Source organism: Arachis ipaensis, chromosome B8 (genome assembly GCF_059453495.1).
Source record: "Arachis ipaensis isolate K30076 ecotype BB chromosome B8, ASM5945349v1, whole genome shotgun sequence".
Classification (NCBI taxonomy): domain Eukaryota; kingdom Viridiplantae; phylum Streptophyta; class Magnoliopsida; order Fabales; family Fabaceae; genus Arachis; species Arachis ipaensis.
The window spans coordinates 33885843-33952782 of record NC_142443.1 but is presented as its reverse complement, the minus strand read 5'-3'; the positions used below and the strand labels follow the sequence as shown (position 1 = coordinate 33952782).

The 66940-nt window shown below is 36.6% G+C and overlaps 1 protein-coding gene and 1 non-coding gene across 2 annotated transcripts; one reads left to right on the top strand and one right to left on the bottom strand.

Moving 5' to 3' along the window:
• Positions 1-13177: 13177 nt before the first annotated feature.
• Positions 13178-13281, bottom strand: LOC148547654 (small nucleolar RNA R71). Its single transcript, XR_015897330.1, has one exon. It is a non-coding gene; the product is annotated as a small nucleolar RNA R71 (small nucleolar RNA).
• A 30680-nt stretch (positions 13282-43961) lies between these two features.
• Positions 43962-51465, top strand: LOC110265453 (WRKY DNA-binding transcription factor 70-like). The gene is made up of 3 exons (XM_021108402.2): positions 43962-44335; positions 50339-50443; positions 51051-51465. The coding sequence occupies exons 1-3, from the start codon at positions 44025-44027 to the stop codon at positions 51463-51465; spliced, it is 831 nt and encodes a 276-aa protein (XP_020964061.1). The 5' UTR covers positions 43962-44024.
• The last annotated feature ends 15475 nt before the right edge of the window (positions 51466-66940 follow it).

The following is a 66940-nucleotide window of genomic DNA, read 5'->3' as shown; positions in this document are numbered from 1 at the left end:
CTAAAGTGTTCATCTAGTTCAAGTATATTCAATTTTCTTTTGCAATAAGTAAGCTAGTCCAAGTGTGTGCTTGTATGTTTACTTTCACTTAACTAACTGCATGCTTTGTCCCCTGCATCTTTAATTCAATAAAAAGAAATGTTTGAATGAGAAGTAAGATAGTTCTCTGTTAGATAGAAGTATAATAAAAGTAAGTGGTGGTATGTGTGTGTGATTATATAATAGCTCACTTTTAGTGAATAAGAGAACTAGGATGTCTCCTTCTAAGTAGAAAGTGGCCTACTGTCTATGAATCTCAATCAAATAAAAATCCTTGGTTAGAAAGAAAAACAAAAAAAAAAGAAAAAAAGGGGAGAAAAAGAAATAGCCAAAGAGTGGCAGAACAAAAGAAAAACAAAAAAAAACAAAGCTGGACACCAATAGCTTGAACCTTAGAACATATGCCTGTGGTGTCTTTGTATTAGGATCTGCTTGGATTATTAAGCTCTTTGGAGTGCATCAACACTCGGTGACTTGGGTTAACTAACCCGGGATCATCAGCTGAAAGTCCACTATCAAGAGCAACCTAACTACAAGGCATTTAGTAGCCCAAAGAGGTGTTGGGCATCAATGTTCTAAGAAGGAATGTGAGCCAAGTGTCTATAGTGAATAATGTGTCAAGTATAAAGAAAAGGAATTAAACTTGCTACACATGACACTCAAATAAAGCTTATAAACAAGATAATAGCCAGGGATAAAGGAATAATGAGAGGTCATAGCAGTATGTTTCTTGAAGCTTGAAGGAGGCTTTCTAGGCTTAAGAATCAATAAGAGGTGAGTGTGTACATATCCACATAAAACCCCATGAACTACCAATAACACTCTACTAGCATGAACATCCTCTTCCATTTCATTCTTTCTTCTCAATAAATCATTTCTTGCTTGGGGACAAGCAAGCTTTAAGTTTAGTGTTGTGATGACAAGTCATCTTAGCCTAGTTTCACTAGCCTTTTTCTTTTGTTTTCATTTAGTTTTATGCACTTTCTTGCATTATAAATTAGCCATTTGAATTGGAATTGCATGGTTTCCTTAAATCAATCAACCACCTTTTAATTGATACAAAATCATGAGGTTCAAGCTAACTTTAGTTGATAATTAATTGATTTATAAACCTTGTGAATTTTGTGATACTTTGATTGGTTGTTTTGATTACTTGTAGGTGAAGAAAGGAAACAAAAGGTGTGCCAACATTATGGAAGAAGGTTGCAAGAAGGGGTTTGAGAAAATGGAATTCACGTTTGAGCTAACGTTTACCTCAAACGTCAACTCAAACGTGAGTAGCAGTTGAAGAACACCCTGGGGAAAAGCCAACGTTTGCGCCAACGTTTGCCTCAAACGTTGAGGTCAAACGTTGGCTGAAGATGGAAGCTCCTGGAAGGCAACGTTTGCGCCAACGTTTGCCTCAAACGTGAGGTCAAATGTTGGCGCCAAAAGAGAAGAGAATTGAAGCTCCTGGGAAGGCAACGTTTGCGCCAACGTTTGCCTCAAACGTGAGATCAAACGTTGGCGCCAAAGAGAAGAGAAATGGCATCCCTGGAGGCAGCAACGTTTGAACCAACGTTTGCCTCAAACGTGAGGTCAAACGTTGGCTCCAAAAAGAAGAAAGTTGGAGTTCCTGGGCACAGCAACGTTTGAGCCAACGTTTGACTCAAACGTGAGGTCAAACGTTGGCACCAAACAGCATGAAGGGGCATACTTCAAACAAGAATAACTTGAATTGTAGATGTCCAATTGAGGTGATTCCAAGTGGGTTAGAAAGCTGACATTCAGAGCTTTCCAACCATATATAATAGTCTCTATTGGGCACAAAATTGGCAAGGCGACAAGAGAACAAAGTAGCCCCCAAGAAGCATACAAGAAGGGAGGTCCACGTTTGAGCTCACGTTTGACCTCAAACGTTGAGCCAAACGTGGAAGACAGCACATGGCCTAGCTGCATAATGCCTCACTCAAGTAACGTTTGAGTCAACGTTTGCCTCAAACGTTGGCTCAAACGTGAATGGTTCATGGCTTGGTTCACTGATGGATTTCCTCCCAACACCAAGAGCAATCAACAGAGGCTACTAGCAACCCAATTCCATCAAGGCTAAAGGCCCAATTCAAGGCTTAATGACCATTTGAAAAAATTGTATAAATAGCTTAGGATTTGAAGTTTTTGGGGAGCTTCATTTTTTCGTTTTTCAGAATAGCTTTCTTTTCTGTTTTGCTCAGAATTCACTTTATTTTTCTTAGCATTGTTGTTTAATTCAAGAGAATTTGGGAGGAGAATTGATCTCTCTTCTTCCTTGTTCTTGCCCAGCACTCTTTACTTTTCTTGTCTTGGATTTTGGGTGGAGAATTGAAGAAATTTTGTTTCAATCTCACCTTGGGATCTTGTTTAATTTTCTGCTTAATTAAATTTCAGTTTCGGTTCATTGCTTTTCATCTACTTTCTTTGCAATTTACAATTTCCTTTGCAATTGTTCTTGTTGGATCTAGGAAGGCATTGAGATCTAGACTTGGTTTTCTAGTCTCTTGGGTCCTGAGGTTCAAATTTCCCATTTCCCATTCCCTGTTTTGCTCATTTACAATTCTATCTCTAGATCTGATTCAATCCAAGTGTTCTTCTATTCCTCTGCTTGTTGCAAATTTTATATTTCCCTGTTTAATTTCTGCAAATCCAATTCCCACTCCCCTTTATAATTCAAGCCATTTACATTCCTTGCACTTTAAGATTCTGCAATTTACATTTCTTGCGTTCTAAGTTTCTACCAATTTAATTCCTTGTTCTTTAAGATTCAGCACATTTATTTTTCGTTCCCTTTAATTTTCTGCAATCTACCCCTCTCCCTTTACTTTTCATGCAATTTAATTTCTGTTAATCACAAATCACTCAACCAACACTTGATTCGCTTGACTAAATCAATCACTAAACTAAAATTGCTCAATCCTTCAATCCCTGTGGGATTGACCTCACTCACGTGAGTTATTATTACTTGATGCGACCCGGTGCACTTGCCGGTGAGTTTTGTGTCGGATCGTTTTCCGCACATCAAATAAGTGGGTGAAGGATTGAATAAATCACTCAAATTAAGCACAAAATATATCATAAAATATGGGTTTATCAACCTCCCCACACTTAAACAATAGCATGTGCTCATGCTAAATCCAAGGTAATAAGTAAGGTTAAAGTGATGGAATGTCATGCAATGCAATCTAATCTAAATGCAACTACCTAAATGCATCATGCAATTCTAATTTATTCACTCATATATAAAGCTTACAGGTAGTTAAATTAATTCACATTCTCAAGGAGTCATATATGTATATATAGCCAAGCCTTAGATAATCAATAAGCACTTTTACAATTGAGATGGGAGAAAAAGCATTTTATGAACTTGCAAGACAATTAGATAATTCAAACAGAGATAAATGTTAATGAGCTATTGAACCCTCACTGGATTTGTGTTTACTCTCTAGTCACTCAGTGTTTATTGGGTTAATCACTCTATTCCTCTTTTTATTCTTCCTTTCTATAACTTTGTTCTTCATCTAACCAATCAACAATTATAGAATACAGTCATACCAAAAATCATAAGGTCTTTAATTAAGGTTGTAATGGGGCCAAGGTAAAGGTAAGGATATATGTATAAGGCTAAGTGAGCTAATAAGTGAATCCTTAATTAGACTAAGATCTCACCTAACATACATACTTAGTAAAACAAAACTTCTTTACCTATTTTTCCATATTTTCCCACTTGATGTTATATGCTCATGTTTCAATTTTTATTTTTATCCCATGTGCATTGCTTTTATTTTGCATTTGAGAATTCTTTTGTATCCCCTTTATTAAATATTGAAAAATAACTTTTTTTTAATGCACATGATAATTTAATCACTTTGATTTCTCATGAGCATGCTTCCCAAAATTTCTTAATTTGAGTTATTTTATTTCTTTCAACTTTTCTACCTTTTGTTTTTATCATCCATGTTCCCAATAGGTTTCCCACATTTTAAACTATTCATAATTTTCTATCTTAAGCTAACCAAGGATTCAACTTGGGATTTTATTTTATTTTTCTGCTTAAGGCTAGTAGTGTGGCTTAATAGAATAAAAGGGGATTTAAAGGCTCAAGGGGGCTAACAAGGGTGATGTGAAAGGTAGGCTATTTTGGGATAAAGTGAGCTAAAATCAAACAATGGCCTCAGTCACTCTCTTGGTATGTATCTTTATATTCTATAATCGGACATATAGATTAAAACAAAGTAAAGAACATCAGAATATAAAAGAAGGGCAGAACAGACAGGAATAAAAATTATGTTTTAAATGTAACCATACAATTAAGCTCAAAATTCACAGGCTGTATGTTCTCTAGCTCAAAAATCATTTATCAGTTATGTATGTCATGCAGGTTTAGTTAAAAATTCCCATTATTCTCAATGTAAAACTTAAGGTGGCTTTAAAGTTCTAGTGTTCCTCCTTGATGAAATGTTGTTAACTAACTAACATGTAATTCCATATATACAAGGTGTGTGGATTGTTTCTATTAAGTTCAAGTTTCTAGTTTGCTTCCTTTTTATATTTTCAATTTAAACTAAGCTATCTTATGCTAAAAAGGGTAAACTATACTAATTAATCCACAATTTTCTATAACTATTAAGTTAGAATTGCAACTAAACTAAATAACTAAAAATATGAACTAAAGTGCAAAATGCAGAAATAGAGTAAAAATACATAAAAGTAGCAATGTATAAGTACTCAGAAAAAAATAAAAATAAAGAGAAAAATACAGAAAAATATCCAAAATAAAAGAAAAAGAGTCTGTAGTGGTTCACCAAAATAATACGCCAGAGATGGCGACCTCCCCACACTTAAAATGAAGCATCGTCCCTGATGCTCACTCAAGCAGGGTGTGAAGGGGTGTCATCACTGGAAGGGATGGTAGCTGGTGTCTCTGTGGTGGCTGGCTGGGGGTCTGGCTGCTGTAGAGGAGGGGCTGTCTGAATGGGGATCTCAGGATCTACAGCTTGGATCTGATGTGGGACCTCTGCCTGTGGTGCAGCCTGCTCGGTGTCTGCCTGCTCTGCCTCTCCCTGGGGATGGGTCTCTGCCTCGGGCGCATCCGCCTCCTCCTTAGATGCCTCGGATGGTGTGTCAGGCTTGGAGGGGATGTCGCCGGATTGTATCATCAGCTTCAGGTGCTCATAGCGTCGCTTGTTGCGACGCTCCATCTGGTCAAGTCGTCGAAACAAGCGGTGCACCAGATGATAGACAGGCTCTGTGGCAGGTGGAGGTGCAGTGGTGGTGGCAGGGGTAGGTGGTGCAGCAGTGGAGGAAGAGGGACCGGCAGATGGTGTAGCTGTATCATCAGCAGTGGCAGTCAGGAATGGAGGTCTGTAGCCCAAGGCCAGGAAGTTCCTGCTGTGCGGGATAATCTTCTTGCATTCCGCAGCAGGTGGCCTCTCATCAGCATCCTCCCATGGCACGTCAGCTCGACGGCCCAGCTGTGTAACCAGATAGGGAAAGGGAAGAGTGCCTCGGACGTGGACCCTGGCCATATAGTGCCGGATAAAGCGTGGCAGGTACAGGTCCTTGCCCTCCATCACACACCAAAGGAGGGTGATCATAGCGGCTGGTATCTCAGTCTCGTGAGTACTCAGCATAATGTAGTTGCTGAATATCTGATGCCATAGCTGAGCCTCATCGTTCAGGTAAATTCGCTTGATCCCCTTGGACATGGTGGTGTTCTGACCCATGATCCAAGGAACTGACGGGTCAAGGGCGATCCTCACCTTGACTGCATCCCAGTCAAAACGCATAAAGCGCATATCCTCTTCAGCTTTCTGATAGCCATCTGTCTGATCAGTCTTAGGCAGAAGTTTCAGAACCTCTTCTATTGCCTCCTCAGTAACCAGAATCTGCTTCCCTCTGAGGTTCACTGCATCTAGGGAAGTTTTGAAGTAGTTGCAGTAGAATTCTCTAACCCAAGATGCATTAACCTCAGTCAGAGGTCTCTCCAGAAAGAACCAGCCTCTTTGTTTGATCTGATCAGAGGTGTATTGCTGGAGTTTTTCTGGGATCTTCAACGTCCGCTCCAGGTATAGGTTCCTGGAGTTTGCAAACACCGGATACTTCAGCTCACAGTATCGGTTTGCAAACTTTACTGAGTCATTGGCGGGAAGTAGCTGGTCGGCCTTCTCCTGCGGGGTAAAGGCTTTCTCCCGCAAGGAGGCATCATGCATGAGGTCGATGATAGACACGGAGGCTTCTCCTCTTTTCCTTTTGCCAGTATTGGCCTTGCCTTTTCCCTTTCTCTGGGAATCTGACATCCTGAAAAATAGAAAACCAGGATATAATAAAAATAGGAAAGCAAATAGGCAAATAATCAAAGAAAACACAAAGTGGCAAAGGAGCAATAGGATAATGAATATGAGTTAAGTAAAATGTGCATTTAGGATTGTATAGGAGTGAAAAGTCTGAAAAGAAGAAATCACAATCCAAAATGTAATTGAATGCAAGTTAAATAGAAAAATTAACATCATGCCTTGGTTAGAATGTTAAAAGAAAGTGAAAGAAAAGCAAAAAAAAATAAGTTTTGAAAAGGTTAGGTTGGTTAGAGTTAAAATGAGTGAGTTAGTGAAAAATGGGTTAAAGTAAGAGGCATAATGAAAATAGTCCAAGTAACAAGTAATCACAGGTAGAAGCTATAGGTAACTCATATTCAAACAAGTAAAACAGTTTGATGATGATTCAAATAGACATAAAGAAAGCAAAAATAGGAATCAAACATCAAAATTGCAGTTTAGGAACCAGGAAATCAAAGAGGATAAGAATGCATGCCCTGGCATTCATGAATGGTTTGGTTAAAGCAGAGGAAAACAGAGTTCAAGATTCCAAAATCAAAACATGAATGAAAGTCAAAAAGATTTATAAAAATTTGGGCAGCATTCCGGCTAAAATTGGATTTTTCCGAAAAATAAACAGCAATCAAACAGTTCATATGAATTAAAAAATCAAGCTACAGTTACATATAATGAATATAAACATGAAAATTCAGTGTAAAGAGCAGCAATATACAAGAAATACAGCATATGAACAAGAGCACAGCAACAGCAGATTTGCAAATTTGATAAAAGAGAAACATGAACAGTGCAAGTAAACAGACCTAAATCCACTAACCACATCCTAGGCTACCTAACAACCTAAAATCCACTACAACATGCATATCTAACTAGCCTAAACATGAACATAAACGGAAAAATAAGAATAAACTACGAACGGATAAAAGGGATTGCATGTTGTGGAACCTGGAAGGCCGAATAATGAGAATTGACAGAAAGGTGGCTGGGGGTGGTGATGATGGTGGCGTCCAGTGCTGGGCACGGCGGCTGGCGGTGGGGGGCAAAGCGGCGTGGCTGTTCGGGGCAGGGGGAAGAGAGGGTGATGGGGGTAGGGGAAGGGAGGGGGGAAAGAGGTGGTGTTGCTGGTGGGGTGCGGTGGGGATGGTTGGCAGCGGTGGGTGGTGGCGCGGTAGTGGCTGGGTGGTGGTGGTTGAGGGTTGGGGGAGAAGAGAGGGAGAAGAAGAGTTGGGGGGGTGTCACGACTGATGGGGTTTCGCGTGACTGGGGGGTTATATTTTTGAATCCACGCGACCGCGTGGAGCACGCGGTCGTGTGGCTGGAGCAAAAAAGGTGGTTGACGCGATCGCGCAGGTGACGCGATTGCGCGGAGGGCAAAAAGAGTAAATGACGCGATCGCGTGGGGCATGCGATCGCGTTGCTGGAATTTGTGCTAAACGCACGAATCCAGCGTCATTTCAGTGCAACTATCTGTCTCCTTGGGGGTGTTCGTGCAATCCATGCGACGCGGTCGCGTGGGATTGGTATTGTGCGAGTGACGCGATCGCATGGATGACGCGATCGCGTGGGTCAATTGTGCGAAACGCACAATGGCTGCACGATTCCAGCCTAACTTTCTGGACGTTGGATCTTTACGCCGATCTCCAGGTCACGCGGCCGCGTGGATGACGAGGTCGCGTGGAAAGTGTAGTTCGCCATTTGACGCGATCGCATGGGGCATGCGGTCGCGTCGCGCACCCTTTTTTTTATGCAGAATGCGGAATACAATATGCAGAATGCAGTGCTTAATGTGAATGCTATGCATGATTCCAGGTTCAATAAAATAAAATAAAATTCAAAAACAAACAAAACTAAATAAAATTAAAATTGCAAAAGGAACGATCATACCATGGTGGGTTGTCTCCCACCTAGCACTTTTAGTTAAAGTCCTTAAGTTGGACATTGGAGGAGCTTCCTGTTATGGCAGCTTATGCTTAAATTCATCCAGAAATTTCCACCAATGCTTGGAATGCCAATAGCCTCCGGGGTCCCAAACTAGGCATGTAAAGCTTCTGAGCAGCTTCAAACAGAGTCTCAGGCTCCCGGGGTGACGAATGTCAGAATAGAATCCATGATCCCAAGCCTTGCGTTTAAATCCGCCTCCGTCTTGATCTATATTTTTCCATCCGGGCGGTTTAGAAAGTAGACTCTCACCATAGTGACCAAACGTTTTCCGAGATCCATTCAATTGAGCTTGATACCAATCCGTGTACTTCAATTTGAAGCGTGGAATCTTATTGAACCTTGTACACCAGCTCTGGGTACGAGCCATTTCCCTCTTACTCTTAAAGCCGCAGAGAGCTCTAAGCTGGCCATCTGTTTCAAGTAAACCATATTCAAGTGAATAAGTAAAGTTAAGGGTTAAGGATTGTACCCACTTGAAGCTTGTATTAGGCGGTAATGGCCTTGGGGTAGGTGTTTCCGGTGGTGCTGTAAGTTCTACTCCTTGGTAATCTTCTGTGAATTCCTCCCCTTCTTTCCAAGAATCTTTAAATGCGTCTGTGTCCTGGTCAAAGTCTTCTATGTCTTCCTCATCACTTGAGTCATAGATTGGAGGTTGAGAGAAATCTACCTCCGCATCATCTTCGTATTCACTTGGGGAAGATTCTTCGATCTCAGAGAATTCACTTGCGGATGCAAGTTCATTACTAAGAGAACTTGACTTGTGACTATCATCATCAAGGGAATATGTGTCCTGGGTTATTCCGTCTAGTTCTTCATAAACGACTTGCCTTGGGGATTGTGCAATATCCTCCTTAGCATCAACTGTAACGTTCTTGACGGAGTTCTCCTCAACTCTGGATTCCCATGGAGGTTCAGCGTCTCCTAGATCTTCAACCAACTCTTCTTCTTGCATAATGACAGCTTCTTCTACTTGTTCTAGTACGAATTCATGCTCTGTCTTGTCCACTGGAGTTTCTAGTGTCTCCCTCATGCTACGCTCTTCATTAGATTGTCCACATGGGGCTATGGTTGGTCCTTGAATGTTCGCGCGTCTAGAAGCTAATTGAATTACTGCTTGCTCCAGTTGTCGAATGGTTGTTTGAAGTTTATTTACTGTTGCCTTGAGGCGAACCTCTGATTCTCGGGGTGATGGATTTGGACATGAAACATAGGGAAATGGTGGTGCTTGGGGGTGATTGGATTGGAATTGGGGTAGGAAAGGATCATACGGTGGTGAATGGTGAAGAGAAGCTTGTGAGTGTGGTGGTTCGAGGTTATGTTGAGAGGATGGTCTATAGGCACGGGGTGGGGCTTGTTGGTAGTTACAAGGTTGTCCACCATATCTATCAGTTGGGTATGCATTGTAGAATGGTCACTGTCCATGATATCTTGGAGGGTGTTGTTGCCTAAAGGGTTGAGTAGATCCTCTTGGCTCTATCCATCCTTGATTGGTCTGACCTTGATACATATTCCTGCTGTACTTTCTATTTCCTTCAACAAAGTTAGAACCAAACTCAAAGCGAGAGGGGTGAGAGTTCATAGTAGAAAATAAAATTAAAAAGGAAAAACAGAAATAAATAAACAAGTAAAAGAAAAATATGTACAATAACCAATAATACGGCACATGTTAGCAGTTCCCCGACAACGGCACCATTTTGACGTTAGGATTTCTGCCAGTAAAGAATTTTATAAAAATAGTCGCATTGTAGATATAGTCTCTAAACCGACAGAAATCCCTTCGTACAAACGTTTTGGTTGTCACAAGTAACAAACCCCTTAAAATTGATAACCGAGTATTTAAACCTCGGGTCGTCTTCTCAAGGAACTGCAGGGAAGTATGTTCTTATTATTGGTTATGGAGATTGTAAATTGGGGTTTCAAGAATGAGGAACAAGTAACTTAATGGTGAGTAAATTAAATGGCAATTAAAATAAATAAATAGCTGTAAAGCAAACTTTTGGCAAGGTATGAGAAATCGGAAGTCCAGACTTAGTTATTCTTATCAATAACAATGAAAGTTGAATCTTAATTCCACTTAGTCAACCTTTACTAAAGTAAAGGAAAGTCAAGGGACTAATTAGTTTGATCTTCGAATCCTATTTATTTCCTAAGAAAAGGTTGGGATTATTGAAGCTCAGTTCAATTAGCAAAGATAACAGTTATCAATTATGTTGACATAAGATAACTCCTGAGTTACTGCTTTCTTAACCAAGACCAAAAGAGAAAAAAGTAAATTTGCTGGAATAAAAGTGCCTTCAGATGTAAAGCAACAATAACATAAATTAAAGAAAGCAATCATAAATTGAAATACCTCAAATAGAATTAACAAGGGAAATTATAATCTAACATGAAGAGTTCATAAACTAAATTAGAAAAATAAATAAAAATAAAGAACTTGGGATTGAGAGTTACTCCTAAAACTAAGAGAAGTCCTAAATCCTAAGAGAGAGAGAGAAAGGAGAGAACCTCTCTCAAAACTAGATCTAAAACATGGGAAATAACTAAATTGGCGAGCTCTCCCTGAATGGATGCATTCCCACACTTTATAACCTCTGGTCTATGCCTTCTGAACTTGGATTGGGCCAAAAAGGGCTTCGGAAATCGCTGGAAGCATTTTCTGCAATTTCTGGTGCGTGGCCCCTGTCACGCGTCCGCGTGGATCACGCGGTCGCGTCATTCGGAGCTTTCCTTGTCACGCGGTCGCGTCAGTCATGCGACCGCATCGCTGTTGATTTGCGCTTGGCATGCGTCCGCGTCGCCCATGCAATCACGTGGATGCCAGTTTCTTCAGAAACTCCGTTTTGTGCTTTCCTTCCATTTTTGTATGTTTCCTTTTTCCATCCTTTAAGTCATTCCTGCCTTAGAAGATCTGAAACTACTCAACACACTAATCACGGCATCGAATGGAAATAAAGGTAATTAAAATAATTAATTTTAAAGCATAGAAAACATGTTTTTCACATACATCACATAATAAGGAAGGGAAAGTAAAACCATGCAATTAACATGAATAAGTGGGTGAAGGATTGAATAAATCACTCAAATTAAGCACAAAATATATCATAAAATATGGGTTTATCAATTCTTCATGATCTTTAAGTTGTTCTTGATGAATCCTCTTGTTTGATCTTCATATTTTCTTGTTATGTGTTGCATCTTGTTTTTCATATGCATTCTTGCATTCATAATGTCTAAAAATTAAAAATTTCTAAGTTTGGTGTCTTGCATGTTTTCTTTTCTTGTAAATTTTTCAAAAATAAGTTCTTGATGTTCATCATGATCTTCAAAGTGTTCTTGGTGTTCATATTGACATTCATAGTGTTCTTGCATGCATCAATTGTTTTGATCCAAAATTTTCATGCATTGAGTGTTTTTGATGTTTTCTCTCTCATCATTAAAAATTCAAAAATAAAAAAAAATATCTTTCCCTTTTTCTTCTCATAAAATTCGAAAATTTGAGTTGACTTTTTCAAAAAATTTTAAAATCTAGTTGTTTTTTATGAGTCAAATCAAATTTTCAATTTAAAAATCTTATCTTTTTCAAATCTTTTTCAATTTTTATAATTTTCGAAATTTTCAAAATTAATTTTCAAAAATCTTTTTCATAATTTCAAAAATCTTTGCTAACAATTAATGTGATTGATTCAAAAATTTTAAGTTTGTTACTTGCCTAGTAAGAAAGGTTCAATCTTTAAATTTGAAATCATATCTTTTTGTTTCTTGTTAGTCAAGTAATCAACTTTAATTTTCAAAATCAAATCTTTTTAAATTTCTTTTTCAAATCTTTTTCAAAATAAGTTTCAATCACATCTTTTTCAAAATCAATTTCAAAATCTTTTCTAACTTCTTATCTAACTTCTTATCTTTTTAAAATTTGATTTTCAAATCTTTTTCAATTAATCTTATCTTATGTGATTCTTATCTTTTTCAAAACCACCTAACTAATTGTCTCTCTCTAATTTTTGAAAATCACCTTCCTCTTTTTCGAAATTCTTCTAATTAACTAATTGTTTTAAATTTTAATTTTATTTTTCTTTTTAATTTTTGAATTCTAACCAAAATTCAAAATACATCAAAAATATTTTCCTTTTTTTCTCCAATTATTTTCGAAAATTCTTCTCTCTCACCTCCTTCTAATTATTTTTATTTATCTACTAACACTTCTATTCTTCTTAAAAATTCGAACCCTCTCCCTCTTTCTGTGTTTGAATTTCTTTTCTTCTTCTACTCACATAAAGGAATCTCTATACTGTGACATAGAGGATTCCTCTTCTTTTCTGTTTTCTTCTTTTTCACATGAGCAGGAACAAGGATAAGAACATTCTTGTTGAAGCTGATCCTGAACCTGAAAGGACTCTGAAGAGGAAGCTAAAGCACAACTCTCTGGAGAAAATCTGGCAGAAATTTTCGAAAAAGAAGGAGATATGGCCGAAAATAATAACAATGCAAGGAAGATGCTTGGTGACTTTACTGCACCAAATTCCAACTTACATGGAAGAAGCATCTTAATCCCTGCCATTGGAGCAAACAATTTTGAGCTTAAACCTCAATTAGTTTCTCTGATACAACAGAACTGCAAGTTTCATGGACTTCCATCAGAAGATACTTTTCAGTTCTTAACTAAATTCTTGCAGATCTGTAATACTGTTAAGACCAATGGGGTTGATCCCGAGGTCTACAGGCTTATGCTTTTCCCATTTGCTGTAAGAGACAGAGCTAGAATATGGTTGGACTCTCAACCTAAGGATAGCTTGAACTCTTGGGATAAGCTGGTCACGGTTTTCTTAGCCAAGTTCTTTCCTCCTCAAAAGCTTAGTAAGCTTAGAGTGGATGTTCAAAACTTCAGACAGAAAGAAGGTGAATCCGTCTATGAAGCTTGGAAGAGATACAAGCAACTGACCAAAAAGTGTCCTTATGACATGCCTTCAGAATGGACCATCCTAGATATATTCTATGTTGGTCTGTCTGAATTATCTAAGATGTCATTGGACCATTCTGCAGGTGGATTCATTCACCTAAAGAAAATGCCTACAGAAGCTCAGGAACTCATTGACATGGTTACAAATAACCAGTTCATGTACACTTCTGAAAGGAATCCTGTGAGTAATGGGACACCTCAGAGGAAGAGAGTTCTTGAAATTGATGCTCTGAATGCCATAATGGCTCAACAAAGCTTTAATAATGGTGGAAGAAACAGGTTTAGAAATGGCAAACCTTTTCCATCATCCACTCAGCAACAGGCAGAGAATTCTGAGCAGAATCCATCTAGCTTAGCAAACATAGTCTCTGATCTATCTAAGGCCACTTTAAGTTTCATGAATGAAACAAGGTCCTCCATTAGAAATTTGGAGGCACAGGTGGGCCAGCTGAGTAAAAGGGTCACTGAAACTCCTCCTAGTACTCTCCCAAGCAATACAGAAGAGAATCCAAAAAGAGAGTGCAAGGCCATTACCTTACATGGCGTGACCGAACCCAGAGAGGAGGAGAAGGATGTGAATCCTAGTAAGGAAGACCTCCTGGGATGTTTGGTGACCAATAAGGAGTTTTCCTTTGAGGAACCAAAGGAATCTGAGGCTCAACTAGAGACCGTAGAGATTCCATTGAACCTCCTTCTGCCTTCATGAGCTCTGATGAGTATTCATCCTCTGAAGAGGATGAAGACATTACTGAGGAGCAAGTTGCTAAGTACCTTGGTGCAATCATGAAGCTGAATGCCAAATTATTTGGTAATGAGACTTGGGAAGATGAACCTCCCTTGCTCACCAATGAACTGAAGGCATTGGATAGGCAGAAATTACCTCAAAAGAAACAGGATCCTGGTAAATTCCTAATTCCCTGTAACATAGGCACCATGACCTTTGAGAAGGCTCTGTGTGACCTGGGGTCAGGAATAAAGTTAATGCCACTCTCTGTAATGGAAAAACTAGGAATCTTTGAGGTACAGGCTGCCAATTTCTCATTAGAGATGGCAGACAAATCCATGAAAATAGCTTATGTACAAGTAGAGGACATGTTAGTAAAGGTCAAAGGCCTTTACATCCCTACTGATTTCATAATCCTAGACACTGGGAAGGATGAGGATGAATCCATCATCCTTGGAAGACCCTTCCTAGCCACAGCAAAAGCTGTGATTGATGTGGACAGAGGAGAGTTAGTACTTCAACTGAATGAGGACAACCTTGTGTTTAAAACTCAAGGATCTCCCTCTGTAACCATGGAGAGGAAGCATGAAAAGCTTCTCTCACTGCAGAGTCAACCAAAGCCCCCATAGTCAAACTCTAAGTTTGGTGTTGGGAGGCCACAACCAAACTCTATGTTTGGTGCTGAACCCCCACATTCAAACTCTAATTTTGGTGTTGGGAGGTCCCAATAATGCTCTGATTATCTGTGAGGCTCCATGAGAGTTCACTGTCAAGCTATTGACATTAAAGAAGCGCTTGTTGGGAGGCAACCCAATGTTATTTAATTTTATTTTTTATTGTTATTTCATGTTTTATTAGGTTGATGATCATGTGGAGTCACGAAAACTACTGAAGAATAAAAAACAGAATGAAAAATAGCATTAAAAATAGCACACTCTGGAGGAGGAGCATTCTGGCGTTTAAACGCCAGAAACAAGCATCTGTCTGGCGTTTAACGCCAGAAACTAGCATCTACCTGGCGTTAAACGCCAGAAACAGGCTACATTTGGGCGTTTAACGCCAGAAACAAGCAGCAGTTTGGCGTTAAACGCCAGGATTGCACAGCAAGGGCGTTTTATACGCCTAATTGGATCCCCACCTACCTTCTCTCCTTTTCACACCTTTTTCATATCTCTCTTCCCCAAATACCCTTCACCAATCACCTCAATCACTCTTCCCCATCACCTCTTAACCACTCACATCCATCCACTCTTCCCCATAAACCCTACCTACCTCCAAAATTCAAACTCTTTTCCCTCCCAAACCCAACCCTAATGGCCGAACCCTAAACCCTCCCCCACTCCTATATAAACCCCTCACTCCTTCTTCATTTTCACACACCACAACCCTTTGTTCTCCCCGTTGGCCGAAAACACCTTCTCCCTCCATCTCTTCCATTTTTCTTCTTCTTCTTCTCCTTCTTTCTTTCTTCTTTTACTCGGGGACGAGCAAACATTTTAAGTTTGGTATGGTAAAAGCATTGCTTTTTGTTTTTCCATAACCATTAATGGTACCTAAGGGCAGAGAAACCTCAAGAAAATGGAAAGGGAAGGCAATTGCTTCCACCTCTGAGTCATGGGAGATGGAGAGATTCATCTCAAAGGTCTATCAAGACCACTTCTATGAAGTTGTGGCCAAGAAGAAAGTGATCCCTGAGGTTCCTTTCAAGCTCAAAAAGAATGAGTATCCGGAGATCCGACTTGAGATCCAAAGAAGAGGTTGGGAAGTTCTCACCAACCCCATTCAACAAGTCGGGATCTTAATGGTTCAAGAGTTCTATGCAAACGCATGGATCACCAGGAACCATGATCAAAGTGTGAACCCGAATCCAAAGCATTGGCTTACCATGGTTCGGGGAAAATACTTAGATTTCAATCCGGAAAATGTAAGGCTGGCGTTCAACTTGCCAATGATAGAAGAAAACGCACGCCCCTACACTAGAAGGGTCAACTTTGATCAAAGGTTGGACCAAGCCCTCATGGACATATGTGTAGAAGGAGCTCAATGGAAAGTTGACTCAAGAGGCAAACCGGTTCAATTGAGAAGACTGGACCTTAAACCTGTAGCTAGAGGATGGTTGGAGTTTATTCAACGCTCAATCATTCCTACTAGCAACCGGTCTGAAGTTACTATAGACCGGGCCATCATGATCCATAGTATCATGATTGGGGAGGAAGTGGAAGTTCATGAGATTATACCTCAAGAACTCTACAAGGTGGCTGACAAGTCCTCCACTTTGGCAAGGTTAGCCTTTCCTCACCTCATTTGCCACCTATGCAATTCGGTTGGAATTGACATAGAGGGAGACATCCTCATTGAAGAGGAAAAGCCCATCACTAAGAAGAGGATGGAGCAAACAAGAGATCATAGATCTCAACAAGAGCATGAGGAAATTCCTCATCATGAGATCCCTGAGATGCCTCAGGGGATGCACTTTCCTCCACAAAACTATTGGGAGCAAATCAACACCTCCCTAGGAGAGTTAAGTTCCAACATGGGACAACTAAGGATGGAGCACCAAGAGCACTCCATCATCCTCCATGAAATTAGAGAAGACCAAAGAACCATGAGGGAGGAGCAACAAAGGCAAGGAAGAGACATAGAGGAGCTCAAAAGCACCATTGGTTCTTCAAGAAGAGGAAGGCGCCACCCTCACTAAGGTAGACCCGTTCCTTAATCTCCTTGTTCTTATTTTCCTGTTTTTCGTTTACTATGCTTTATGTTTTATTTATGTTTGTGTCTTTACAATATGATCATTAGTGTTTAAGTGTCTATGTCTTAAAGCTATGAATGTCCTACGAATCCATCACCGCTCTTAAATGAAAAATGTTTTAATTACAAAAGAACAAGAAGTACATGGTTTCGAATTCATCCTTGAAATTAGTTTAATTATTTTGATGTGGTGACAATACTTTTTGTTTTCTGAATGAATGCTTGAACAGTGCATATGTCTTTTGAATTTGTTGTTTATAAATGTTAAATATGTTGGCTCTTGAAAGAATGATGAAAAGGAGATATGTTATTTGATAATCTGAAAAATCATAAAAATGATTCTTGAAGCAAGAAAAAGCAGTGAATACAAAAGCTTGCAGAAAAAAATGTGAAAAAAAAATATAGCGAAAAAAAAATATAAAAGAAAGAAAAAGAAAAAGCAAGCAGAAAAAGCCAATAGCCATTAAAACCAAAAGGCAAGGGTAATAAAAAGGATCCAAGGCTTTGAGCATCAGTGGATAGGAGGGCCTAAAGGAATTAAATCCTGGCCTAAGCGGCTAAACCAAGCTGTCCCTAACCATGTGCTTGTGGCGTGTAGGTGTCAAGTGAAAACTTGAGACTGAGCGGTTAAAGTCGAGGTCCAAAGCAAAAAAAAAAAGAAGAGTGTGCTTAAGAACCCTGGACACCTCTTATTGGGGACTTTAGCAAAGCTGAGTCACAATCTGAAAAGGTTCACCCAATTATGTGTCTGTGGCATTTATGTATCCGGTGGTAATACTGGAAAACAAAGTGCTTAGGGCCACGGCCAAGACTCATAAAGTAGCTGTGATTCAAGAATCAACATACTGAACTAGGAGAATCAATAACACTATATGAATTCTGAGTTCCTATAGAAGCCAATCATTCTGAACTTCAATGGATAAAGTGAGATGCCAAAACTATTCAAGAGGCAAAAAGCTACTAGTCCCGCTCATCTAATTGGAGCTAAGTTTCATTGATAGTTTGGAATTTATAGTATATTCTCTTCTTTTTATCCTATTTGATTTTCAGTTGCTTGGGGACGAGCAACAATTTAAGTTTGGTGTTGTGATGAGCGGATAATTTATACGCTTTTTGGCATTGTTTTTAGATAGTTTTTAGTAGGATTTAGTTATTTTTAGTATATTTTTATTAGTTTTTAAATAAAAATCACATTTTTGGACTTTATTATGAGTTTGTGTATTTTTCTGTGATTTCAGGTATTTTCTGGCTGAAATTGAGGGACTTGAGCAAAAATCAGATTCAGAGGTTGAAGAAGGACTGCAGATGCTGTTGGATTCTGACCTCCCTACACTCAAAGTGGATTTTCTGGAGCTACAGAACTCCAAATGGCGCGCTCTCAATTGCGTTGAAAAGTAGACATCCAGGGCTTTCAACGCCAGCTTTCTGCCCTATTCTGGAGTCAAATGCCAGAAACAGGTTGCAAAGTGGAGTTAAACACCAGAAACAGGTTATAAACTGGCGTTCAACTCCAAGAAAGACCTCTCCACGTGAAAGCTTCAATGCTCAGCCCAAGCACATACTAAGTGGGCCCCGGAAGTGGATTTCTGCATCATTTACTTAATTCTGTAAACTCTAGTAACTAGTTTAGTATAAATAGGACTTTTTACTATTGTATTTACATCTTTTGGATTATCTTTTGATCCTTTGATCACATTTTGGAGGCTGGCCTCTCGGCCATGCCTGGACCATTATCACTTATGTATTTTCAACGGTAGAGTTTCTACACACCATAGATTAAGGTGTGGAGCTCTACTGTTCCTCATGAATTAATGCAAAGTACTATTATTTTTCTATTCAATTCAAGCTTATTCCTATTCTAAGATATTCATTCGCACCCAAGAACATGATGAATATGATGATTATGTGACACTCATCACCATTCTCACCTATGAACGCATGCCTGACAACCACTTCCGTTCTACATGAAGACGAGATAGAATGAGTATCTCTTAGATATCTAATACAGGGGACCGAGTCCGAGATATTAGAGTCTTCGTGGTATAAGTTAGAACCCATGAATAGCCATTCCCGAGATCCGGAAAGTCTAAACTTTGTCTGTGGTATTCCGAGTAGGATCTGGGAAAGGATGGCTGTGACAAGCTTCAAACTCGCAAATGTTGGGCGTAGTGACAGACGCAAAAGGATAGTAAATCCTATTCCAGTATGATCGAGAACCAACAGATGATTAGCCATGCAGTGACAGCGCATTGGACCATTTTCACAGAGAGGATGGGATGTAGCCATTGACAACGGTGATGCCCTACATACAGCTTGCCATGGAAAGGAGTATGAAGGATTGGATGAAAGCTGCAGGAAAGTAGAGGTTCAGGAGGAACGAAAGCATCTCTATACGCTTATCTGAAACTCTCACCAATGAATTACATAAGTATCTCTATCTTTATTTTACGTTTTCTTTATCTTTTAATTATCAGATCTTTCAAACCATTTGAATCCGCTTGACTGAGATTTACAAGGTGACCATAGCTTGATTCAAGCCGACAATCTCCGTGGGATTGACCCTTACTCACGTAAGGTTTATTACTTGGACGACCCAGTGCACTTGTTGGTTAGTTGTGCGAAGTTGTGACAAAGTGTGATTCACGTTTGAGAGCACCAAGCCTTTGGCGCCATTGTTGATGATCACAATTTCGTGCACCAATAAGATATGACAAAAGGATCCTTATCTTCGCGCTGAGCCAGCGCCGCTCCTACTGCGTGGTTGGAAGCATCACACATAATCTCAAAAGGCTGGCTCCAGTCTGGTCCTCTCACAATCGGAGCTTGAGTCAAGGCGATCTTCAGCTGATCAAATGCATTCATGCAGTCCTTACTCAGCTCGAACTCAACATCCTTCTGCAGCAGTCTGGATAAAGGCAATGCTACCTTACTGAAGTCCTTGATAAATCTCCTGTAGAAACCTGCATGGCCAAGGAACGAACGGACTTCCCTCATGGAGGAAGGGTAAGGTAAACTAGAAATGACATCTACCTTTGCTGGGTCTATAGAAATACCAGTATTAGAGACAACATTTCCTAGAACAATCCCTTGTTTTACCATAAAATGGCATTTTTCAAAATTCAATACAAGGTTTGAACTAACACACCTGTCTAATACTCTAGATAAACTATCCAAGCAAAGGCTAAAGGAATCACCGTATACGCTAAAATCATCCATGAAAACTTCCATACAGTTCTCAATAAGATATGAGAAAAGACTCATCATGCACCTTTGGAAAGTGGCTGGTGTATTGCATAGGCCAAAAGGCATTCTCTTGTAAGCATAAGTTCCAAAGGGACATGTAAAAGTAGTCTTTTCCTGATCTTCAGGAGCTATATAAATCTGAAAATAGCCTGTGTAACCATCTAAAAAGCAGTAATGCGATTTACCTGACAGGCGATCCAGCATTTGATCAATGAATGGCAGGGGGTAGTGATCCTTACAGGTGGTCTGGTTGAGGCGCCTGTAATCAATGCAAATCCTCCAGGAATTCTGCACTCTAGTTGCTATGAGCTCTCCTTGCTCATTTTTTATTGTAGTGACTCTAGACTTCTTGGGTACCACTTGTACTAGGCTGACCCATTCGCTATCTGAAATAGGGTAGATGATATCTGCATCAAGTAATCTGGTCACTTCCTTCTTGACAACCTCCAAGATGGTGGAATTCAGTCTTCTTTGGGGTTGACGGACAGGCCTTGCTCCCTCTTCTAAAAATATTTTGTGCTCATAAAGTTGAGGGTTGATGCCTACTATATCTGTCAAGCTCCACCCAATAGCCTTCTTGTGTCCTCTCAGCACACTAAGCAGCTGCTCCTCTTGTTGGGAAGTGAGTTCCCTTGCAATGATAACTGGGAGCTTCTGATTATCCTCAAGGTAAGCATACTTGAGTTGGGGTGGAAGGGGCTTTAACTCCAATTTCTGCTCCTGACTGGGAACTGGATCTTCTGGAGCTAGTGATAATGGCAAAGTGTCCTCATTGTGTTCAGAGGGTTTCCCCACACTTGGACCATGCTCCATGTGCATCTCTTCTAGTTCTTCTTGGTAAACGGCAGCTACAGTCTCATTAATGATGTCGCACTGGAAGATGAAATGGTTTTCTAGAGGGTGCTTCATGGCTTCATTCAGGTTGAAGCTCACTGCTCGGCCGTCTATCTCAAAAGAATAAGTACCTGGGAAGGCATCCAGCTTGAACTTTGAAGTCTTCAGGAATGATCTTCTAGGCAGGATGGATGACGGTCTTCCTGAGTCATTTTGGGGCATCTCCAAGATATAGAAGTCAATGGAAAATGTGAGCCCCTTAATGCTCACCAGCACGTCCTCAGTAATTCTAACCACTGTAATAACGCTTTTATCTACTAACACAAACCGAGCTGCCGACCTTTTTAAGGGAGGGAGCCTCAAAGCATCATATATAGATGGTGCACGAAATTGTGATCATCAACAATGGTGCCAATAGACTTGGTGCTCTCAAACGTGAATCACACTTTGTCATAACTTCGCACAACTAACCAGCAAGTGCACTGGGTCGTCCAAGTAATAAACCTTACGTGAGTAAGGGTCGATCCCAAGGAGATTCTCGGCTTGAAGCAAGCTATGGTCATCTTGCAAATCTCAGTCAGGCGGATTTAAATGATCATAGTGAATTGATAATTAAAACATAATTAAAATATAAACTAAGATAGAGATACTTATGTAATTCATTGGTGAGGGTTTCAGATAAGCATGTAGAGATGCTTTCGTTCCTCCTGAACCTCTACTTTCCTGCTGTCTTCATCCAATCATTCATACTCCTTTCTATGGCAGGCTGTATGTTAGGCATCACCGTTGTCAATGGCTACATCCTGTCCTCTCAGTGAAAATGGTCCAATGCATTATCACTGCATGGCTAATCATCTATCGGTTCTCGATCATACTAGAATAGAATTTACTATCCTTTTGCGTTTGTCACTACCCCCAGCACTCGCGAGTTTGAAGCTCGTCACAGCAATACCTTCTCAGATCCTACTCGGAATACCACAGACAAGATTTAGACTTTCCGGATATCAAGAATGGCCGTCCATGGATTCTAACTTATACCACGAAGACTCTGATTAAGGAATCCCAGAGATATTCATTCAATCTAAGGTAGAATGAAAGTGGTTGTCAGGCACGCGTTCATAGGTTGGAAATGATGATGAGTGTCATGATCATCTCATTCATATTGAGGTGCGAATGAATATCTTAGAATCGGAATAAGCTTGAATTGAATAGAAAAACAATAGTACTTTGTATTAATTCATGAGGAACAGCAGAGCTCCACACCTTAATCTATGGTGTGTAGAAACTCTACCGTTGAAAATACATAAGAACAAGGTCTAGGCATGGCCGAGAGGCCAGCCTCCATAAAGGTCTAAGATAGCATAAGACTAATCAAAGATTTAAATACAATAGTAAAAAGTCCTATTTAAACTAAAACTAGTTACTAGGGTTACAGAAATAAGTAAATGATGCAGAAATCAACTTCCGGGGTCCACTTGGTGTGTGCTTGGGCTGAGTATTGAACCTTTCATATGTAGAGGTCTTCCTTGGAGTTGAACGCCAGTTTGTAACCTGTTTCTTGCGTTTAACTCCACTTTACAACCTGTTTTTGGCATTTGACTCCAGAATAGGGCACAGAGCTGGCGTTGAATGCCAGTTTGCGTCATCTAAACTCGGGCAAAGTATGGACTATTATATATTTCTGGAAAGCCCTGGATGTCTACTTTCCAACGCAATTGAGAGCGCGCCATTTGGAGTTCTGTAGCTCCAGAAAATCCATTTCGAGTGCAGGGAGGTTAGAATCCAACAGCATCTGCAGTCCTTTGTTAGCCTCTGAATCTGATTTTTGCTCAGGTCCCTCAATTTCAGCCAGAAAATGCCTGAAATCACAGAAAAACACACAAACTCATAGTAAAGTCCAGAAATGTGATTTTTAATTAAAAACTAATAAAAATATAATAAAAACTAACTAAAACATACTGAAAACATACTAAAAACAATGCCAAAAAGTGTATAAATTATCCGCTCATCACAACACCAAACTTAAATTGTTGCTTGTCCCCAAGCAACTGAAAATCAAATAGGATAAAAAGAAGAGAATATACTATAAATTCCAAAATATCAATGAAACTTAGCTCCAATCAGATGAGCGGGACTAGTAGCTTTTTACCTCTTGAATAGTTTTGGCATCTCACTTTATCCATTGAAGTTCAGAATGATTGCCATTTATAGGAACTTAGAATTTAGATAGTGTTATTGATTCTCCTAGTTCTGTATGTTGATTCTTGAACACAGCTACTTTATGAGTCTTGGCCGTGGCCCTAAGCACTTTGTTTTCCAGTATTACCACCGGATACATAAATGCCACAGACACATAACTGGGTGAACCTTTTCAGATTGTGACTCAGCTTTGCTAGAGACCCCAATTAGAGGTGTCCAGGGTTCTTAAGGACACTCTTCTTTTTGCTTTGGACCTTGACTTTAACGGCTCAGTCTCAAGTTTTCACTTGACACCTTCATGCCACAAGCACATGGTTAGGGATAGCTTGGTTTAGCCGCTTAGGCCAGGCTTTTATTCCTTTAGGCCCTCCTATCCACTGATGCTCAAAGCCTTGGATCCTTTTTATTACCCTTGCCTTTTGGTTTTAAGGGCTATTGGCTTTTTCTGCTTGCTTTTTCTTTCTCTTTCTCTTTTTTTTCGCTATTTTTTTTCTTCTTTTTTTTCTCTGCAAGCTTTTGTATTTACTGCTTTTTCTTGCTTCAAGAATCAATTTTATGATTTTTCAGATTATCAATAACATTTCTCCTTTTTATCATTCTTCAAGAGCCAACATATTTAACATTCTTAAACATCAAATTCAAAAGACATATGCATTGTTCAAGCATTCATTCAGAAAGCAAAAAGTATTGTCACCACATCAATATAATTAAACTAATTTTAAGGATGAATTCAAAACCATGTACTTCTTCTTCTTTTGTAATTAAAACATTTTTCATTTAAGAGAGGTGATGGATTCATAGGACATTCATAACTTTAAGGCATAGACACTTAAACACTAATGATCATGTAGTAAAGACACAAAACATAAATAAAACATAAAGCATAATAAACGAAAAACATGAAAATAATAACAAGGAGATTAAGGAGCGGGTCCACCTTAGTGAGGGTGGCATCTTCCTCTTCTTGAAGAACCAATGGTGCTTTTGAGCTCCTCTATGTCTCTTCTTTGTCTTTGTTGCTCCTCCCTCATAGCTCTTTGATCTTCTCTAATTTCATGGAGGATGATGGAATGCTCTTGGTGCTCCATCTTTAGTTGTCCCATGTTGGAACTTAATTCTCCTAGGGAGGTGTTGATTTGCTCCCAAAAATTCTGTGGAGGAAAGTGCATCCCCTGAGGCATCTCAGGGATTTCATGATGAGAAATTTCCTCATGCTCTTGTTGAGGTCCATGATCTCTTGTTTGCTCCATCCTTTTCTTAGTGGTGGGCTTATCCTCATCAATGAGAATGTCTCCCTCTATGTCAATCCCAAACGAATTGCATAGATGGCAAATGAGGTGAGGAAAGGCTAACCTTGCCAAAGTGGAGGACTTGTCAGCCACCTTGTAGAGTTCTTGAGGTATAATCTCATGAACTTCCACTTCCTCCCCAATCATGATACTATGGATCATGTTGGCCCGGTCTATAGTAACTTCAGACCGGTTGCTAGTAGGAATGATTGAGCGTTGAATAAACTCCAACCATCCTCTAGCTACAGGCTTAAGGTCCAGTCTTCTCAATTGAACCGGCTTGCCTCTTGAGTCAACCTTCCATTGAGCTCCTTCTACACATATGTCCATGAGGACTTGGTCCAACCTTTGATCAATGTTGACCCTTCTAGTGTAGGGGCGTGCATTTTCTTCCATCATTGGCAAGTTGAACGCCAGCCTTACATTTTTCGGACTGAAATCTAAGTATTTCTCCCGAACCATGGTAAGCCAATGCTTTGGATTCGGGTTCACACTTTGATCATGGTTTCTAGTGATCCATGTGTTTGCATAGAACTCTTGAACCATTAAGATCCCGACTTGTTGAATGGGGTTGGTGAGGACTTCTCAACCTCTTCTTTGGATTTCAAGTCGGATCTCCGGATACTCATTCTTCTTGAGCTTGAAAGGAACCTCGGGAATCACTTTCTTCTTGGCCACAACTTCATAGAAGTGGTCTTGATAGACTTTTGAGATGAATCTCTCCATCTCCCATGACTCAAAGGTGGAAGCAATTGACTTCCTGATGCACGGAAACTTGTCTCTCAACAATTTTCCTTCGACAAGTATACCGAATTGTCATCAAGTAAAAACTCACAATAGAGTGAGGTTGAATCCCACAGGGATTGATTGGTCAAGCAACTTTAATTAGAGGAATGTTCTAGTTGAGCTAAGCAGAATTTGATTTGAGAATTGCAGAAAATTAAATGGCGGGAAAGTAAATAGCAGAAAATAGAAATACTGGAAATAAAGAGCTGAAGGTAAATGACGGAAAATAAATTGCAGAATCTTAAATAGGAATGGGGAAGATGCTCATAAAAGTAAATGGCAAAAATGAAAGAGAATGGGTAAGATCTGAAATGGGGAATTCATTGGGCTTAGGAGATGTTGCGTTCTCCGGATCAAGTTCATTTTCATCTCTTCCTCAATCAATGCATTCATTGATTTCCTTGGCAATCTTAAGTGATCGAATTCCAATTTCTTGGTAATTCAATCTCTCAAATCTTGTTCAATAGCCAATTCCTTGGTCAATTGCTCATGAGAAGAGATAAAGTATGGTCACTGATTATACCACATGTATTTCCAAATCAAAGTGTTGGTAGGATTATATGTCACTATATCCATCCAAACCCCAATTTGGTCCAACATGAGAAAGCATTTCTAGCATGATCTCTTCATTCCTCTTCCAAAGTTCCGAAGAGATCTAAGTATGAATAGCTTCTTTTCCAAGATAACTACCCAATTGAATGAAGATTGAAAGCTTTCTAGTAAAAATCAAGAGAAAAGATAGAAGAAGAATAATGAAAACTAATATTGATCCATCAAATTACAACAGAGCTCCCTAACCCAATGAAAGGGGTTTAGTTGTTCATAGCTCTGGGAATGGAAAACAAAGATGGAGAGTACATTCTGAAAGATAAACTAAAAGTGCAGAGAAAGTAAAATATACAGAGAGCAGTTCTCTAATGCCCCAAAAGCTAACTACAATTTCCAATCCCCCCATATATATACTACTCTTCTGATCTCCCAGTTGGCTCTTCAAGTCTTGGATATGGGCCTTTGGATCTTGAGTTTGAAGCAGTTATCTTCTTCATTGGGCTTGGCTTTACTTGCAGAGAGAAAGTGTGAAGTAGGCAGGGACTTCAGCTTAGGACGTTAGTGGCGTTAACGTTAAGTGAAAGTGTGGGTTCGAGAACGTTAGTGACAATCACCTTTTTCACTAACGTTCCTAACCTAAGGATGATCCACGTTAACTTCAACGTTAGTGTCACCAGCGTGACCACTAACGTTGCCTCTTGGTCCTTCGCACACGTTATTGGGACTTACCTTTTCCAATAACGTTGAGAATCCTCCTTTCTCCCTACGTTAGCATTCACGTTAGTGTAGCTAACGTGACCTTTAACATAGGCTTGCCAAATCTTCGAGAACATTAGTGACACTTACCTTTGTCACTAACGTTCCAAAACACCCCTACTTCCCACGTTAGAGTCCACGTTAACTAGGTTAACGTGGCTTCTAACGTGGTAGTGATAGCCATCTCCAACGTTAGTGACAAAGGTGAGTGTCACTAACGTTGGCTCATCATCCCTTTCATCCACGTTAGCTTCCACGTTAATGTAATTAACGTGGGAGTTAACGTGGCTCATAGTGGCTCATTGTGGCTCATTCCAACGTTAGTGACAAAGGTGAGTGTCACTAACGTTGGCGATTCTTTGCTCCCTCCATGTTAGAGTCCACATTAACTAAGTTAACGTGGCAACTAACGTGGCTCAAAGTGGCTTAGTCCAACGTTAGTGACAAAGGTGAGTGTCACTAACGTTCGCTATTCTTTTGCTTTCCCACGTTAGAGTCCACGTTAACTGAGTTAACGTGGCTCTTAATGTGGCCAATATGAGCTTGGTCCAACGTTAGTGACAAAGGTGAGTGTCACTAACGTTGGCTTCATTTTCTTCTTCCACGTTAGAGTTAGTTAACGTGACTCTTAACGTGGGCTATGATGGCTTTGAGGACGTTATTGGCAATCACTTTTCTCGTTAACATTGCAAGCTAGCTCCCATTCCACGTTAGTGGTCACGTTAGTTAGACTAACGTGGCTACTAACGTGGCTCTTCCTTTCTTCCTTTGTCCTGAAATAAAGCAAATAAAGTGCTTCAAAGCTCTAGTTCAAGTTATGAGATCATGCATTATCCCAATTGTCATTCAATCCATGCATAATTCTCATGAAATCATGTAAAATTCACAATATTTGCCTAAATCAAGATGTAAGTGAATATCTACCCAAAACTCGCTTATTTCCTAAGAAAATGCATGAAACTACCCTAAAACAGTAAAAAAAAAGGTCAGTGAAAATGGCCAAAATGCCCTGGCATCACTTCCCTTTCCTCTTTCTTGAGGATTCTCTGGCCTTAGGTGCCATTGATGGTTATGGAAAAAACAAAAAGCTATGCTTTTCACCACACCAAACTTAGAATGTTGCTCATCCTCGAGCAACAGAAGAAAGAAAGAAGGAGAAGAAGAAGAAGAGATAGAGGAGAGGGAGAGATGTGTGTGTTTCGGCCAAGGGGAGAAGAGAGGGTAGTGTTGTGTGAAAATGAAGAAGGAATGAGGGGTTTATATAATGGAGGGAGAGGGGCTAGAGTTCGGTCATTTAGGGTGGGTTTGGGTGGAAAAGTGATTTTGAATTTGAAGGTAGGTGAGGTGTATGGGGAAGAGTGAATGGATGTGAGTGGTGAAGAGGTGATGGGAAGAGAGATTGAGGTGATTGGTGAAGGGTGTTTGGGGAAGAGGGTTATTGGATTGTGTGAGGAAGAAGAGAGAAGGTGAGTTGAGGTAGGTGGGGATCCTGTGGGGTCCACAGATCCTGAGGTGATCCTGTGGGGTCCACAGACCTTGAAGTGATCCTGTGGGGTCCACAGATCTTGAGGTGTCAAGGATTTCACATCCCTGCATCTTTTAGGCGTGTAAAACGCCCTATGCATGCAATCCTGGCATTTAACGCCACTTCCATGCTTGGTTCTGGCGTTAAACGCCCAAATGTAGCTTGTTTCTGGCGTTAAACGCCAGCTCTATGCTTGTTTCTGGCGTTTAACGCCAGCTTTCCTCAGAGTGCAATCCTGGCATTTAAACGCCAGACTGCTGCTTGTTTCTGGTGTTTAACGCCAGTTTAATGCTCTGTTCTGGCGTTAAATGCCAGTCTGGTGCTTATTTCTGGCGTTAAACGCCCAGAAATGGTGCCAGACTGGGTGTTTAACGCCCATTCTGCTACCCTTACTGGCGTTTAAACGCCAGTAAGTTCTTCCTCTAGAGTGTGCAATTTTTCATTCTGTTTTTCATTTTGTTTTTGATTTTTCAGTAGTTTTTGTGACTCCACATGATCATCAACCTAATAAAACACGAAATAAACATGAAGATAAAAATAATATAGATATAATTAAATACGTTGGGTTGCCTCCCAACAAGCGCTTCTTTAATGTCAATAGCTTGACAGTGAGCTCTCATGGAGCCTCACAAATGTTCAGAGCATTGTTGAGACCTCCCAACACCAAACTTAGAGTTTGGATATGGGATTTCAACACCAAACTTAGAGTTTGACTGTGGGGGCTTTGGTTGACTCTGCAGTGAGAGAAGCTTTTCATGCTTCCTCTCCATGGTTACAGAAGGAGAGCCTTCAGTCTTGAACACAAGGTAGTCCTCTTTCAGTTGAAGGACCAACTCTCCTCTGTCCACATCAATCATAGCTTTTGCTGTGGCTAGGAAGGGTCTTCCAAGGATGATGGATTCATCCTCATCCTTCCCAGTGTCTAGGATTATGAAATCAGCAGGGATGTAAAGGCCTTCAACCTTTACTAACACGTCCTCTACTTGTCCATAAGTCATTTTCATAGATTTGTCTGCCATCTCTAGTGAGAAATTGGCAGCCTGTACCTCAAGGATTCCCAGTTTCTCCATTACAGAGAGTGGCATTAAGTTTATGCCTGACCCAGGTCACACAGAGCCTTCTCAAAGGTCATGGTGCCTATGTTACAGGGTATTAGGAATTTACTAGGATCCTGTTTCTTTTGAGGTAATTTCTGCCTATCCAATGCATTCAGTTCATTGGTGAGCAAGGGAGGTTCATCTTCCCAAGTCTCATTACCAAATAATTTGGAATTCAACTTCATGATTTCACCAAGGTACTTAGCAACTTGCTCTTCAGTAACGTCTTCATTCTCTTCAGAAGAAGAATACTCATCAGAGCTCATGAAGGGTAGAAGGAGGTTCATTGGAATCTCTATGGTCTCTAGATGAGCCTCAGATTCCTTTGTTTCCTCTAAGGGAAACTCCTTATTGTTCACTGAATGTCCCAGGAGGTCTTCCTCACTAGGATTCACGTCATCCTCCTCTCTTGTAGGTTCGGCCACGCCAAGCAAGGTAATGGCCTTGCACTCTCTCTTTGGATTTTCTTTTGTATTACTTGGGAGAGTACTAGGAGGAGTTTCAGTGACCCTTTTACTCAGCTGGCCCACTTGTACCTCCAAATTTCGAATAGAAGACCTTGTTTCATTCATGAAACTCAAAGTGGCCTTAGATAGATCAGAGACTATGTTTGCTAAGCTAGATGGATTCTGCTCAGAAGTCTCTGTCTGTTGCTGAGTGGATGATGGAAAAGGCTTGCTATTGCTAAACATGTTTCTTCCACCATTATTAAAGCCTTGTTGAGGCTTTTGTTGATCCTTCCATGAGAAATTTGGATGATTTCTCCATGAGGGATTATAGGTGTTTCCATAGGGTTCCCCCATGTAATTCACCTCTGCTATTGCAGGGTTCTCAGGATCATAAGCTTCTTCTACAGAAGATGCCTCTTGAGTACTGTTGGATGATTCCTTCAATCCATTCAGACTCTGAGAGATCATATTGACTTGCTGAGTCAATATCTTGTTCTGAGCCAATATGGCATTCAGAGCATCAATTTCAAGAACTCCCTTCTTCTGAGGCGTCCCATTACTTACAGGATTCCTCTCGGAAGTGTACATGAACTGGTTATTAGCAACCATGTCAATGAGTTCCTGAGCTTCTGCAGGTATTTTCTTTAGGTGAATGGATCCACCTACAGAATGGTCCAATGACATCTTTGATAACTTAGACAGACCATCATAGAATATATCCAGGATGGTCCATTCTGAAAGCATGTCAGAAGGACACTTTTTGGTCAGTTGCTTGTATCTCTCCCAAGACTCATAGAGGGATTCACCTTCTTTCTGTCTGAAGGTTTGAACATCCACTCTAAGTTTGCTAAGCTTTTGAGGAGGAAAGAACTTGGCTAAGAAAGCCGTGACCAGCTTATCCCAAGAGTTCAGGCTATCTTTAGGTTGAGAGTCCAACCATATTCTAGCTCTGTCTCTTACAGCAAACGGGAAAAGCATAAGCCTGTAGACCTCGGGATCAACCCCATTAGTCTTAACAGTATCACAGATCTGCAAGAATTCAGTTAAGAACTGAAAAGGATCTTTAGATGGAAGTCCATGAAACTTGCAGTTTTGCTGCATCAGAGAAACTAGTTGAGGTTTAAGCTCAAAATTGTTTCCTCCAATGGCAGGGATTGAGATTCTTCTTCCATGTAAATTGGAATTTGGTGCAGTAAAGTCACCAAGCATCTTCCTTGCATTGTTATTATTTTCGGCCATGTCTCCTTCTTTTTCGAAAATTTCTGTCAGATTTTCTCCAGAGAGTTGAGCTTTAGCTTCCCTTAGCTTCCTCTTCAGCGTCCTTTCAGGTTCAGGATCGGCTTCAACAAGAATGTTCTTATCCTTGTTCCTGCTCATATGAAAAAGAAGAGAACACAAAAGAAAATACGGAATCCTCTATGTCACAGTATAGAGATTCCTTATGCAAGTATAAGAAGAGAAGAATATAAGAAAGAGAAGAGAAAAAACTCGAACACAGAGAGGGAGATGGGGTTCAAATTTTGGGTGGAAGAGAAGTGTTAGTAGATGAATAAATAAATAGAAGGAGATGAGGAAGAGAAGAATTCAAAAATTTAATAAAATAAAATTTAAAATTTAAAGTTAAAATTCAAAAATTACAATTGAAATCAAATTAAATTAAAATTAAAACAATTAGTTAATTAAAAAGGAAATTTGAAAAAGAGGGAAGGGATTTTCGAAAATTAGAGAGAGAGAGTTAGTTAGGTAGTTTTGAAAAAGATAAGAATCAAACAAAAAGTAAAGTAGTTAATTGAAAAAGATTTGAAAATCAAAAAGACTCAATGCATGAAAATTTTGGATCAAAACAATTGATGCATGCAAGAACACTATGAATGCCAAGATGAACACCAAGAACATTTTGAATGTCAAGATGAACACCAAGAACTTATTTTTAAAATTTTTTTTTTAAGAAAAGACACACATGCAAGACACCAAACTTAGAAATTTTCAATGCTTAGACAATATGAATGCAAAAATGCATATGAAAAACAACAAAAGACACAAAACAATAAAATATGAAGATCAAACAAGAAGACTGACCAAGAACAACTTGAAGATCATGAAGAACATATGATGAATTTTCGAAAATTCTTGAGAAAAACAAAAATATGCAAGACACCAAACTTAAAAATTGACTCTAGACTCAAACAAAAAACATCAAAATATTTTTGGTTTTATGAATTTGTAAATTTTTTTGGATTTTTCGAAAATTAATTTTGGAAAAACGAAAAAGAAGAAAATTTTTTTGTATTTTTCGAAAGTAAGAAATAAAAAGCTTAAAAATAAAATAAAATTACCTAATCTGAGCAACAAGATGAACCGTCAATTGTCTAAACTCGAACAATCCCCGGCAACGGCGCCAAAAACTTGGTGCACGAAATTGTGATCATCAACAATGGCGCCAATAGACTTGGTGCTCTCAAACGTGAATCATACTTTGTCACAACTTTGCACAACTAACCAGCAAGTGCACTGGGTCGTCCAAGTAATAAACCTTACGTGAGTAAGGGTCGATCCTACGGAGATTGTCGGCTTCAAGCAAGCTATGGTCATCTTGCAAATCTCAGTCAGGCGGATTTAAATGATCATAGTGAATTGATAATTAAAACATAATTAAAATATAAACTAAGATAGAGATACTTATGTAATTCATTGGTGAGGGTTTCAGATAAGCATGTAGAGATGCTTTCGTTCCTCCTGAACCTCTACTTTCCTGCTGTCTTCATCCAATCATTCATACTCCTTTCTATGGCAAGCTGTATGTTAGGCATCACCGTTGTCAATGGCTACATCCTATCCTCTCAATGAAAATGGTCCAATGCGCTGTCACTGCATGGCTAATCATCTGTCGGTTCTCGATCATACTGGAATAGGATTTATTATCCTTTTGCATCTGTCACTATGCCCAGCACTCGCGAGTTTGAAGCTCGTCACAGCCATCCCTTCCCAGATCCTACTCAGAATACCACAGACAAGGTTTAGACTTTCCGGATCTCAAGAATGGCCGTCCATAGATTCTAACTTATACCACGAAGACTCTGATTAAGGAATCCCAGAGATACGCATTCAATCTAAGGTAGAACGGAAGTGGTTGTCAGGCACGCGTTCATAGGTTGGGAATGATGATGAGTGTCACGATCATCTCATTCATATTGAGGTGCGAATGAATATCTTAGAATCGGAATAAGCTTGAATTGAATAGAAAAACAATAGTACTTTGTATTAATTCATGAGGAACAGCAGAGCTCCACACCTTAATCTATGGTGTGTAGAAACTCTACCGTTGAAAATACATAAGAACAAGGTCTAGGCATGGCCGAGAGGCCAGCCTCCATAAAGGTCTAAGATAGCATAAGACTAATCAAAGATTTAAATACAATAGTAAAAAGTCCTATTTAAACTAAAACTAGTTACTAGGGTTACAGAAATAAGTAAATGATGCAGAAATCCACTTCCAGGGCCCACTTGGTGTGTGCTTGGGCTGAGTATTGAAGCTTTCATGTGTAGAGGTCTTCCTTGGAGTTAAGTTCCAGTTTGTAACCTGTTTCTGGCGTTTAACTCCACTTTGTAACCTGTTTCTGGCATTTGACTCCAGAATAGGGCAAGGAGGTGGCGTTGAACGCCAGTTTGCATCATCTAAACTCGGGCAAAGTATAAACTATTATATATTGATGGAAAGCCCTGGATGTCTACTTTCCAACGCAATTGAGAGTGTGCCATTTGGAGTTCTATAGCTCCAGAAAATCCATTTCGAGTCCAGGGAGGTCAGAATCCAACAGCATCTGCAGTCCTTTGTTAGCCTCTGAATCTGATTTTTGCTCAGGTCCCTCAATTTCAGCCAGAAAATACCTGAAATCACAGAAAAATACACAAACTCATAGTAAAGTCCAGAAATGTGATTTTTAATTAAAAACTAATAAAAATATAATAAAAACTAACTAAAACATACTGAAAACATACTAAAAACAATGCCAAAAAGCGTATAAATTATCCGCTCATCAATAAACAAAGACATAATACTCACGCACGCTCCTAAATCACACATGCAGTCAAAAAATATTATACCTCCAATAGTACAGTTAACCATGCATGGACCTGGGTCACTACATTTTTCAGGTATATCCTCTATTAAAGCAAATATGGAACTACCTAAGGGAATAGTTTCTAATTCATTAATCTTATCCTTATGCATGCACAAATCCTTTAGAAACGTCGCATATTTAGGTACTTGCTGAATAACATCAAAAAGGGGAACAGTTACCTCAACCTTTTTGAAGATTTCTACCATTTTGGGATCGAGTTCCATCTGCTTTCTAGACTTCCTTGCAAGGTGTGGAAATGGGATAGGAATGGCATCTCTTACAGCTTCAGCTTCTTTTGGTTCTCCATTCCTTGGGTGAGCTGCTTCTTCTTCAACCATGTCTTGTACTTCATCTTCCTCTTCAACATCCTCCACTTCTACCATGTCTTCAACTGGGGTGTGTTCTTGTGGGCTTGGCTCTTCAGTATTCCTCTCTTGTAGTGTGGTTCCGGACCTCAAAGTGATGGCATTGATGCCACCTTTGGGGTTGGGTAAGGGTTGAGAAGGAATTACACTGGAGCTCGCTTGTTGATTGTTGGAGGTAATTAGTGAATCCATCCGGGAGATGAGAGCTTGTATGGTGGAGCTAAGACCATTTATGGAAGAGTTAATTGAATTCTGCATGTCTTGTTGCCCTTGCTTCATAGTGTGAAGCATCTCATCATTAGAAGAAGAAGGGGGGTAAGTGATTTGAGGGGCCTGCTGTTATTTTATGTTGAGGCGCTTGGGACTGCCTTAGGTGAGGCACCCTGTAAGGCTGGTTCTGGTTCTGCTGTTGGTAGGGAGGATTCTGCTGATAGCTGTTCTGCTGATTGTTATTATTATTCCACCTCTGATTTTCCTGGTTGTCTCTGCCTCCTCTGTTGTCCCTCAGCCTTGGTTGTAGTTCCCACCTTGGTTATAGTTGCCGCCTTGTTGATAGTATCCTTAATTCGGGCAATCATAGAAATTGTGAGTAGCTGCCAAGGTGTTGTCCTCTTGTTGGAGCTGTGGACACTCATCAGTGTAATGACTATAATCAGCACATATTTCGCATACTCTCTGAGGAACTAGTTGTTGACTATGTTATGGTGAGGAGGGTTGAGATTGTTGTTGATTCAGATGTATCTACTTCAGTAGGTTAGTCATCTCACATACAGCCTGTGTGAAAGCAGTAGTCTCACCGCCAAAGGAGACCTCTGCAACAGCCTGTGTCATCTCACAGCCTGTGTTTGGCATTCTGAGTGGACTTAGCTAGATCGGCAATCAGCTGCCACGCTTTTGTTGCCGTCTTGTACTTTTTCAGAGAGCCATTACTTGCAGCATCCAGTGTGGTCTTATCTTGAGGCTTCATGCCTTGTGTGAAGTAACTGATCAACACCATCTCATCAATCTTGTGGTGGAGACATGAGTCTAAGATATTCCTGAAGCGTTCCCAGTACTCATAAAGGGTTTCTGACTCTCCTTGGATAATGCAGGAGATCTCTTTTCTCAGTCTGTCTGTAACCTCAGCCGGAAAGTATTTGTCCAACTCTCTCCTAAGCGTATCCCAGTTAGTAACAACTGCCTCTGGTTGAGTGTAGTACCACTCCCTCGCCTTTCCCTCAAGAGAAAACGGGAAGGCAATTAGCCAAATAGTACTCTCATTAGCACCATGACGCCTGGCAGTAGAATAGGCTGTCTGAAAATCTCTGAGGTGCTTTATAGGCTCCTGAGCAGGTAGGCCATGAAACTTAGGCATCAAGTTGATTAGCGACGTCTTCAGTTTAAAATCTGCAGCCAGATTTGGGTGACGCGCTTGATACGGTTGCAGTGTAAAGTCTGGGGCTCCAGCTTCCTGGAGAGTAATTCTCCTGGGCTCTGCCATGTTATCTGCACGTAAATCAACCAAATCAGTAGTAGAGGAGCTGGTTTCCTCCTCAAATGGCGCTTCAGATTCGCTCTCAAATAAGACTGGTGAATTGGGAATAACCACTTCACCACCCTCAGAGGCTAACCGACGCCGAGCTCGCCTAATACGTGAAAGAGTTCTTTCGATTTCAGGATCAAATGCGGCTAAGCTCGGATCAAGCAGTGAATGCGTCATTCAATAAAAGAAACATACAGCTCACGGTAATAAAATAAAATAAAAAAATACAAATAAATAAATTCCAACCAATAAATTAGCACACTGTTGCAACTCCCCGGCAACAGCGCCAAAAATTGACGTGCCGAAAATTGGCCGATTAAGAAATTATTGTAAGAAATACGTTGCAAGTACAGTTCTCAACCGACTAAAATCCGCTTATCAATTTAGAAGGGTTGTCACAAATTCAGAAAAAGAAAGAAAAGTAATAATCACTACAAATATAATCTTCAATGAATGTCAATTTCCTTTCAAAAATGGTGATTTTAATAAGCTTTCTCAGTCTAGTATAGAATCTGTGAGCATTGTCAATCCTTTACCTTCAATTCCAATTATTCTTAAAATTATCTCTAAACCACAGTGATGACTTGTTATCTACCTTTTTCTCCTATATAAAAGGACCATAAAAAGAGTGTAATCTCATTCAATCAATGCAATTTCATGAGTTAAATGGTAAATATTATGCTTTGAAATGGGTTTTGTTTGAATTCCAGGTGAAAAGAGCAACAAAAGAAGAAGGAAACAAGAAAAGTGTGTTGGGCGTGTGAACTAGGTGTGCCACTTGGTGCAAATGCCCACAAACTACATGGGCGTGGCACGCCAGCTACAGGGCGTGGCACGCCAGTTGTCTAGACCAGAGAAAAGACAATGAGCTTTACTATGGGCGTGGCACGCCAACTATGTTTTCCAGAGAAGCATCATTGGAGCATTACTATGGACGTGGCACGCCAGGGCCAGGCGGCAGGCGTGGCACGCCAACTATACTTTCCAGAGAGCACTTTTTGAAGACCACAAGGGGGCGTGGCATGCCAACTCCATTATAAACACTGGGCATGCCACTTGAGATCGAAAGCGTGGCACGCCAGTTCATTGTTCCAGAAAAGGGAGTTGAAGGTTCAACACTGGGCGAGCCACTTGGGCTCGAAGGCATGGCACGCCAACCTTTTTTGTGTCTTGGGCGTGCCACTTGGGTTCTAGGCATGGCACGCCAAGCTTGGAGAAGCTCAACATCAAAATGGGCGTGCCACTTGAGCTTGGAGGCGTGGCACGCCAGTTCAATTAAACAGAGAGGAATAGAAGGTTAAGCACACTGGGCGTGCCACTTGGGTTCAAAGGCATGGCACGCCAACCTTGCTCGAGTCTGGGGCATGTCACTTGAGTTCCAGGCGTGGCACGCCAAGCTTGAAGAGTTCAAATACCAACACTGGGCTGCCACTTGAGTCGAAGGCGTGGCACGCCAGCACAAACTCACAAGGAAAAAGAAGACTGGGCGTGCCACTTGGGACTTTAGGCGTGGCACGCCAAGACTAGATGACCATGGGCGTGCCACTTGAATGCTGGGTGTGGCACACCAGTCTACTGGACCAAGAGGGACTTATTCATGCATCAAGGGCATGGCACGCCAGCTACTGGGCGTGGCACGCCAGTATTACTGACGTTAGAATTTTTGCCAGTAAAGAATGTCATAAAAACAGTCGCGTTGTAGATATAGTCTCTAAACTGACAGAAATCCCTTCGTACAAATGTTTTGGTTGTCACAAGTAACAAACCCCTTTAAAATTGATAACCGAGTATTTAAACCTCGGGTCATCTTCTCAAGGAATTGCAGGGAGGTGTTCTTATTATTGGCTATGGAGATTGTAAATTTGGGGTTTTGAGAATAGGGAGCAAGTAATTCAAATTGCAATTAAAATAAATAAATAACTGTAAAGCAACTTTTGGCAAGGTAAGAGAAATTGGAATTCCAAATTTAGTTATCCTTATCAATAGTAATAAAAATTGAATCTTAATTTCACTTAGTTGACCTTTACTAAAGCAAAAAAAGATCAAGGGACAAATTGGTTTGATCTTCGAATCCTATTTATTTCCTAAGAAAAGATTGGGATTATTGAAGTTCAAGCCAATTGGTAAGATAACAATTATGCTATTGAGTTGGATAACTCCTGAGTTACTGATTCCTTAACCAAGACCAAAAGAGGAAAAGTAAATTTGCTGGAATAGAAATGCCTTCAGATGGGAAGCAATAATCATGTAAATAAAAGAAAGCAATATTAAACTGAAATACCTCAAATAACATTAATTCAAGTAATCTGGAATAGTTCATAAACTAAATTGGGAAAATAAAGAACCTGGGATTGAGAGTCACTCCTAAAACTAAGAGAAGTCCTAAATCCTAATCCTAAGAGAGAGGAGAGAACCTCTCTCTCTAAAAACTACATCTACTCCTAAAATTGTGAATTTGTGAGACCTCCCTATGAATGGGTGCAGTCCCCCACTTTATAGCCTCTAATCTGTGTTTTCTGGGCCGCAAACTGGGTCAAAAACAGTCCAGAATTCGCTGGTTTCGAATTTTGCCACGCTGGTTTTTTTCGTCACTGCGACGCGGCCACATGGATCACGTGGTTGCGTCGCCTAGAGTCAGGAGAACTATAACATATTATATATCAAATCGAAGCCTGGACGTTAGCTTTCCAACGCAACTGAAACCGCGTCGTTTGGACCTCTGTAGCTAAAGTTATAGCCGTTTGAGTGCAGAGAGGTCAGGCTGGACAGCTTAGCAATTTCTCCAATCTTCTTGCATTCCTTCCACTTTTGCATGCTTTCTTCCCATCCTCCAAGCCATTCCTGCCTTATAATATCTGAAAACACTTAACACACATATCAAGGCATCTAATGGTAATAAGAGAGGATTAATAATAAGCAAATATAAGATCAAAGAAGCATGTTTTCAATCAAAGCACATAATTAGAAAGGAAATATAAAACCATGCAAATATTATGAATAAGTGGGTAAAGAGTTGATAAAATCCACTCAATTGAGCACAAGATAAACCATGAAATAGTGGTTTATCAATTACTTTCCAGAGAAAAGGGATAAAGCGTTTGCTCTGGGCGTGGCACGCCAGATATGGGCGCGCCACGCTAGTTCAAGATTCCAAAGAGGAAGACAGAAGGAAAGACCCTAGGCGTGCCACTTGAGCTCGAAGGCATGGTACGCCATGTTGGCTGGATAAAAGAGGCGTGCCACTTGAAGCCAGGCGTGGCACGCCACTCAAGCGCCAGCCACACGCCAGGTACATGGTTCATTTCTATTAGTTTTTCCTTTTCTTTTCAGTTGTAATTTTCTTTTCTCTTTTGTACTTTTTAATTCTAGTGATAGGAGTAGTATAAATACCCCCTAAGGGTACTGAAAAGGGGGTTGGGTGGATTGGCTAGTTAGTTTTGGGAATTGAGAGTTAGTTTTACTTTTCACTTTTACACTTCACTTCATCTCTCCATCTCTTGTACTTTTCTCTAAGCTATGAGTAGCTAAACTCCTTCTCATTGGGAGAGGGGGCTTTGTTGTACTTGATGGATTAATGATAGTGAATTTCTTCTTCTCTTCATCTTCTCTTTGATTTGCTAGAAGGAATTTTGTTCTTCATGCTAGTGTTCAATCATCTTGGGAAAGAGGTTGAATGCAAAATGGGTCTCATAGGAACCTTGAAAAAGGAAACATGAAACCATGCTTGAAATTTCTTCTCACACTTGAGTAGATCTGGATTTTGGGATTGGATATAGTGACATGAAATCCACGCACTAATTGGATCTATGAGGATGTGTGGTATAATCAGGGACCAAGCATATCTCTCTTCATGAACAATTAGACCAAGGAATTGGTTGATTATCAAGATTTGAGAGATTGAATCACCAAGAGATTGGGGTTCAATCAATCATGATTGCCAAGAGGTCAATGAGTTGCATGATTGAAGAAGAGATGATCTAGATCTAATCCAAAGAGAGCAACATCTCCCAATCCCAATGAATTTTCCTATTCTTATCTTCCCTATTCTTTATAGCTTTCTTTAATTTTTGTCATTACCCATTCTCCATTTACTATTCAGTCATTTATGTTCCAGCACTTTACATTTTTGACATTTACTTTTCCGCACTTTATTGCTTTCCTTTACTTTTAAGTCATTTACATTTCTGTTACTTTAGAATACTGCACTCAACAATCTCTATTGCTTAGCTTAACTAATTCACCAATTGATTAAAGTTGCTCAATCTACCAATCTCTGTGGGATTCGACCCCACTCTTAGTGGGTTATTACTTGACGATACTTTGGTGCACTTGCCAAGGAACAGATTCATTATATAGTGAGTGAATTCCGGTCATCACACAATAGCAACCTCTCAACTATATTCCTCAGCAACTTCCACCCAATTTTGGCTCTATGTCCCCTTCTAAATCACCATCAACCTCCCACCATCTTATCATTTAAACACAATCAATGAACTAATTTGTTACTATCTACTCTCGACCGATTAACTCTCAAACTCAAAATTTTCAGTCTCATAGCCTTACTCTCTCCCAAATTCACCTACCATCAGCAGCTTCATCCACACCTATTCCAATACCAATTTCAGATTTTGTGATTGTTCTTCCATTCAATGAACCCCAAGATAATACCAATAACATTCATTCAATATTAACTAGAAGTACGAATGAAATTGTGAAATCAAGATGCTTTCTTACACACATTGAACCAAGAACAATGAGAGAGTTACTATTATAACTAGCATGGAAAGAAGTTATGGACTTAGAGTATAATGTATTGATAAAGAATAATACATGAAAGTTTGTTCCCTTACTACTGGGAAGAGAAGCAGTAGGTAGTAAATAGATTTTCAGAGTTAAGTATAATTCAAATGGTACTCTATAAAAGTACAAGGTCAGACTAGTTGCTCAAGAATTTTCACAAAGGCTAGGATATGATTATATTGAGACATATAGTCCAGTAGTTAAGCCAACTTCCATCCAAGTAGCGCTGACTTTGGCTCTAGCTAGATCATGGTGCATCAGACAGTTGGATGTAAACAATGCATTCTTTTATGGTGAGCTGAGTGAGGATGTTTATTTGTAAAAATTTCAAGGATATGCAGTTAGACACTCAAATATGGTGTGCAAATTTACCAAAGCATTGTATGGACTTAAAATAGGCTCTAAGAGCCTAGTATACTAAGCTTCCCATTGCACTTTATCATTTGGAATTTACTGCTATCAGATCAGATGTCTCACTCTTTATAAGATTTTTACATGGCTCAGTTATCTTTGTTTTAGTATATGTGAATGACATAATTATTATAGGTGACTTTCAATTTGAAATTAGTAGGATAATTTAGCAACTAAATGTTAAATTTGCCTTCAAGGATATGGGTGATTTGCATTACTTTTTGGGCATTCAAGTAACAAAAACTACTACTCAATGCAGGTATGAAATGGTGCAAACCATGTCAGACTCCTTTTTCTTCTTTTATAAAATTCACAGCTACTGATGGCATTCTTTTTTATGATCCTAAACTGTATCGCTCGGTAGTAGATAACTTATAGTAACTCACTATAATAAGGCCTGAATTATCTTACTATGTGAGCAAGATTTTACAATTTATGCTGGTTCCAAGAAGCACACATTGACAATTGGTGAAAAGAATTCTAAGATATATTAGTGGTATTTCCTCTTATGGCTTGTATTTGCAAAAGAATATCTCATTAAAGGCCACAACCTATAATGACTCTGATTGGGGTGGTAACTCAATTGATAAAAAATTTATTGATAAATTTTCTGTGTTTATGGGTAAAATTTTAGTTTTCTGGTCTGTAAAAAAATAGAGTATGGTAGCCCGTTCCAGCACTGAGGCTAAATATCGAGCCTTAGCTAATCTTGTTACCAAATTGCTCTGGATCAAGAACCTGCTGATTGCATTAAGGTGCAAATTAGTCGCTCATCCACTTATATACTGTGACAATTTAAGTGTTGTCCTATTAGCTGCAAATTCCATTATATTCTTCATTCAAAATAAAAATATTTTGAAACTGATTTGCGCTTTGTGAGAGACTATATTATTAAGAAAGTGGTGAAAGTAAGTCATATTCTTAGGACTTTGCAGTTGACAAATGTGGTAACTAAACCTTTGCCTTCAGCTATTTTTTTTCAAGTTTAGAAGTACTTTAAAGGTAGTTGATGTGCATTCAGTCAAAAATAGTAAGGACAGTAAAGAGAAGGTGAAGTTGTGAGCATCAAAACTAAAAAATATCCAGAAGTTTTTTGCAAATAAGAAAGTAGGATGAATGGTACAAATAATGCAGATACAAATAAGAAGTTAAAGAAATAAAGTGTGTGATAGAAGTATTAGAGCTTAAAATGTTAATCTGTAATTAATACTAAGATGTTAAGTTAATTACATATTAATTTAAGCAGTTATGCCAGCTAGCATAATAACCAGTTATATAAATAATTTACTGAATACAGATGTATTCTTAATTTTACCATTTTTCTCTTATAATAAAAATGTCTCAGTCTCTTCTCTCTCACCTAACTTATTACTTTCTTTTTCTTCTTCTTACTGTGCCTTTACGCCGCCACCTCCTCTATTTCTTCTATTTTTTTCTTTTTATATACACTACCACTTATAGCGATCTTTTCTCAAAAATAAAGAACTAATAGAAAAAAAGTAAAAAAAATCTCACATTCTAAAGATTATACCATATACCAAGAAGTTATACAAAATTATCACATTAAAAATATAAAGTTTTTATGATGAATCTTCCCTCGAATCCAATTAATATTTGTTTTGCATGGCTCTGAATAAAGTTTAATTAATTGGTATATATATATATATAAACCCTTGTTGGTTCAAAGTTGGTCTGCAGTTGTTCAGTGTAGTGGTCTTGTTGGTCTGCAGTTGTTCAGTGTAGTGGTCTTTTCAAAGATTTGCAAAGTGCACAAAGAAAAATGGGGAAAAATGAAAGAAATAGAAAAATAAAAAATAAAATAGTAATTGTATTCTATTATATATTTTACATTTTTTTTATAAAGAGTATTCTCCACCAAGGTCAGAAGCGTTGGATTTTGTCCATTTTAGTTAGCTAAAGATTCCCTCGTGTTGTCTTGCTGTCTTGCTCTTTACATACATACATAGTATTCGGAATGATGAAATAATGTTGTTACATAGGCACCAAGTTGGATCCATGACACCTATTTTATACTCATATAATTGCCATTTGTATATATCCAAGGATCGGATAAGATCTATAAGATTATATATATTCAAGTCAAATAATGTAACTTAGGATAATATACTCAGCTTCCTAATCAAGCACGGTTCAAAATAGGAAAGTTATATGTTTAGATAAAAAGTAGTAAAGTTTCTGTAGAAAATAAATAAACTTTGGTGCAGTGGTAACCTGCACGGTTATATAATAAGTTGCCTCAATTAGCATATGTATATGCCTAGATGGTTTGATTCTCGGTAATAGGAGTGTACGTAGACCAAATTGGATCTATATATCTATAATTTTTAAGTTTGTATTCGATTCAATTCATATATTTGTAGATTGGATATCAGTTATATCGGTAAAATATAAAAATATTTTTAAAAGTTTATTTTTATTAAAAAATATCAATAAAATTTCTGTTTTTAATTCTTTCAAATATATTTATTTTTAAAATAATATTAAATATACTTTTTTTAAATATTAAAAATAAAATAATACACTATATATAATAATTATTAGTTAAAATAAAATATAAAAAATATTTATTTATTTATTTATTATTTTTGCGGATTCGCAGATATGTAGATACCAACATAAAATTCAAATCCGATTCCATTAGTATGCGAATCAAATCTAATAGTATTGCGGATCGGATTTATATCCACAATTTTCGGATCAAACTCGAATAAACACTGTTAATATACAAATCGGATCCAAATACACGTCGTTACTCAGTAATATCTCACTTTGTGAATTCTTTTTAAAATATTCATTCAATTATATCTTTTTTTTCCCATCTCTTACTGTATTATTTTTTATCATTTGATCCTGTGTATAACATTCTTGGATTGGTACCTAGTCACAATGGAACACCAAAACTTACATCTCAAACAGTAAAATTATTAAAATAGACTATATTTATTGGGACCATTTATTTATCCGTTTAAATAAATAAAATCAATTTTAAAAAATTTAATATTTAGTATATTTTTTTCATTTGTTTAACTAGACAGTAGACACTCATATTTACTAATGAAGAAATAGACATTATTCGATCTTGTTCCCTCGATCTGTACCAATTTAATAGAAATTAAAATAAGAGAAGAGTATTCAATTTATGGTTTACATATTAGGAATCTTTTTGTTCCCAATGTAACCGTGAATAACAAGCAATTTTTAATTTTGGGGTGGTGGCCAGAGTGATGTTGAATTTAAACCAACATTTCTCCATGGTTCACTACCTTCACCCGAAAACGAAATCCAAGCTTTCCAGTGAAGAATAATGGAGAATAATAACAGTGGGAGAAAGGAGGCAATAGAACAAGAGCTAATAAGAGGGCGTGACGTGGCAAAAGAGCTACTCGAAGTACTTATTATTCATAAATCCAATAGAAATGAAGAAGAAATTGAAAGGTCAATGGTGATGATGCCTTTTATTGAAGATGTTGTGCGCAAGATTCTCATATCATTCACAAACACCCTCTTGCTATTCAACAGCGACACCCAACATAACCGCTCTGATGAGGAGGGTAATCATATTCATCAAGGTTGCAAGAAAAGTAAGAGACCACCAACCCTATGTTACAAGAGAAAGTAAGTCTCATCTACATTCTGCTGATTATTGAGGAGTATTTAAATAATTTTTTTATCTTTAAATTTTAAATCTTAATTCTACACTCTTAATAAAATAAGAATTAAAAATAAATTTATAATAAAAAATTTACTAATATTAATTATTTAAAAATTAATATTCTCTACATATTCATTATTTATTTCAATCATATTAGGTGGATACTAAAATTAATCACTAAAATTAACTACTAACATAAATATTTAATCCAAAAAAGATATTTGTGTGAATTATTTACATATATATTTTTTCTCTTTTGTATTTATCTTACGTTAATTTTTTTTTTGTGATAATAAAGATAAAACTTTAGATTTTTAATTATAGAAATTTTCATATTATCTCATCAAAATTACTTTTTTTCAAAAGTTTAGATTTAAGTTATTAATAGGACAAAGAAACACATGAATGATTACATTTTAACAAAAATAGTTGCTAATTTATGTATGTATGCGTAGCTCCTTTGTTGTTACGATCTAAAATCTATAAATTTTCAAATAATCTACCGCTAAGATTGAAATTAGGGTTTTCGATTTCTTATTTCTATTATGAATATGATAATGGTTGCAGCTATCACAATTGCGGGCATTACGGTGTGTATTTCTACGTGTTTAACAGCTATTTGAGTCTATTAGCTAGTGTTTAGATATATTCCGTTGTTGCCCTATTATGAAAGGGCGAAATTTGAAACAACTAATGCAGTAGTTGATGCCTTGTGCCCTCTATATTACTTCTGATTCGATGAGTAGAATTATCAATTAATCATTGTAGCCAACAACATTGCCAACATAGTAAACATCAATAGAGGGAAAGAATGATAAAATCATCATATAACTGATGGATATAGAAAACCCAACTCAATTTGGGTAGCCAAGCCATCCAAGCCACTTAGTGTATGTGTTTTGCAATAATGTGTCCTTTCCAAGTAATGATATATATCAATCTTAGTTAGGTTCTAAGGGAGGAAGCTAAGAGAACATGCGAATTAGGTAAAGTTTGGGTGGGTCTTAATGATGATGAAATTGTTGAAGCTTTGATAAATACAGGAATTCCGATAACTATTTAAAATGTGTAAAGAAAAAATTCATCAGTTTTTAGATTTTTTTTATCATTCAAAAAACATAAAAAAGATTTATTTGGTAGAAAACCACCAAATTTTACGGATAAAATTAAATGTTTTATTTTTTAATAATATTTGAGAAAACCGTATTAAAATTTGATTTTTAAATTTTTTTAGAATATATATTTAATATATGATTGTTTTTATCATGTTTTCAAATTTTTTAAAAATTTATTTATTGTTATTATATTTTAAAATTATTCTTGTTAGCAATATAAATTTTTTAAGACCTTTTTAATATTTAATTTTAACTTTAAACCTCCTAAAAGTAGTATGTTACATGTCCAAAAGTATGGATTGTTTAAGTTTTGATGTAATTTTGCCCTTTTTTCTTTGAGTATTTTTCCAGTTCAATTATAGAAAAAATCTTTTTAAGAACAAAACTTACACAATATTGTAAGAAACAGTTTTGATTCATTATTGGATGATATTGAAATATAATTATAAATATCTCTGTAGAACAATATTAATAGCTAGATACAGTACAACTCATCATTCTTATAGTCTCTGTGATAAAGAAAGTAAAGTTGTTTGCATGCCAATATATACGGGTTTTTGGACCAATTTCAGTGGGTCTAGTTAACTTGTATCCAATTCCACTTATGGGTTCAATTTAACATGTTTTTGTTTAAATTGAATATAGGCTTTCGACAAAGAATTTGACAGTCTTATAATTTTTGAACTATTAAATAATTTTAGTGACCATGTCCCAAAAAAAAAAAGTTTCAGTAACAAAATATATTTTTTAAACTTTTTAATAATGGTCAAATAATCTTTATTTAATTTAATTATAAATTAATTTTTTATCTATTATTTAATTATAAAATCTAGCTTCTATTTTATAAATTATTATTTTATTATTCATCTATCTGTTTATTAATAATTAGAAACAAAAACAACAATGAAATAAATCTTTCATTAATCGTGACTTCTATAAATATTTTGGCCATGAGAATCAATGAGTTTTTTTATCCCTTGATTTATTACATCTATAAAAGTTAGAAAAATCGTATTTGTGGGTGATTTAATCGATTAGAAGTACAACTAATCGAGTGAATTTCGCACGACAATATGGATTTTTTCAAAATTCAATCGATTGGGAGTGTGATTGAATTTTGCACGGTGATATAGATTTTTCAAAATTCAATCGATTAAAAGTGTTACACAATCAATTAAATTATATTATTATACAATATAAATTTTTTTTCTTATCAATCGATTGAACTAAAAGTAATTTCAGGAATCATCTAACAAAATAGAAAAAATGCTAATTTCAGCATCGAGTTACCTATACTGTCTAAAAGGAATTGGCGAAACCAAATTATAGACGCATAAACCTTAGCAATGTGGTCCAGGTATTCATTTGCCCCATGGATACATTGCGTATCACCTCCTAGAAATTTGAACTTGTCTTTGTTTCGATCGGGAAATTCAATTTTAGCCACCTTTATCTTCTGCAAGACGATTGTGAGAAACATTACGTTTTTTTAAAATTCAATTGATTGTTTTAATGATTGAAAGTGTTACACAATCATTTAAATTTTGCATTTGCTACATACTAAGCTATTATAATAATTTCTTCTTATCAACATACTTAACATTTACGTTAAAATTTTATGGTTTAGATATATATTTCTATTTAAGAGGGTAACCATTGATATCTAACAGTAATTTCTGTTAACAATTGCATAATTTATTACTTGGACATCCATTTTAATGATGACAAAATTTTTCATCGTAAATGTGTTATTAATATATTAGTAAGACTAACAAATTTTTTTTTAAGTTTGGTTTATTTGCTGATATTTTGTTTTTAATCTTTAACTATTTAATTGAAAATAGTCAAAAGCATTGGAGTAAATCATAATGATGTAATATATAGAGTGCAAAATTCAACCAATTGTGTAATACTTCCAATCGATTAAATTTTGAAAAAACTCATATTGCCGTGCAAAATTTAATCGATTGATAAGAAAAAAAATCCATTGAATAGCGCAATTTAATCGATTGGGTTACACTTTCAATCGATTGAATTTTGAAAAACCCATATTGCCGTGGAAAATTCAATCAGTTGTGTTACATTTTCAATTGATTGAATTTTGAAAAATCCCATATTATCATGCAAAATTCACTCGATTGGTTGTACTTCCAATCGATTGAATTACCGACAAACACAATTTTTCTAGTTTTATGGATGTAACGGATCAAAGGATAAAAAATTTATTGATTCATATTGCCAAAATATTTATGCAGGTCACTATTAATAAAAGACCTATTTCGTTGTTGTTTTTATTTCTAATTGTTAATAAACATGATAGATGAATAATAAAAGGGGTAAGTATTGTTTTGGTCCCTAACATTTATGGTCAGAATCGAAACCGTCCCTTACGTAATTTTTGATTTAGAATCGTCCTTAATGTTGTATTTGATTTGAAAATCTTCCTTTTAAATAATTTTTTTCTAAATGACAAAAATACCTTTTTTCCACCATTTTATTTTTCTTGTTCTTCTTCTTCTTTCAGGAGAACAAATTCACTTATTGTTCTTCTTCTTCTTCCATAAGAACAAATTCTTCTTCCATTAACAAAACTCAAAACTTCAAATATTTAAATACAGTTAACAAAATCCAATTACAAGAATTAAAAATACCCAAATTCATCTTCAATTACAAAAATAAAAAATTTATAAATTTAATTACCAAGAACAATCAAATACAAGAACAAAAACAAAAATTAGGGAGAAACAAGAAAGCCAAAAACAAAAAAAGCAACAACAATCCAGAAATTCAGAAATAAGAACAAGAACAAAACCAACAATAAAAATTAGAAAATTAAGGAATTACGATGAACAACATCAAATTCTTCAAATCTAACAACAACATCTTCAGAGTCTTTTTAAAACAAAAAGAATAAAACTTTATCTTATAAAAAGCATGGAAGTCGTCGTCGGGGTGGAGGTCGTCGTTGGCCGTTGCTGCTCTTGGAGGTCACTGCGCCGTCAAGGTGAAGGTCGCCGTTTTGGCCACTGTTACGCTTGGAGGTCACCGCGCCGTCAGGGTGGAGGTCGCCCGTCGAGGTGAAGTGTGTGTGGCAATTGTGTGTGATGGAGAAGAAGAAGAAGAAGAGAAAAAGAAGGAGGTGTGTGATGGTTGTGTGTGAAGAAGAAGTGTGTGGGGCACGGTTGTGTGTGATGGAAGAAGAAGAAGAAGAAGAAGGAGGTGTGTGATAATTGTATGTGAAGAAGAAGAAGAAGCAGAGAGAAGAAGGAGCTGTGTGTGTTTTGTATTGTGATAGTGGAGTGAAGAAGATAGGGTTTGGAGTTAGAGAGGTGAGAGAATAGAAAGGTAAAATAGTCAAAAAGACGATTTTAATACCAAATACAACATTAAGAACGATTCTAAATCAAAAATTACGTAAGGGACGGTTTTGATTCTGACCCTAAACGTTAGGGACTAAAACAATATATACTTATCCTATAATAAAATAATAATTTATAAAATAGAGACTTGATTTTATAATTAAATAATATATAAAAAATTAGTTTGTAATTAAAATTAAATAAATACTATTTAACAATTATTAAAAAATTTAAAAAATATGTTTTATTATTAGGACTATTTAATAGTTCAAATATTATAGGACCATCGAATTTTTTGTCAGACTTCTCTCTGTTGTTTTTTGTCATCATACTCATAATAAAAAAAATGTATCATGAAATCATTTTTCATATAAATTTAAGCAAATAAAAAGAATCACGTTAATAATTATATCTTTAATATCAACTCGTATAAGAATTTTTTTGAGTTTTTATGAATTTTTGTAAAGACATTTTATTTTTCATAAAGAACTTTCTTTTGAGGTTTGATAAGGATAGAACTTCAAACCTTTAGAAGTATTGATACAATATAATAAAATTAACTTTTTTCAGAAATAAAAAAAATATATAAATAATTATATCTTTAATAAATGATGTTATTTCTCTTCATATGTATAATGAATTAACAGTGACACTGGCAATTCCTTTTTAGGTGTAATTATTCTATTAGTCTCTATAATTTTATTAAATTTGTAATTAGGTCTTTATATATTTTTTTTAATTGAATTTCTACACTGTTTTTAATTTTATAATTAGATAATTTTTATGTCAAAAATATTAAAATTAATAGAATATTTTCTCTCAAAAAGTATGTAGTAAAAAATCTATGGATACTTTTAATTTGCATATAAATATTTAATTAATTTTAATATTTTTTATACTAAAAAAGACCTAATGATAAAATTAAAAACAATATAGAGATCCAATTGAAAGAAAAAAATATAAAAACTTAACTATAAATTTAGTAAAATTATAGAGACCAATAAAATAATTATTTTTAAATAAATAACATAAATAGTATCTAAAGACAAATACAAAAACATTACTTTTGTTAATAATTTATTTCAAAAACTTAATTTATTAAAATAGAGCCTCTTTTAAATTTGAAATGTGAATTTTTTACAATTTTGTTTTCTGTTTTATTCACCTTAATTATACTAAAATTATTTATTTTAAAAACTTAAAATAATAGGTAGAGACACATAACATAAACAATGTTAATTCTAATTTTTTTAACACAATTGAAGATATTCTGGTTATTTTTGTTTACAAAATTGTTTAAAATTTTCTCATTTCAAAACTTTCTTTCTTTGCAGTCAAAAGATGATTATAATATAGTATATGATTATAGATTTTGTTTTTTGTGGACAAAATGTTTAATATGCGCACAAAATTAAAATATTTAAATTTTTTATTAGATTTTAAAATTATCCAATATTAAGGATTTTGAATTTGGAATTTTTGTGGGAAAAAGATCATTTGCACCAACTTGGAGTATCGATAATGCGATTCTATCAGAAGATGGGCTTGAATGGAGAAAGTATGGACAGAAAAAGACAAAGGACTGCAGATATATCAGGTACATGTTCTTACACATTGCGTTTCATATTATAATATTATATATATATTTAGTTAAGATAAAATAATCTAAAAATTACCTTATAATATATATGTTTGATTTGGATTTTCATTTTGTGTATAATGTGGTACTTGTTTCAATTTTATCTTTGATTTTTGAAAAATGTTTTAGTTTATCTTGAGAATTATAAATAGTTAATCACAATGTTTGAGTATCTTCTAATATTGTTTCAAATATTTTGATATAATTTTAATCATGTCCCAAAAATTCAGATGTAATTTTATTTTATCTTGTCTATAATTATTTGTGTGTTTTCTAATATCAATTTATTTTTTTTTTAAAAAATTCATGACATAAAAGTCAAAAGAAAAAAAAAATTAATTCATCAAACATTTAAAATAAAATTCTCATAAAAAAAACGTATTAAATATATAATTATTTATATGTTTTTTTCTATTATATTTTAGAGAGACAACACATTTAACCTCATATAAATAGATGATCTCAAATCACTAATGTTTTTTCACTTAAACACTTAAGACCTAATTTGTTTCAGAATTTAATCATAGTTAAGAAAAGACAGATTTTGGGTAAAATACTTGCGCAGGAGCTACTACAAGTGCAGTTACAAGAATGAAGAAGATTGCAAAGCCATCAAACGTGTTCAAAGAATCCAAGAGGATCCTCCATTATACCGTACAACCTATTATGGCCATCACACTTGCAAAAGCTCTTTTGTCAATTACCCTCACATGAAACTAGAATCTGCTCCTTCTTTAGAAGAGTCTTCTAAATTACTAAGTTTTAATAATAATTATTATAACAATAATACCCTCCAAAGCAAAGAGATGAAACACCTTTCATCATCAATTTCTTCTAAAAAACAAGAGCCTGTGGAAGTGATTATTCCTAATGATGACCATAATCAAATCCATCTTCTAAGTGACTGTGAGCTTGATTTCAATTATCATCCACCGAATCTGTTGAATTCGAGATTTTTATGGGATTATGGGAATGTTTGAATTTTGAAACCTAAGTTCATGATGGGCTCGGTTCGTTGGTTGGGAATGTTCTTTGTGTGTGTGTGTGTTTTTGGGTTGGAACAAAGATTAGATAATCTATATATATGTATCAATGAGCTTATTAAACAGTGAAATCGTATGCCTTCATTGCTTAAGTAAATGAGTTTTTCATTTATCATTTTATCAATAATCTATATATATTTTGTGGTGCATAAAATTAAACACTGCAAAAATGGTTGTGAGAAATTTGTCAACGTATGTACTGAGAAAATTTATACGAGATTTTAGATTCAAAATTTATAAATATTGTCAACGTATGTACTGAGAAAATGTTGCGAAGATCAGTTGCAGTCAAACAGAATAATGATAAAATACGTCTAATTTTTTTTTTAATATATAAACTCTCTCATATAATTTGTATAAAATAGGTAGTACTAAGTAGAAATTTTTGTTTAGCTCTAACAGAGGCTAGTACTATATATAGGCTTGGTAAATTTTGTTTAGAGGTGATTGTATTTTTAAAAGCACAAATATCACGTTTTGTGTTTAATTAATAAAAAAATTATGTATTCATATTTGAAAGTTAAAACTATTTTTAAATTAATTTTTATATTTATTAAAATTAAAAAATTTAATATGATCTTATATATTATTAAATATTTAAAATTATCATTGCATTTATATTTATTATGGTTTATTTAAATTTTAAAAAATATTTATCTAGTCTAATTATTATTATTTGTGTTTATGAAAAATAATTTTTAATTTAATTTACTAAATATAAATATTACTATTTTTAAAAAATTATATTTTAAAAATATATTTAACAGATTATTTTTAAAAAATATGTAAAAATTTTACCAAACCGATTCATAATCGCACGGTCTAAATAAAAAGAACATAACATATTTAATGGAGTCATTTAATTGACCTTGTAGGATGATTAAGTATGAAAATTAGATTATATATTTCTTTTCGTTTTTCCAATTTTTTTGTTAACTTCTAGTAGTGGCATGACAGATAAAGCTTTAACTCTTTACTATTAATATAATAAACTAATAAATGTGGAATTGATTTCCTTGAGCCATTTCTAAGGTTCGTAAAAGAAGTCAACTAGCTAATAGTGGTGATAAACTACTTTATTAAAAGTGGGTGGAAATTGAACCATGCATTCACTCCATATTACAATTGTCCTGTCAAAAATGTTTCTGAAGCAACAACATCACACCAGGTTAAACATTCCAAAAGTAATCATCTCAAACAACAAAATCAAATTTATTGACAAAAAAATCCACCAATTCATCAATAATTCTCTTTGGTGTTAGTAAATTGTCAAGTTAAAGTCTATGACAAAGTGATATTAAAAGAACTGAAAAAACAGCTAGACAAAACCAAGAAAAACTAAGGTACACAAGCTTGAAAATATTCTCTTGGCATGCATACTGAACCATGGCACAATTTAAAACTCAAACCACTTAGTTCAAACTAATATATAGGATATAAGTTGCGATACTTGTTGATATTGTCAAAGAAAATGCCCATATCACTCTATTCGATCCAAGAAGGAAGCAAGCTTGCATCGACTAGCCAAAGTGGACCTTGTTAGAGAAACTAGTGACATAGTCATATTTAAATAGGTCACACTATAATCATAAGAAATATTGGCCCGAAAGTACAATCAAAGTCTTCCATGGGGAACTCTCCCAGAGCGACCCTGTGCTTTGCCAAACAGTCATCGTGGGTATGAACGTACATTGAGAAAAGTTAGGTTATCCAAACTGAAAGACCTTCAACGAAGTACAGAATAAGTTGGACAATGACATATCTAAAATATGTATTCGAAATGGTTCTAAAATCCCAATAAAACATAACGTCTATAGATAACATGTGTTGGACTTGACCCATTAGACTTCTCATTTAAAATTACAGACATAAGAGTTGAGACTTAATACCTCATCCTCACATACTGTCAAGCATACCTCAATCCCAATTTCCAGTCCAAGTGCTCTTGTTCCTGCATCACCTTGTTGTTCATGCTTTTGTCCTCTTGTCTTCTATCGTTTTCCACCCTATATATCGTTCTTGTTGTGGGGAGTTGGAATTACTCTGTGATGCATTTTGATGTACAACTGGGCAAGCGATATGTTTAGCGATGTGTTAGTGGTGTTCTAGATTAATTTCCTTGGAAAGACGTTAATTGCCCCCTCGAGTGATTATCCTTGAAGGAAAATCTCTAGAAGTAGTCATTGCAGTTGTGGTCAATCTTTGTTGCTTCTTATTCTTCATCCTGTGTTCTTAGGTCTCTCTTACGTGTATAGCGGAGGGGGTATTCTAGTCAGCTTCCTTAAAAAAAAAAAATCTTTCTTTAATTTGAAGCTCTTTTTACAAGGACCATAAACTCAACTTGGGACTAGCTAGAGATTTTTAATTTGGATGCACTATGTATTGTAAATTTCTAAAAGGTACTCTTATAATTATCTTTTTTTAGTTAAGTACTTCAAGAATAGTTTTGACGTATCCTAAAAAGTAAAGATATACTTTGATGGGAGTAAATTAGACCAGGTTACAATAACCTTCTTGAGAGTTTACAAAAAAGCCTTGCATTAGAGGGCGTTTGAATTGTTCAAATTGAAGATCTCTCCCCCTGCCCTTTCTTGCAAGTGTCCTCAGATCATGCTCAACAATCAAGTGTCATTCAAATTGTTCTGTAAATATTTTGAAATTTTCACATTAGGTTCAGTGGTAGGAGTGTGTCATGGCATTGATGTTAATTCTCTTCACGCATATTCCAATTGGATCTGGGTGTCATGCTCTTAGTTATGGAGAATGATGGTGAATGTCTTCTCTAAGAGTTAGCATGTTATGTCTATCATCTCATCTTTGTTGATATACTCCTTGATTAGCATGATGTTCTTATTTTGTGAGCTCTCATCATTAACTTATGAGATTTTTAGTATTTTACGGTATCGGTCTGGATGATTTATTTGATAACATTTTTATGAAAATTGATAAGTGGAAGTCTCCACCACCACATGGAAGTGTTACCCTGCACCCTTAGTTATGTTAGTTCATACAAAATTGAGAAATGCAAATTTTCAATTAGTAATTATTTAATGGAATTGTGGAGTATATGTAAAGAATTCCAACGATCAAATTAAGAGAAATTAAAAAAAAGGTGAGAATTGGGGTGAGCTTGATACGGACATATTTTATGTCTTTTAGTTATAGTAGTATGAAAAAGTTTTCAATGAAAGAAAGAGCTGAAATGAATTGTTGATTTATCATTGAGTAATTGGATGTGTTACAATAGAAGAGGCAACTCTGCTATATATAGCAAGCTATCATAGAATTCTGTTGAAATAGAAAACATAATAACAGAATTGAAAATAAGTTAGGCTTGACTATCACCTTAACAACTGCGTCTTGATCTTTTTGATCTTGATCCTCTTAATCTTGATCTGTTATATTACATACTCTATTACCTTCCCTCAAGCTCATGGTGATTTTGGAAATAACCTTGAGTTTGAAACAAAACTTCTCAAAAGTAGGAGCTGATAAGGCTTTAATGACAATGTCAGCAACCTGTTCTATATAGAAGGTATGTGCACAACCTTCAATTGATTCTGATTAACCCTCTCACGAACAAAATGCAGATCCAAGTCAAAGTGTTTTGTCCTGCTATGAAGAACAGGATTTTCAGCAAGCAACACAGCAGTGATATTGTCACAGAAAAGAGTGGGGTCCCAGAATGCGCAGTTCCTTCAATAAATTTTGTAGCCAGATGATTCAGAGTCTGCTGCAGCTAACCCGCGATATTCAGCTTTTATGCTAGACCAACTCACTGAAGATTGTTTCTTGCTAGACCATCAAACAAGATTTGATCCCAAATAGATTCCATATCCACAAATAGATCTTCGGTCATCAATATCTGACCCCCAATCCAAATTTGTAAAACCAAATAGCCTTAAATCAGTAGAGGCATGAAACAATAGACCTTGATCAATAGTGCCAGCCAAGTATTGCAAAATTCTCTTTACACATTTTCAGTGTGTGAGAAGTGGGCGTTGCATATACTGGCTAACCTTATTTACCAAAAAGGGGATCTCAGGCCTGGTAAGAGTTGCATATTGCAATGATCCTACTATAGACCCATATAGATATGGATTGTCAAATTCATCATCTCACTGACCTGAGAGTTTTAAATTTGTGATCATAGGAGTAGGAACTCCTTTGGAGTTTAGCATGTTAGCCTTTTTTTAACAGTGAGTGCATATATTTTGATTGAGACAAATGGAAAGAATCTGAGGATAATTTAGTAGCTTCTATCCCTAAGAAGTAGCTAAATTCTCCAAGATCCTTTAAAGAGAAGGCATTATTTAATTGAGTAATGGTGGTTTGAATAACATTGTTATCATTACCCGTAATAAGAAGATCATCAATATAAACTAAAATGTAAAGAATAATGTTACCAAAGGATTTAACAAATAAGGAAGGATCTAACCTTGTTCTCTAGAAACCAAAAGCAGCAAGAGTTGAGGCCAATTTCAGAAGCCAAGCTCGAGGAGCTTGTTTAAGACCATAGATGGACTTATTTAACTTACATACATATGAAGAATCACCTTGCTGGAAGCCTGGTGGTTGAGACATGTAGACAAATTTCTTAAGATCCCCATTCAAAAAGGCATCATTGAAGTCCAGCTGCCTAATTGTCCAATGAAGACTCAGGGCCAAAGAGAGCACCACCCGAATTGTAGAAGGTTTAATCACAGGAGAAAATGTCTGATCATAATCGATTCCTTCAAGTTGTGATTGCCTTTGGCCACCAAACGGACCTTATACTTCATGATTTAGCCATTGGGATGTCTTTTGATGGCAAAAATCCAACGACAGCCAATAACTTTGTCTGTTGTTGTTGAATTGACCAGTGTCCATGTATTGGTCTTGTATAATACTTGTAATTCTTCCAACATAGCATTCTTCCAGTGTTCTGATTTTAGGGTAGCAGCAACGGATGATGGTATATTATTAACAAGATCACATGAGGTGGAGAGTGAGGCAGTAAGGGCTTTCGGTTTAAATATGTCAGACTTAGATCTGGTTTGCATAGGGTGAGTGTTAGAAGAAATTCTGGTAGGAGGGGAGTTTCCAAATTGAATAATAGTGTCATTGATTGGGATGTTGTGAGGATGTAGAGATTGGTATGGCTGAGCTGATTTGACTTGTGATGCTGGAAAGGGAGTAGTAGGTTCTATGTTCTGAATGGAATTAGTAGTGGTCTTCGGGGCAGGATTCAAAGGAGAAGATGACAAGGATTCTGTCATACTTGAAGAAGATGGAAGAAATGAAATAAGAGGTAAAGCGAGAGTTGTATGAGAAAATTGACCAGATGATGAGGAGGGCTTTTGAAGTGGAAAGAGTTCAGCATAAGGAAATCTGTTTTCATCAAACAAGACATGTCTTGTAATGATAATGTTACCTTCTTTAGTCAGGTATGTGTTGCCTTTATGATGAGGAGCATAACCCAAAAATACAGAAAGTTGTGATTTTTAAAATCCAATTTGTGAGTATTATAAGGTTTCATACAAGAAAAAACAGCACAACCAAAAACCTTAAAGAAAGAGTAATCAGGTGGATGATGATGTAAAACTTCAAATGGTGATAGATTGTTAGTGTTAGGGGAAGGGAGTCTATTAATAATATATGTCGCTAAAATAAAAGTATCATCCCAGTGAATTAAAGGGATTGAGGCAGTGGCTAAAAGTGCTAAGCCTACTTCAGTCACATGTCTATGCTTCCTCTTTGCCCTCCCATTTTGTTGACGAGTATAAGGGCAGGAGAAGCGATAAGATATACCTTAAGCTAAATATTGAGTGAAGGCATTGGAGAGATACTCCCTGCCATGATCAGTCTGCTGTTGTTTCAATTTTAAACCAGTGAAATTTTCCATTTTAGCTTTGTACTGAAGGAAGGCCTGAAAAGCTTGTGATTTGGTATGAAGTAAATAAATGCAAGTATACCGAGTATAAACATCCACAAAAGAAATATAATATGTGAAACCATGATAAGATGTATATGGTGCAGGGCCCCAAATGTCACTGTAAACCATTTCTAAAGGGGAATGAAAATTGAATTCATCTAATAGAAAAGGCAACAAGTGCATTTTAGCCTGACAACAATGTTCACAAACACCAGATTTTATTGAAGCAGAGGAAATAGGTAGATTACACTTGTTCATTACAGAAACAACAATCTTGGAAGCACAATGACCTAAATATTTGTGCCATAAATTGTAAGTGTCTAATTGAGAAGCTTAAGAGCAGGTACAGAAATATAAGAGATAAAATTTGATGGAGATATATGTCTATTCTTAGGTGTAGATTTTGTGATAGCAATGTTATCAAACTTGTACACCCCATTATATGGAGCTCCTTGTAGAAGAATCTCCTGGGTGTCCTGAGATTTCACGTAGCCAACATTAGGGTGAAACTCAAAAAAGCATGCATTATTAGTGGCAAACTTATGTACATGATACACCACTATTTTATGATATATTTCGGACTGAATTGAGTGGGTTTGTGTCAACTAATCTCACACTTATCCATGTAAAATGCATGTTTTTCATTTCCTTCCTAATTTTGTGATATAATTGAAAACATGTTTCCTAGGCCTTAAAATTGCTAATTTTTAATTCTTATTTGTACCATTCAATGCCGTGATGTGTTTGTTAAGTATTTTTAGGTTTATAGGGCATGAATGACTTAAAGGATGAAGAGGAAGCATGTTAAAGTGGAAGGAATACAAGAAACTAAGGAGTTGAGAAGTGAGGAGCGACGCGCACGCATGGTTGACGTGTGCGCGTGATTTGGAGCATCTTACAGCGACGCGAATGCGTGACTGACGCGTACGCGTGACCAGCGCAGGAGTTCAGCGATGCGTACGCGTGGCTGACGCGTACACGTGACCAGCGCAGGAGTTCAGCGATGCATACGCGTGACAGAGCGTCACGTGCTGCACTTAACAGAACTCGCTGGAGGAGATTTTCTGGGCTGATTTGGACCCAGTTTCAAGCCCAAAAACATAGACTAGAGGTAGCGGGCAAGCTGAGACTAAACACACCTTCACTTTCACTTAATTTTAGTTTTTAGTTTTTGAATTCTAGGGAGAAAAACACTTACTTTCCTCTAGGTTTTGATGTTCTTCGTTTGGTTTTGAATTGGATCTTGAGAGAGTTGCTACTACATTTCTTTGGAGTCAATTTCCTTCTAGTTTTATCTTCCAATTTCCCTATTACTCTTCTCCTTTTGTTTATTCTGCATTCACGTTTAGATCTTGTCACTTTTGATTATTATTAATGCACCGAAGTATTTTCACATTTATTTTTATTGCTTGTTTGATTCGTATTGATCATTGTCTGTGCTAGTTTTAATTTGATTAATTTCTCAGAATTCTACCATGTCTTTTATTTATTCCTATTATATGTTATTGAAAATGATATTCATGCTAATGGAGTAGAGCTCCCAACTTGCCTTAGGAGTTGATTAATTGGAAACCCTTGAGTTGTGATACTCAATTGTAATTTGTAATTGGAAATTGCTGGCTAACTTGATTTTCACCAACTTTAGTCCTTCCCCCTTAAATGACTAGGACTTGTGAGCTAGAGTTAGTGGTACCCACTTAACTTTCCTAGAACTACAAGAGGATAACTAAGTGGAAGCAATAAACCTTTGCTATTACACTTGGAAAAGACAACAAGGATAGAAATTCCAATTATCTCTCCTAACCAAGGTCTTTTATTTCAAATACATAACATCTCTTGTTACTGCTCATTGCTTTAATTTCTAGCCATTTATTTTTCCATTCTCCACTTCAAAAATTACTCAGAAAAATCCTGATCAATAATTTGCATCATTGTGTCAACTCTTTGGAAAATGACCCGGGATTCTACTCCCGGTTATTTATTTTTAATTGTGACACACTTTTAAAGTGATAGTGGAATTTTCGTCGGTTAAGACTGTACTTGCAACGTTACTTTTATCAGAATTTCTTAACCAGCATTTTTTCACCCATCAGTACACTCACTAAATTTTGTGTAATTTCAGGAACAAGTAAAGTTGGTTCAAAAGAAAGTGTTTCTTTGAATCTAAATTCACTAAATATGAGTGTCCAACATGAGAGATACTACTACCTAATCCATTACCTAGAAGGAGTTGGTCTGTACCAAAAAATTCAGAGGGTGCCAAGATAGATTTGCATCATTTGTGACATGATTGCTTGCCCCCGTATCAAGAAGCTAGCTTGCATTTGAGAAAGTAGATAGAGCAGCCATATAAGCCCTTGGATTGTGATAGGTAGTAGGAGGTGGTAACAGTCCAGATTGGGTTGGAGTTCTTGCATTAGAAGATGAAGCTTGATATTGTTTTTTAAAGCAATGAAAACATGACAGTGTAGTATGACCTGTCCTTCCACAGACTTGACAAATTGGTCTGGAATCAGAATTTGCAAACCTGCCTCTGTTAGAACTTCTTCCTCCTCGACCTCTTATTGGAGCATAATTTGTGGTATTTGGTGGTCTAGGAAAGGGAAATGATGAGTATAGTGTGCTTGTATCGTTCCCAAAGCGGTCTTTTTAAACCTTTCAATCATTTCTTCATGTCCAAGAAGAAGTGCTTCGACTTTAATAAGAGTAATGGATTCTGATTTTCCCATTACTGTTGAGAGATATAAAGCATAATCTTCATTAAGACCATCTGTAATGGCTGACATATGATTTTCTAGGGAAAGAGTGTAGCCTATTGATGCCATGGAATCAACAATATTTTGAATCTTCTTGAGATACTCATTTGCTATCATACCTTGTTTCTTTATAGACTTCAATTCATTCTTCAATTGCTGAATCTTGATCTTGGAGGTCTTTACAAAATATTCAGTGATAGTTGTCCAAGCTTGATGCGCATACTTGCAATCCAGCATTCGATTCTTAAATGTGATATCCAGAGAAGATAGGAGCCATGTCATAAGGTAATCATCTTTTTGCTTCCGATTCTTGTAAGCTTTTGATTCTGTACCAGCTTCTTTTATAGAATCAGATTCAAATTGTGATGAAACCTTGTCAGCAGAAAGACGATCAACAAGGCCATTAGCATTTATAACGTGAAGGGCAAGCTTCTGGCAAGTTCGAAATGTGTTTTCAGTCAATTTGTCAAGAACAGGTGTAGTAAAGGGTTGAGAAAAAGGGGAAGAAGAAGAAGTGGGTGGGTTCTGATGAGGGATGATTGAGGCCATGGATCTATCACATATGCTCTTGATACCATGAAAGAGTTTTCTGTAAAATTTGGTCAAACCGTAATTAATTAAATAATAAATTAAATAGGAGAGAATATGGTTAGAAAATCTAACAATCGGAATTTGATAATTTAAATATGATATTTGGACTCAGTGGATTTTTCTGAGTCAGAAAACATAGTTTTCTACGTAAAAACGCGCACTCAAATTTTGACCGGCAGTACCGGCTGAGATCTGTCTGGTACTGCAGCTGAGAAAATTGATTATAAGTAAATAAGGTTAAGAAATTAGGATTTTAAAAATATTTAAAATGCGATTTAAAGCGCTAATCTTAAAGGTTTTGGCCCACAATTGCGCCAACGAACAAAAATAAGTGAATCGGGCCTAAGTGGGCCCAAGACCCAACATATATAAACATTAGTTATGAGAATTTTAGCTCATTTACCCTAAAGAAAAGGGTTTGGGGCACAGCTTTGGTGAAGAGGGAAGAGAGGAGAAAACCTACTCCTAGTTCCAACTGCGAATCACCATAACTTTTGATCCAGAACTCCGATTGACGAGCCGTTTGTGGTCACGCGTCGCTCTTATCATCCTCTATAATTCTATCTAAGTTTTGTGGTGAGTAATCCACTGTCCTCTTCCCAGTTTTCATTTTTCTCTTTAAATTCGAATTTGGTTTGGGTTTTGAGGAAATCTTGTGATTTTGGTTATTTAGGAGTGCTCTAGTATGAGCCATGGGTGATATTCATCACAAACTTCAGTGGGTTAAGGTAAGAAATCCTCTAACCCTTGTGATTTATCATTTTCATGAACCCTAGGTGGATGTATATATGTGAAATTGGTTATGTTAGTGTATTTGGTGATTTTGGTGCACAATTGGGAGGTTGGTGTTGCTTGTGGAGCTTTGGTGAGGCTTGGAGTTAAGGGTTGGTGGGACTTCCAAGAAGAAGCTCAATTAATTTGGCTACAAGAGGTACGGTTTAAGTTTCATCTAAGTACCGTGTGGTGTGATGAGAATTCCTAGGCTAGATGCTCCTAGGATTAAGTTTGGATTGTGCAAATGGTTGGTACTAATATGTATAGTTGTTATGTAATGAAAATTGATGATTGAGTTGAGAATTGTGTGAATTTGTATATTTGGTGTGTTGAGAATTTGATGAATTGAATAATGAATATTGGTTTTTGGAATATGCATTTAATGAAGATTGATAATATGAATTGAGTAGTAAGGATGGCGGTTCGTCCCACTTGCTCCAGGTTAATGTTTGAGTTTTGGTAACAATAAAGATTGATAATATGAATTGAGATTGAATGAATATATGTTTGAGATACCTGGGCAGTAGCAAGGGTTGTGGTTCGTCCCACTTGCTCTGGGCCAATGCTTGAGACACCTGGGTAGTAGCAAGGGTTGTGGTTCGTCCCACTTGCTCCAGGTCAAAGACTGTGATGCTTGGGTAGTAGCGGCAGTAGTGGTGATTCCACTCGCTCCAGGTTGAGCTTTTAAACACCCTCCTGGATAGTAGCCGCAGTAGTGGTTATTCCACTGGCTCTGGGTTGAGCGGGTAGTAGCAAGGGGGTTGTAGCTCAAACCTACTTGCTCCGCGATGGGTGTTTCTGTCCATGGTTAGCTACCAGGACGTGTCGGGTTGGCTATATAACCAACAGATGATATCATCAGCCATAGGGCAGGCATACATCATTTGCATATGTTTGAATTGTCTGGGTTTGCCTATTTTTTTTGGATTGCTATATCATATATGCTATGTTACCTGATTATATGCTATTTGTCCTACTTGTACTTTATTGTGTATTACTTGCCTGTATTGCTTGTGTATGTACAACTGAGAGGTCCCTCATGCTGGTGTCGGTTGACGTTGAGGGCTGTTCTTGACGAGATGAATTGATGATATAATTGAATAATGATGATGATTATTGAATGAGGAAATTGAGCTCCCTGGGTAGACGCAGTAAAGTAATTTCACTTGCTCCAGGTAGAGAGTGGGATAATTTGAGTTCCCTGGGTAGACGCAGTGAAGTGATTTCACTTGCTCTAGGTGAGGATATGAGATATTGATATAGAATTGCTGATACAGAATAACTGGTGATGGTTTTGTTTATGACATTGATTCTGATTTGTTAGAGAGTTAGAAAGTTGGGAAGCATGAAAGATATGAATTAGATTTAGCATTCCCTTATGACAGTTGCCTTTTTGGACTAGTGAGAACATAGGGTGAATATTGGTGAAAGGAAGTCTATGATGCTTAGTGAGTTTTTATTACAATGCATTATATTTATTTGGGACTTTTACCGTATTGGGAACCCATGGGTTGGGGGTTCTCATTCTATATATATCTCTTGTTTTTCAGATACAGGTCCAGGTGCTCAGAAGTGAGCTGTGGTTCATCTGAGAGATGGTGAAGATCCTTATATTCTCTACTTTATATTTTTGCTTAGAATCTCTCCACCTTTATTTTGAAAAGCTTATATTATGTATTGAACTCTTTTGAACTTGCCTATAGAGGCTCTTATGTTTCTTTTGGGAGAGATTAGGAGATTCTGTTGTCAACTACTTTCATACTGTACCCTAGCCAGCCTAAACTTCGCGGGTCGCGACTAGTGGCTATTTACTTATGTTATATAGATCTATATGATGTCCTTTTCTTGTTCTCCTTTATGGCTAATTCCTTATATCGCTTTCGACTTCGCGCTTTATCTCTTAGTTGTCAATGCGTGAGTGATACGACTTCGCGATTTTATTTTTACTCTTTTCAGGCTTCTCGATTAATACTCCTTTCAAATATACTTATAGCTATATATTAAAAATCCACCTGAGAGTCGTACCACCGTAATATCATTGACTTATGACTCGAGAATAAGGATTTGAATATTAGGGTGTTATATTTTCAATGAAAAAAAGAGTTGAAATGAATTGTTGATTTATCATTGAGTAATTGGATGTGTTACAATAGATGAGGCAACTCTGCTATATATAGCAAGCTACCATAGAATTTTGTTGAAACAAAAAATAGAATTGAAAACAAGCTAGGCTTGATTATCACTTAACAACTGTGTCTTGATCTTCTTGATCTTGATCCTCTTGATCTTGATCTGTTATATTCATACTCTATCTGTATTATAGTAAATGATAAAAAAATTTGGAAAAAAAATTGATAATATTGATCAATCCCAAATTTAAGTAGGATCTAATTTACATTTGGTTAAAACTTTGTCTTATGAGCTAACGTTTTCCAAGAGAAGCATACTTGATTTAGTTACCATCGTAGACCTAATTTGATAATTAGGTTATTATAGAACTCACGAGGGCATTTAAATCTCCACAAACATTGATATTATTAAGAAGTAAAACATACATAGGAAAAAATTTGGAGGATTTTTCAGTGAGAAAGATGAGAGTCCAATTATTTTATACTAGTAGTTTTGTCCTAACAACATTACAAGAATATAATTTTTTTAATTACGTTGTTTTGTCCTGACATTATAGATTATGACACAAAAGATTTATAGAATTAAACTATTTTTACAAAAGGTTATAAGAGTCAAGTTTTTGTAGACAAAGAAAACCAAGATTTCTATAGATAAAAAAATCAAATAATAAGTTTTTTAATTATTATTTCATATGAAAGAGTTTAATTTTTTACTAATAATTAATTTTAACATTCATTATCTAAAATTTCAAAGAATTTAATGTGTATATTTTTACATTTGATTAGATGTTAAGTCTGTTACACAAATAAAAATAATTAATTTTTATATTTGTTATTTTAAAATAATATTTTATATATATATATATATATATATATATATATAATATTAAAAGAAGATATATCAAATGCAATCATGTATGTGCTAAGAGGCAAATTAAAAGAAGCTAGAAAAATAATTAGAAGAGTGATCATATATTATTCAAGTTCAATCATAAAAAATTCTCACGATGAAGTGATAATTGTATTATAATCATAATATTTATTGTCTTCACTAGAAATATAAGGAAAAAAGAAATCTCAAATGACAAAGCTAAATTTCAAATTCTAAAAAAACAAAAGCAAGAACAAGAGCAGAGCAACAAGCAGCAACACCAAAGCTCAATTTCAAAACAAATAAAAAAATCATAATCACTAACTACCATAAATTTAAGACTCTTATATATTAAACAATCGAAAATGAAAAAAAAAGCTAAATCAAGAGAAAATAGAGACCACAATAATAAAAACACAAAAATAGAAAATAAAAAGAAGAGAGAAGATATACCTACAATGGAGCATCAATGGAAGGCAACGATAGTATGTTTTCGCACGATAGACCGATGGCAATGCAAGTGGCGGAGGTACTGTAACACCCTAGCTACCACACAAAGTCTTATGCTTAAGTCATAAAGTTGAGGTAGCAAGGTATTACGACCTCTAAAAGTAAAAAAATATATATAATAATAGTTGAAAGGAATTTTAACTAGAAGCATGTGAAGAAAAGTTAAGCAAAGTGTTAAACAAAAATGATAACTAGGAGTGAAGAATTCCAAAGATACATATGGTAAGGCTTCTGACTCGGCTTGCGAAGCTAGAACCGGCCAAAGCAAATATATACATATACATATATATAACCCAAAAGAGTAACCCCAACTATATGATAAAACACCTGTTTCTCCAAGTCAACCTCTAGGAGGGACAAAATATAAAATACAAGGGTGGAGAATCTATATACATATATATACAAAGCATAAAACAAAATACAGTAATCCCAGGATAGCCGACTTCGCTTACAGAGGGAACTCCAGATGCTCACCGAGGTGCATCTTGACCTGCATTTGAAAAACAACAACAATATCGTATGGGGTGAGAACCAGGGGTTCTCAGCATGGTAAAGGTGCCCACATATATAATAAATAAGGTCCCGGGAAAGCCAGAGGCAATCCTAGAATGCCGACACCTAGATTATAAAACTTAAGGATTTAAAACATAACCATAAGCAGGGGTAGATATCTAAGGTTCTAAAGTTTATCAAAATCTAATCAAAACCCTCAATCCTCCAACTGCCTTCCAATCCTCTAACTTTGGTGCACAAACAAGCAAAACAGACAACTCAAGCACATACAGAAACATATATAACAAGTAGACAGTTAGCAATTAACATGAATAAACAATTAAGCAAGCCAAGACAATGCACAATAAAACAAAACATATAAATGCATATGATGAATGCCTGCCTTATGGCTGATTGTATCATCTGTCGGTTATATAGCTAACCCGACATGTCTTGGTAGCTAACCATGGACGGAAACACCCATGTAGAGCAAGTGAGTTTGAGCTACAACCCCTTGCTACTACCCGCTTAACCCAGAGTCAGTGGAATAACCACTACTGCGGCTACTACCCAGGCGGGTGTTAAAAAGCTCAACCTAGAGCAAGCGGAATAATCCACTACTGCTGCTACTACCCAGGCATCACAATCACTAACCTGGAGCAAGCGGGACGAACCACCATCCTTGCTACTACCCAAGATCTCAAACATACATTCATTTAAAACTTCATAATTAAATTTGTTTCTCGTAATTCTTCTTTTCTAGCCCATACCCGGAGCAAGTGGATATCGCCACTGCCTACTACCCGGGACCACAATTATATTTACACACAATAATTCATATCCAAACAACATTATGCACAATCACTAACACCAACACCAACTAGTTCACTCATTATGACCTTATTCCTCAACTTACCGACAATACTAATTCATTCCTCATTAATATCATCACCTCATCAATCAACTTCCTTATTACAACATCAGTTCACAACATGCATATACACATCATCAATTTCCACAAAATTTACATTATTTCACTAACAACCTTAACTTGCCAAGCCTCATAAATACCCACCATTCCCAATTCATCAACCACATCAATATTATTATTTACCAATCTTCACATACAATATTAAAACATCATTCATACAATATACAATTCAACCACCCAACTCAACAACACTAACAAGTACTCATATGTTCATTAATCAATGAACAACCAACTTCAATCCAAACTTATCCTATGGTCATCTAGCCTAAGTTTTCATGACACATTACATATTATATACGAGAAACCTAAACCATACCTTGACCGATTTCTCCCTAATGCTCGGAACACTACAAATTATCGCCGCTCCGCAATACCCAAAGCTCC

Bases quoted from the DNA above. Each gene is read 5' to 3' on its own strand.
- LOC110265453 (XM_021108402.2), top strand. From the start codon at position 44,025: ATGGAGAATAATAACAGTGGGAGAAAGGAGGCAATAGAACAAGAGCTA. The intron at 44,336-50,338 runs GTAAGTCTCATC...TGTGGGAAAAAG, and splicing joins ACCCTATGTTACAAGAGAAA to ATCATTTGCACCAACTTGGA. The intron at 50,444-51,050 runs GTACATGTTCTT...ATACTTGCGCAG, and splicing joins AAGGACTGCAGATATATCAG to GAGCTACTACAAGTGCAGTT.